This window comes from Meles meles, chromosome 13, assembly GCF_922984935.1.
Source record: "Meles meles chromosome 13, mMelMel3.1 paternal haplotype, whole genome shotgun sequence".
In the NCBI taxonomy this organism is placed as follows: domain Eukaryota; kingdom Metazoa; phylum Chordata; class Mammalia; order Carnivora; family Mustelidae; genus Meles; species Meles meles.
In genome coordinates this window covers 48,317,097-48,389,185 of record NC_060078.1, presented here as the reverse complement: position 1 = coordinate 48,389,185, position 72,089 = coordinate 48,317,097, and the positions used below count along the sequence as shown (strand labels likewise).

The window sequence follows — 72,089 nt, the reverse complement described above, 5'->3', positions numbered from 1 at the left end:
GCACATCACTTCATGGTATGGTCCCCTAAGACTGAGGTATTTGCCTCATTCATCTCTGAGCACCACTTCTTGTTCTCCAGATATGTTTGTTGAAATAATAGTAAGGAACAGTCCAGTAGCAATAAAAGCAACACGGTGCATATTCTGTATTGTTTAAGATGAAATCAGCATGGTACCACATTTGATTTTCCCTTCTTTTCAACTCTATTCATTAAAAGGGTTCATTTAAGGAAAATGCTCATTTTCAATTAAGAATTCTGCTTTTTGTGGCACCTGGGTGGCTCAGTGGGTTAAAGTCTCTGCCTTTGGCTCAGGTCATGATCCCAGAGTCCTGGGATCAAGCCCCACATTGGGCTCTCTGCTCAGCAGGGAGTCTGCTTCCCCCTCTCTCTTTCTCGGCATACCTCTCTGCCTACTTGTGATCTCTGTCTGTCAAATAAATAAATAAAATCTTTAAAAAAAAGAATTCTGCTTTTTGTCAAATGTCAATAAATATATTTACCACTGAAGTGTTAAAATGTTTATACAAAATGACTAAACACCTATGATCAAGTCATGTCACCACTTTGTAAGATGAAGATGATTCTTGGAATAGAAGAACGTAAAATTTTTCAACTCACAGCAATAGACTGTGTTAGTATAAATTCTGTTCAAAGCTGATGCAAATGATGGAGCTCCATCTGCATCTTCCCAGCACCAAGGTATCAGGTCAGTCCTATCACTTTGCCAGAGATTACAAATGTAATATGCTTTAACTTATTTCATATTGTTTGGGACAAAAGTAGTGAATATTATTTTTGTACAGCTCGGGCTGTGGATCTGGAGATTTTATTTGCTCTCCTGGAACTTTACTGGCTCCTCAACATAGTCTGGTGGGTGACTCCTGTTTAACACCAGGGACTACTGTGAGACTGAAAAGCTGAAGCAGGCTGAAAAGGGACAGAGTTGGATTTGCCCCATGGATGTCCCCCTGTAGGTTCCTCCACTTACCGCTGATTTCCTCCCTAAGATTCTAACCACCTGACACCACCCAGTCATCACTCACTGTCCACTCCACCACACGGATTATAAGCCAGAGACTCTTAAGGCTGTAGCCACACCTAAGAGGAGACAGACACCTCCATCACCAAACACTGAGCAGTCGATCACACTGAGGTCGATCACACAGCATGACTGGAGTACCAGAAGAACCTATTAGGAAGGAAACCTTATACCCAGTCTTTCTCTTAACTCCAGAGTGAGGACAGAAAAATAAATAACTGAAACCTAAATGGAAGTTTTGAACAGGTTCTCAGCACAAGGAAGTGTCAACAAACTGATTCACATTCAGGGAACAAATTATCCCTCAGATAATTAGGCTCTCACTATAATTTCCACGGCAGGTGGACAGTCTCCTCATCCAATTGGTCAACAGGAGATCAAAGAATCTGGAAGCCAAGATTCTTTCTCTGAAAATGACCATAAAGTCTCTGTTGGGCTTCAGCCAGTCACTTCCTCTTCTGAAAATAACAAAAAACCTTTCTCTCCTGAGGTCCATAGGGCATTGGCTTTTATCCTCATCAAGCATTACAGAATTATTACCAAAGGTGTGAAGGAAAAGGAAAAGACTTCAGGTACCAATTGCCAAGTTTAAACATGTACTATATGCAGACTACATGACTCTCCACATGTGGGGTGACAGGACATTTAAACAGTGATAATTTTCCATGCTTACCAGACCCTTCAGCCCTCAAGTTTCAAAAAAAAAATGCATCTTTGATGACTTGACTACTTTAAAGAAACAGCACAAAGTGTCCTCAAATCCCTGAAATTAAAATGTTCATTTCACTTCATTTTTCATAAATATAGGTTGGATTTTATGTGAAAGATTATTTTTAATGAAATTTTATCTTAGCTCCAATTTTTTGTTCATAATTTCAAAACTGGAGAATTATTGTTATTGTAAGGTATTCAATTAATAATGGAGAAGTTGACTACATCTATTATTTTTATCTCTAAAGAAGTTTGAGAATTTTCATACACCATATAATTAATCCAATGTTCATCTATTGCATATGAAGATAAATATTCCTATTACAAAAATATTTTAAGAACAGAATACAAAAAATCAGAAAATGCCAAAATCTCAAATATTTGGGTTTAAATCTGAAAGATGCTTTGAAGACAACCTAGTCCAACCCATTTATTGTAAAGTCACAGAGGCATCCAATGACTTACCCTAGTCACACAGAGTATTAGCGACAAAACTATTATCTAGTTCCAGAACTTTGGGATTCCAGCCTAGAATTCTTTGCTATGTAATTTGCTAGTTGCCCCATTAAATCTCACCTTATTGAATGTCCAAAGAGAGTCAAGAAAAAGAAAAATCAGCCAAGAATTTATATGATTACTATTATGATTGAGGTATGAATGCACACCCTAACTCTCAGCCAGTCTTTGCATCTTAGTTAGTCTATTCATTTAGTGATCAAACAGTAATAATACAGAGTGACAAATCTATCAATGTTAATGGTTGCAGGTCAGCTAAATGAAAAATATCAGGTCTTATAAATAGTTAACGATAAAAATTAAGCATACTTAGAATTATGAGCAGAATGTTTCTCATCCATTTATATCACCCAAAAGAATGAGCCATCTTCACAATACTCCTAATTACCTTGAAAAAAATTCTTCACCTTTGTGGAGCTAATGCATTTTATGTATAGCCATCCTTTCGCCATCTGTCATGACGGAGGTTGGAAACACAGTGACCCTGAAGCAGTATGCAATCTAGGACAAGATCAGTCTAGATAAAAAGCTTTCTTCCCCTCTATAAGCTAATCCTGCCAAGAACTTGTGACTCATCTTCAGCAAGGTTTGTCACTGCCAATGGGAGACACCTGGGGACACCCGTTCTCAACTATTATTCTAAGTGGACCCTGAAGGAGCAATTAAGTACCACTTTGCTGGATGCTTGGCTGTTACTGGTGTTCAGACAAAGGCCAGTTCAGATTTCTTTTTTTTTTTTAAAGATTTTATTTATTTATTTGGCAGAGAGAGATCACAAGTTGGTAGAGAGGCAGGCAGAGAGAGAGAGAGGGAAGCAGGCTCCCTGCTGAGCAGAGAGCCCCATGCGGGACTCGATCCCAGGACCCTGAGATCATGACCTGAGCCGAAGGCAGCGGCTTAACCCACTGAGCCACCCAGGCGCCCCAGATTTCTGATCCAAATATATATAAAAGGGTGTGAGCTTGGACAGAAAGCAGGACCAAAACTTTGTCCTAGTTCACAGAACCTGGGGCAGTGCAAACCCAGGTTCAGGTGCCAAGAATAATGACCTCACAGATATGGACTGGGCTGGGGGGGGCAGGGATATCAAGAAGGCAGCTAGCATTTCTAGACTGCCTTTCATGGAAATCTAGAGCCATGAAGCAAATGTCCCCATGTTCACCAGCATAAACCTTCCCTACCAACAGCGCTGGCCCCCTCACCATCTTTCACTCATACCTTAGCTCCCTTACCAAGCTATCTTCCCTTCCCCTGTCCTCATATTTTCTCTCCCTATCTAAATCCTATCCAGATCTAACTCTAACAGCTCGAACAAGGCTTCTTTGACTTCCTGGAAGGAAATAATTACCCTCTGGTAAATTTCAGTCACATCCAGGGACACCCCCACCACGCTTTAGTGATAATAACATGAGCTTTGTAGTCTTTACAGACCCGGTGTCAAATCCCAAGCCTGAAAGCTACTTGTTGTGTAACTTGGCGCAATTCTCTTCACCTCTCCAGACTTAATTATAATAAGACTTACCTCATTATTGCAGTATTTAAACATGAAAAGGGCTTGGTAATATTTTACTTCCTCTTTCCCCAGTGTGGCACCTGTTTATACATATACATGTTCTTCTGTATGAGCAGAGAACAGGCTAGAAATGTCTATGACCTTCTTCCCTATGAAAAGGAACTGAATATCGTTGACAATGCATAGTTGTTGATTAAGTGACTGATTAATTTGCTTGGACACTTAGTGGGTTTGTTATTAAAAGGTACTTCAATCACTTCTAATTTTACTAAGTAGTGTGAAGTACTTAGAACAAGCACTAAAGTAAATAGTTCACAAATGGCTTTGAGACCCATTAATTAAGTAGTTGTGTAAATTAATGTAAGTCCTTTTTTTTATTTTTTATTATTTTTTAAAGATTTTATTTATTTATTTGACACAGAGAGAGAGAGAGAGAGAGAGATCACAAGTAAGCAGAGAGGCAGGCAGAGAGAGAGGGAAGCAGGCCCCCTACAGGCCTGATGCGGGCCTCAATCCCAGCATCCTGGGATCATGACCTGAGCCGAAGGCAGAGGCTTCAACCCACTGAGCCACCCAGGCGCCCCTGTAAGTCCTTTTTAAAAATTTATTTATTTATTTATTTATTTATTTATTTGAGAGAAAGAGAGACCATGCATGCATGTGTGCATGCACAAATGGGGAGGGGCAGTTGGAGAGGGAGAAGGAAACTCCCTGCTGAGCAGGGAGTCCTATGAAGGGGCTCATTCCCAGGACCCTGAGATCATGACCTCAGCCAAAGGCAGACATGCTCAACCAACTGAGCCACGCAGGTACCCTGAATTTATGGAAGTCTTCTAATTTCTCTGAGTTCAATTTTTTTTTTATTTTATTTATTTGACAGAAAGAAATCACAACTAGGCACAGAGGGAGGCAGAGAGAGAGGAGGAAGCAGGCTCCCTGCAGAGCAGAGAGCCCAATGAGGGGCTCAATCCCAGGACCCTGGGATCATGACCTGGGCCGAAAGCAGAGGCTTTAACTCACTGAGCTACCCAGGCGCCCCTGAGTTCAATTTTTTTTTTTTACATTTTTTTTCTTATTTTTTATAAACATATAATGTATTTTTATCCCCAGGGGTAGAGGTCTGTGAATCGCCAGGTTTACACACTTCACAGCACTCACCATAGCACATACCCTTCCCAATGTCCATAATCCCCCTCCCCTCTCCCAACCCCACCTCCCCCCAGCAACCCCCAATTTGTTTTGTGCGATTAAGAGTCACTTATGGTTTGTCTCCCTTCCAATCCCATCTTGTCCCATTTATTCTTCTCCTATGAGTTCAATTTTTTAATCTATAGAATGTGAATAATAATATCTACCTTCAGGATTTTTCAGGACTCCATTTTTGTTGTTTTTATGGATTATTAATTTGGTTATTTTATTTAATTTATTATCTATTATTAATATGGAAACAATTACATAGAAAGATTGTGCCCTGACAGCACTATACCCAATAAGGTTATATTTTTTCCAACAAAATAAAAGATACATAAACAAAAATTTCCTTCCTGGGATGTTAATGATATGTCACCATTCATGAAAAAATGTGTATTAGTAAGTTAAAGACTCAACTGTTATAATGATGCTATAATGAAGAATTCCAAATATACCGTGGTTTAATATTTTCTCTTTTACTCAATAATCTGAAGTGTGTATGAGTGGTGGGGTAGTTTCCAGATGTGGTAAACTAGCACCATCTCATTAAGGGATCCAGATCCTCCCAAGTCAATTATTCTTGATCTCCTCCGCCATTATTGTCTTCAACTTCATGAAAGATTCCACAACCTCCACATTTCAGCTTTTAGGAAGAAAAGTGACAGGAAGCCTTAGGAAAACAATTTGTTTCAAGCAAGTAAGGCATATTTGCACACATAACTTCTGCTCACAGTCTATGTGTAAAAATTTTGTTATATTGCCTATTTAGCTACAAGGGAAATGTAGTCAAGCTGGGAAGTCATATAGGAAAAAGGGAGAGTAAATCTTTGGGGAAAAAATAACTATTTCCATAGATATACAAGAAAAAACGAAAGATAAGAGAATTTACAAAAAAAAAAAAGACTGGTAAGTCAGAGTGAAATTTATTCTACTCTTTTAAACAGAGACTCAAAAAAGGAAAGGAAAATGATCATATAGTTACATAGGAAGGAAAGGAAAGTTAAAGGGAAGGTAAAAGAAAGAGAGAGGCAAATGATCTACACTGAAAGTGCAAAGAAGAAAGTAAGAAAATGAATTTAAGAGTTCTAACATTCTCATATAGTATCAAGAGTCCCATAGTGGTGGGACTCAGAAAAATTATGTGTAAACCCCCCAAAGCTGCCATATGACAGACAAGGGTACCAGGCAGAGTTAAAGAATGACTGACTGAGAGACAGTGAGTACTGTGCTGTGAGACAGAGCAGAAAGGGAAGGCCTTCCAGCAAGGAGATGTTTGGAAACTTGTGCAAACTTAGGGATCTACAGAATGCCATGGGGAGTCCTACCTAGACAATACCACAGTCCACTCTTTCCAGGGCCTATGCCCTAACCTCAGCTAGGACCAACTGTTAAAACAATCTAATTATTGGGGCACCTGGGTGGCTCAGTCATTAAGCATCTGCCTTTGGCTCAGGTAATGATCCCAGGGTGCTGGGATAGAACCTTGCATCAGGCTTCCTCCTCAGCAGGTAGCCTGATTTTCCCTCTCCCACTCCCCCTCCTTGTGTTCCCTCTCTTGATGTATCTCTCTCTGTCAAATAAATAAAATATTTTTTAAAAAATTGACTTATTAATTTTTGGTTGATTCCGTATTTCCCAGCTATAGCCCTGAGTGTATTTCATACTCTTCAAGTCTTTCCTTTTCGCCTTTCTCTCATACCTACCAGCCTTGCCTCATACCTTCCTGAAAAGGGAAACACCATCCTATCAGACTTCCTTCACCTCGTTCCTTCTCATCCCAATCTTTCTACATCTCTATCCTCGGTCTTTGTTGACTCCTGTCTTCTGTTGAAGTTCTATGAGAAACCAGTAGAATAACCAAAAACAGCTCATTTCCCCTAAAAACTGTTGAACATTATTTGCTTTAAAATGCCTATAGAATCTTAAAATGATTTCCATGCTAGGCATAATTTGTATACAAGACATGCAAAGAAGTAGGAAAATATACTCATATTTTGCAGTGAGAAAAATGAATCAAAACTCAGAAATGACAAAAATGATAAAATTAGTAGACAAGATCATTAAAATATAGTACTATAACTATATTCTTAATCTTCAGAAAACTATAGAAAAACATAATAAATGGGGACATAGAAGATTTAAAAGATTCAAATACAATTTCTGAGATGTAAATTACAATGTCTTCAATTAATAACATACTTAATGGGATTAACAGTACATTAGACATTGGGAAAAAAAGATGAATTTGAAAAACTAGCAATACAACCTACCAAGTCAAACACAGAAGAAAACAAAAACCATAAGAACAGTGCATCAGTGAGCCATAAATCCACTTCAAATAGCCTAATATATGTCAGGTTAAGCACCATAAAGAGATAAGGAGTGGGGTAGAATGTAAGAAATATCTAAATGAATAAAGGCTTTTTTTCCCAAATTTAATAAAAAAATAAACTCACAGATGTAATAAATTCAATACACTCCAAGCACAATAAAAAATGAGATGAACAGACACTTCTCCAATGAGGACATACAAATGGCTATCAGACACATGAAAAAATGCTCATCATCACTAGCCATCAGGGAGATTCAAATGAAAACCTCATTGAGATATCACCTTACACCAGTTAGAATGGCCAAAATTAGCAAGACAGGAAACAACATGTGCTGGAGAGGTTGTGGAGAAAGGGGAACCTCTTACACTGTTGGTGGGAATGCAAGTTGGTGCAGCCACTTTGGAGAACAGCGTGGAGATTCCTCAAGAAATTAAAAATAGAGCTTCCCTATAACCCTGCAATTGCACTGCTGGGTTTTTACCCCAAAGATACAGATGTAGTGAAAAGAAGAGCCATCTGTACCCCAGTGTTTATTGCAGCAATGGCCACGGGTGCCAAACTGTGGAAAGAACCAAGATGCCCTTCAGTGGACGAAAGGATAAGGAAGATGTGATCCATATAAACAATGGAGTATTAAGCCTCCATCAGAAAGGATGAATACCCAACTTTTGTAGCAACATGGACGGGACTGGAAAAGATTATGCTGAGCGAAATAAGTCAAGCAGAGAGAGTCAAGTATCATATGGTTTCACTTATTTGTGGAGCATAACAAACATGGAGGACATGGGGAGATGGAGGGGAGAAGGGAGTTGAGGGATACTGGAAGGGGAGATGAACCATGAGAGACTATGGACTCTGACAAACAACCTGAGGGTTTTGAAGCGGTGGGGGGTGGGAGGTTGGGGAACCAGGTGGTGGGTAATAGGGAGGGCACGTACTGCATGGAGCACCGGTTGTGGTGCAAAAACAATGAATACTGTTACGCTGAAAATAAATTTAAAAAAAAATTAAACAAAAAAAAAGAGAGATTGAGCCAGATGATCTCTAGGATCCTCTTGAAAATTACTCATGGACATAGTATCAAGATGCGGCAGGAACATGTAAATAATGTTCCGCCCTGAGAGTTGAACAACTGAAGAGTGAGTGCATGGAATTGGTTGAAGTTCAGTAATGTAGGAGTAAATCAGGGAATTATGGTCAAACTATTGAAAAGAATGTGAACCTCCCAACATTTTAGTTACCATTGGATAATTTATCATACTTAAACTAAGTAAATGCATTTATATTACCTTGAGAAATATTATGCTGGTTGTGTGAACTGACCAATAGAAAAATGAAAACCAGAAATCTAAAACTGAGTCTATAAAGCCAGGCTGATAGTCGCCAGCCCTCGATGGTACCCAGTGGGGAACCCACTACAATGTGGAGATTAATGCGCTAGATTCTGGTACTTTAAAACGTTTATTTTGCTGTGCAAAAGCTTTTGATCTTGATGAAATCCCAATAGTTCATTTTTGCCCTTGCTTCCCTTGCCTTTGCCGTTGTTCCTAGGAAGATGTTGCTACAGCTGAGGTCGAAGAGGTTGCTGCCTGCATTCTCCTCAAGGATTTTGATGGATTCCTTTCTCACATTGAGGTCCTTCATCCATTTGGAGTCTATTTTCGTGTGTGGTGTAAGGAAGTGGTCCAATTTCATTTTTCTGCATGTGGCTGTCCAATTTTCCCAGCACCATTTATTGAAGAGGCTGTCTTTTTTCCATTGGACATTCTTTCCTGCTTTGTCGAAGATTAGTTGACCATAGAGTTGAGGGTCGATTTCTGGGCTCTCTATTCTGTTCCACTGATCTATGTGTCTGTTTTTGTGCCAGTACGATGCTGTCTTGATGATGACAGCTTTGTAATAGAGCTTGAAGTCCGGAATTGTGATGCCACCAACTTTGGCTTTGTTCTTCAATATTCCTTTGGCTATTCGAGGTCTTTTCTGGTTCCATATAAACTTTAGGATTATTTGTTCCATTTCTTTGAAAAAAATGGATGGTATTTTGATAGGGATTGCATTAAATGTGTAGATTGCTTTAGGTAGCAGAGACATTTTCACAATATTTATTCTTCCAATCCAGGAGCATGGAACATTTTTCCATTTTTTTGTGTCTTCCTCAATTTCTTTCATGAGTACTTTATAATTTTCTGTGTATAGATTCTTAGTCTCTTTGGTTAGGTTTATCCCTAGGTATCTTATAGTTTTGGGTACAATTGTAAATGGGATTGACTCCTTAATTTCTCTTTCTTCAGTCTTGTTGTTGGTGTACAGAAATGAAACTGATTTCTGTGCATTGATTTTATATCCTGACACTTTACTGAATTCTTGTACAAGTTCTAGCAGTTTTGGAGTGGAGTCTTTTGGGTTTTCCACATATAGTATCATATCATCTGCGAAGAGTGATAGTGTGACTTCTTCTTTACCAATTTGGATGCCTTTAATTTCTTTTTGTTGTCTGATTGCTGAGGCTAGGACTTCTAGTACTATGTTGAATAGCAGTGGTGATAATGGACATCCCTGCCGTGTTCCTGACCTTAACGGAAAAGCTTTCAGTTTTTCTCCATTGAGAATGATATTTGCGGTGGGTTTTTCATAGATGGCTTTGATAATATTGAGGTATGTGCCCTCTATCCCTACACTTTGAAGAGTTTTGATCAGGAAGGGATGCTGTACTTTGTCAAATGCTTTTTCAGCATCTATTGAGAGTATCATATGGTTCTTGTTCTTTCTTTTATTAATGTGTTCTATCACATTGATTGATTTGCAGATGTTGAACCAACCCTGCAGCCCTGGAATAACAAAACCAAAAGACAACTGACAGAATGGGAGAAGATATTTGCAAACGACATATCAGATAAAGGGCTAGTATCCAAAATCTATAAGGAACTTAGCAAACTCAACACCCAAAGAACAAACAATCCAATCAAGAAATGGGCAGAGGACATGAACAGACATTTCTGCAAAGAAGACATCCAAATGGCCAACAGACACATGAAAAAGTGCTCCACGTCACTCGGCATCAGGGAAATACAAATCAAAACCACAATGAGATATCACCTCACACCAGTCAGAATGGCTAAAATTAACAAGTCAGGAAATGACAGATGCTGGAGAGGATGTGGAGAAAGGGGAACCCTCCTCCACTGTTGGTGGGAATACAAGCTGGTGCAACCACTCTGGAAAACAACATGGAGGTTCCTCAAAATGTTGAAAATAGAACTACCCTATGACCCAGCAATTGCACTACTGGGTATTTACCCTAAAGATACAAACATAGTGATCCGAAGGGGCACATGTACCCGAATGTTTATAGCAGCAATGTCTACAATAGCCAGACTATGGAAAGAACCTAGATGTCCATCAACAGATGAATGGATAAAGAAGATGTGGTATATATACACAATGGAATACTATGCAGCCATCCAAAGAAATGAAATCTTGCCATTTGCGACGACGTGGATGGAACTAGAGCGTATCATGCTTAGTGAAATAAGTCAATCGGAGAAAGACAACTATCATATGATCTCCCTGATATGAGGACATGGAGAAGCAACATGGGGGGGCAAGGGGATAGGAGAAGAATAAATGAAACAAGATGGGATTGGGAGGGAGACAAACCATAAATGACTCTTAATCTCACAAAACAAACTGGGGGTTGCTGGGGGGAGGTGGGATTGGGAGAGGGGGAGCGGGCTATGGACATTGGGGAGGCGAGGCGAACCATAAGAGACTATGGACTGTGAAAAACAACCTGAGGGTTTTGAAGGGTCAGGGGTGGGAGGTTGGGGCAACCTGAGGGTTTTGAAGGGTCCGGGGTGGGAGGTTGGGGGAACAGGTGGTGGGTAATGGGGAGGGCACGTTTTGCATGGAGCACTGGGTGTTGTGCAAAAAGAATGAATACTGTTACGCTGAAAAAATAAATAAAATGGAAAAAAATATATATTAAAAAAAAACGTTTATTGAGACAAATCCCTCAAGTTAATTGAACGTTAAAGGTATATGACTTTTAAATATTTCAATGAAGTATGGGGGCGCCTGGGTGCCTCAGTGGGTTAAGCCTCTGCCTTCAGTTTAGGTCATGATCTCAGGGTCCTGGGATCAAGCCCCCCATTGGGCTCTCTCCTCAGCAGGGAGCCTGATTCCCCCTCTCTCTGCCTTCCTCTTTGCCTACTTGTGATCTCTGTCAAATAAATAAACAAAATCTTAAAAAAAAAAACTTCAGTGAAGCATGATTGACATATACATATTTAGTGCATAAAACTTGAATATTTGGAGTTAAGTATACACCCTTGAAGCCATCATCACTATCAATGCCATTAACTTATCTACCACCTTCATACTATTACTTACTGTAATCTTTGTTGTGGATTTTTTGCCCTAACATGATAGGTAAAAGCACTTAATTTACCCACCCTGTTAGCAAAATTTCAAATAGGCAATAAAATATTGTTAACCCTAGGCCATATGTTATATAGATCTCCAGAACTCATTCATTATGCATAACTGAAATTTGATCAATACCTTCCTATTTCCCCTTCCTTCCAGCCCTTGACATCCACCATTCTACTCTCTGCTTCTATGTATTTGATTAGATTCCACATGTAAATGAGATCATGTAGCATTTGTCTTACCATGTTTGGCTTATTTTACTTAGAATAATATCCTACCTGGGGTGGGGGTGGGGGAAGTCCAGGGTGTCAGCCTGTGCTCTGTCCTCAGCTTGCCTTCTGCTCCCTCATCAGAAATTACAAGGATTCACCATGGTACTTCTTACTGCTTCCATGGTAACAACTTTGGAAATTAACAGCAGCCATGGCCATGATCTGTTAAGGGCACAGTAACCAGAGGCTAAGACTGCTCAGGTATGAAGGTCTATGTTACCATAGAGGGCAAGCAAATGAAACTAGCAATCATTTGGCAAAGGGTGAAGAAAAACATACTAAATGAATGAACATAAGGAAGATGATGGAATATTTATTTGGACTTCATAATGTGTGGGAAAAATAGCAAAAGAAAAATTAAATTTCCTTACTACCTATAGCCCACTGATAAATCCTTGAAAAGGGCAGAGTGATGTTCCTCTAGGAACTCAACTGCCTCAATGTTAGTACTTTGCTAAGGGCAAAAGGGAATCTTAGCCTACACCTAGGATCTTGTAAGTCTACTTTCACACATAAAAATTACTTTGAAAACTTCCTTTTTCTCTACCCCCAAAGATCCATGTTGACAATCATCCCCAAAGCATATGACCCACTGATACACGTCTGAAGGGTCTCATTGAAGAGGAAAATTACCCAGAGCAGGCCTAGACCTGGATGCCCCAGAAGATGGAAAGTTGCTAACAATAAGCTAGAGATAACCAGAAGCCCTACTGAGAGCATGAGATAACCAGCCATTTATGTTTCTGTAAAAAGGCCTTCCTCCTCAAGCTCCCTGCCCTACTGTTCCTGCCTAAAGCAGCCCCCACTCCTCCAGCTTATAACCACCTACCAGCAGTCAGCATAGCTCTTGGACCCTGACTGCCTCCATTTCCTTATAAAAGCCCTATAACCCCATTGTCCAGGGCCCAGAACTTCAAGCACAAGCTCATCTAGGTCTGTTGGTGTAAAATAAATCCAAGTTCTCCTACTTCTCCAAGTGTCACTTGGTCTCTTGCTGGTCTGTTTTTCCACAATATCATGACTAAGGTTTTACTAGACAGTAGTAAATTATTTTTCCCAATAATAGTCCCCTCAAGGTCCTGGGAACCTTGCTTTTCAAATTCCTTAGAGACTTACTCTATCTCTAACCCTCTCCCAACTTGAAAGTATATAATGGGCCACTCCTGACTCTAGTGGAGGTCTTTGTGCCCATAGGTCCATCCGCATGCTTTCAGAAAACCACCTTTTTGCACCAAAGACGTCTCAAGAATTCTTTCTTGTCTGTAGTCCATGAACCCTAACATCTTTTCTTAGCTTGTAGAGATCACAATCCTGCAAGACCTGAGTCTCCCTCAGTTCACAGATGTCTTAGCAATCTACAAGAAAAAAGCATTCCTATCAATAACCTAGCTTCCAGAAGGAAATGTAGATATAATTAAATGTCCTTATAACTTGCAGCCATTGACATATACTTAAAGTGGGCAGAGTATAATGTTTCTCTAAGAAGCTCCCAACTATCTTATTGTTAATGCCTTACCAGAGGAAAAACAACTTTAACTTGGCAATGCAAAGGCCTCTGGTATCTTGCAGGTCCTCTTTAGCATATGAGAGTTCTTTGGAAACCTCCCTTTTTCCTTGCTTTCCCCCAACCCCACAATATATAATCAGCCACCCCTCAAAATCCTGGTGCAACAGCTCTTTCTGCCCAGGGGCCTTGTCCTGGTGCTTTAATAAACTGCCATTTTGCACCAAAGATGTCTCGGGAATTCTTTCTTGGTCATTGGCTCCAGAACTCACCCCACTGAACGTGAGCTATACTGTAAAACCCAACTGGGGCAGAATTGCTATATACACACACCATCTTCTTTTCTTCTGGGTTTGAATAACTGTGAAGAGTATTTTACACTACACTCAGAATTCCACAGTGAGACTGGGCTCCAAGTTCCCAGAAGGGTAACTGGCTTGCTAATGCAAGATTCTTTTAACTACAACTTTCTGTCCTCCCTACTGGTCTTCCCTGGCACCAACTCTCCAATAAATTACAAGTCTTCAAATCCTTGCATCTGGGTCTGCTTCTTCAAATCCTTGCATCTGGGTCTGCTTCTGGAGTGATTCAACTAAGACATTGAGTTTTCTTCTACTACCTATTAACTGCTCCAGAAATTCACATCTTCTTTGCAAATTGTATACATAGTAAGACAATGAAGTTTCTTCTTTGAATCCAGCCTCAGATCAGTTTTCATGGGCTGCCATATGAGGAATGTCTTTCACAAAGAAATGCCTCTCAGTCCAAAATAACCTTGATTTCAAGGAGTTCATTAAGGACTTTCTCCATCAAGGTGGAATAACCCCTTTCTTGAGGTCTTTCCTCTGCATTTTTTTAAAGTTTTATTTATTTATTTGATATACAGAGAGAGCTCACATGTAGGCAGAGAGGCAGGCAGAGAGAGGGGAGAAAAGCAGGCTCCCCACCGAGCCGAGAGCCTGATGCAGGGCTCAATCCCAGGACCCTTAGACCATGACGCAAGCCGAAGGCAGAGGCTTAAGCCACTGAACCACCCAGGCACCCCAGGTCTTTCCTCTTTACAATAAAATACCCTGAGGGTGCCTGGTGTGTGGGTCTATTGACTGACTCTTGACTTCAGCTCAGGTCAGGATGTCAGGGTTCTGAGATAGAGCCAAATTTGGTTCTGTGTTCAGCAGGGAATCTGCTTCTCTCTCCCTCTGTTCTTCCCTCTGCTTGCATACATGCACATTCTTTCTCTCTAAATAAGGTATATAAATCTTTACAGCAAAGGAAACAGTGAACAAAACAAAGAGACAACCCACGGAAAGGGAGAAGACATTTGCAAATGGCACTACAGACAAAGGGATGATATCCAAAATCTATAAAGAACTAAAACTCAATACTCAAAAAAGAGGTAATCATGTCAAAAAATGGGCAGAAGACATAAACAGACACTTCTCCAAAGAAGATATGCAAATGGCTACAGGCACATGAAAAAATGTTCATCATCATTAGCCAGCAGGGATATTCAAATCAAAATCACATTGAGATACCACCTTACACCATTTAGAATGGCCAAAATTAACAAGACAGTAAACAAGTGTTGGAGAGGATGTGGAGAAAAGTGAACCCTCTTACAGTGTTGGTGGGAATGCAAGCTGGTGCAGCCACTTTGGAAAACAGTGTGTAGATTCCTTAAGATATTAAAAATAGAGCTTCCCTAATACCCTGCAATTGCACTACTGGGTATTTATGCCAAAGATACAGATGTAGTGAAAAGAATAGCCATCTGTACCCCAATGTTCATAGCAGCAATGGCCACAATTACCAAACTGTGGAAAGAGCCAAGATGCCCTTCAATAGATGAATGGGTAAAGAAGATATGGCCCATATATACAATGGAGTCTTATGCCTCCATCAGAAAAGATGAATACTCTACTTTTGTATCAACATGGACAAGACTGAAGGAGATTATGCTGAGTGAAATAAGTCAAGCAGAGAGAGTCAATTTTCATATGGTTTCACTTACTTGTGGAGCCTAAGGAATAACATGGGAGGACATTAGGAAAAGGAAAGGAAAAGTAAATTGGGGAAAACCAGAGGGGGAGACTGTGGACTCTGAGAAACAAACTGAGGGTTTTTGAGGGGAGAGTAGTGGGCAGTTGGTTGAGCCTTGTTGTGGGTATTAAGGAAGGTATATATTGCACTAGGTGTGTTGCATAAACAATGAATCTTGGAACACTGAAAAAATAAAATAAAATAAAAATAAGAGGCTTTTTCCTGATGCAGAAAAGGAAGAGATGTGGAGAATCTGTGTCCACAGCAATCATTTGCTTGAAGAACTTCTTCTTCTCCTCAGTATCTCTGCTGGGCTTCTGTGGCAGGAGTGAGCCACTATTCTGTGGTCTGGCTTCCATTGAAAGCCAGAGAGGGGGACTAAACTCCAAAGTGTATTGTAGGCAACCCTACAGCATGTGATAGCTGGAAATTTGTTCTGCCTGAATCTGCCCTCATCAGAATTGATGTTACATCAAGGTCAACACAAATATTATAGAAACTTTCACAAGCATTTATATGGGTCCTACCTTCCCACAAATAGAGGAAATCATTTTTATAACATTTGTCCTTCTACCACTGTGCTTGCAGTCCAGGCCAAACCTGGACCTCATGGTCATATTCTCAGTTGAAGCGAGGGAAAATAAAGAATAATGGTAGAGGAGTTACAGAAGCTACAGCAATGTGAGACTGTACATTTTAATGCTCAGATAAAGGTTCATTTGCATGGGGTTTTAATTTTATTCAGTGCTAGCTTCATGGTGCAGAAATACCTGTCACACCTGAATGAGTCCCAATGCCAAGTTCATGGTGAGAAGGTGGGAGGAGAGGGACTCTACATGGTTTGATGGAAAGGCTTACAAAGTAGACAGTCAAAGAAATGGGCTGAAGTAACTCTACACTGCATCTAGCATAAGCAGTGGTGAGCTGGCGCCAAGATTTGCTTCAAATTTTCCTTGGCCTGTAGTTTCTCTTTCTTGGATAGTGTCTTCATTGTTCGCCAATACCCAGTATTTCTTCCTCTTTTTTTTTTTCCTGTGGTTCTAATAGTTTATTTTTTTGTTTTTGCTTTTTTTCCCTTGGCACAGAGACATATCTAGAAAGAAATTGCTATGGTCAGTGTCTAAGAGGGTACTCCCTATGCTCTCCTGGGATTGTGTTGGTTGTATTGGTTTTTTGTCTCATATTTAGGTTTTTCAACAATTTTGAATTTCTTTTTGTGTATGGTGAATTAAAGTGGTTCAGTTTCATTCTTTTCATGTTGCTGCCCTATCTTTCCAACACCTTTTGTTGAAGGGGCTGTCTTTTCTCTTTGGATATTCTTTCCTGCTTTGTTGATTAATCGATCATATAGCTGTGGGTTCACTTCTTGGTTTTTCTATTCTGTTCCCTTCATCTAGGTCTCTACTTTGTGCCAGTACCACACTGTTTTAATCACTACAGCTTTGTAATAGGATTCAAAGTCTGGAGTTGTGATGGCTCCAGCTTTGCTTTTCTTTTTCATGATTGCTTTGGCCATTTGTGTTCTTTTGTGTTTCCATACAAATTTTAGGATTATTTGTTCTAGCTCTGTGAAAAATGCTGTTGGTATTTTGATAGGAATTGCATTTAATGTGTAAATTGCTTTGGGTAATATAGACATTTTACGAATATTTGTTCTTCTGATTCATGAGCATGGAATGTCTTTCCATTTCTTTGTATCTTCTTCAATTTCTTTCATCAGTGTTTTGTAGGTTTCAGAGTACATGTCTTTCACTTCTTTGGTTAGGATTATTCCTAGGTATCTTATTGTTTTTGGCAAAGCTGTAAGTGGGATTGATTCCTTGATATATTTTTCTGCTGCTTATTATTGGTGTCTAGAATTGCCACAGATTTCTGTACATTGATTTTGTATTCTGTGACTTGACTAAATTTGTGTATCAGTTCTAGCAATTTTGGGGGTGAGGGTCGTTGGGTTTTCTGTATAGAATATCATGTCACTTGCAAATAGTGACAGTTTGGCTTTCTTGTCAATATGGATGCCTTTTATTTCTTTTTGTTGTCTGATTGCTGAGGACTTCCAATACTATGCTAAGTAACAGCAGTGAGAGTGGATATTCTTGTCTAGTTCCTGACCATAGAGGAAAATCCATTATTTTTTCTTCATTGAGAATGATATTAGCTGTTGGTTTTTTATATATGACCTTCTAATGCTGATATATATTCCCTGCTAAATGAACATCTTGAGAGTTTTTATCAAAAATGGATGTTGTACTTTGTCAAATGTTTTTTCTGCAACTACTGAGAGGATCATATAATTCTTTTCTTTTACCAGTTTGGTGTATCACATTGATTGATTTTTGAATATTGTACCACCCTTGCAGCCCCGGATTAATTGCCACTTTATCATGGTGAATGCATCTTTTAAAGTACTATTGGATTTAGTTTGCAGTATCTTATTAAGAATTTTTTTTATTATGTTCAATTAGCTGACATAGTATTTTTACATCTATGTTCATAGAGGATATTAGCCTATAGTTCTCTCTTTTTTTTTAAGATTTATTTATTGGACAGATAGAGATTACAAGTAGGCAGAGAGGCAGGCAGAAAGAGAGAAGGAAGCAGGCTCCCAGCTAAGCAGAGAGCCCGATGCGGGGCTCAATCCCAGGACCCTCAGATCATGACCTGAGCTGAAGGCAGAGGCTTTAACCCACTGAGCCACCCAGGCGCCCCTATAGTTCTCTTTTTTAATGGATTCTTTGTCTAGTTTTGGTAATAGGGTAATGTTGGCCTTGTGGAATGAATTTGGATGTTTTCCTTCTTTTTTGTGGAATATTTTGAGAAGAATAGGTATTAACTCTTCCTTAAATATTTGGTAGAATTTGCCTGTCAAGCCATCTGGACCTTATCACCCTTCAAATACCCCAGAAAGGGTGCTACGGGAGGGTCCAACTCAGAACCACCAGATATTTTAAAATAGCTCCAAAGGTGGGGGGAGAGCCTCTTTCCTCTCACCAAAAAACTGGGAGAAGAATGACCTAATAACAGAATTTTTGTCAATACCAGCATTATTCCAGACAAACACCAACAGAAAAGCCATACATCCTTCTAGTGGTTGAGCAGGGATTTTATCTCCCCTACCCATTCATGATAAAAAATAAAAATACCCCAAAGATACAGATGTAGTGAAAAGAAGAGCCATCTGTACCCCAATATTTATAGTAGCAATGGCCACAGTCGCCAAACTGTGGAAAGAACCAAGATGCCCTTCAACGGATGAAAGGATAAGGAAGATGTGGTCCATATACACGATGGAATATTATGCCTCCATCAGAAAGGATGAATACCCAACTTTTGTAGCAACATGGACGGGACTGGAAAAAATTATGCTGAGCGAAATAAGTCAAGCAGAGAGAGTCAAGTAGCATATGGTTTCACTTATTTGTGGAGCATAACAAAGAACATGGAGTACATGGGGAGATGGAGAGGAGAAGGGAGTTGTGGGAAATTGGAAGGGGAGATGAACCATGAGAGACTATGGACTCTGACAAACAACCTGAGGGTTTTGAAGGGGTGGGGGGTGGGAGGTTGGGGAACCAGGTGGAGGGTAATAGAGAGGGCACATATTGCATGGAGCACTGGGTGTGGTGCAAAAACAATGAATACTGTTACACTGAAAATAAATAAATTAAAAAAAACAAAAGCAAAAAATATATAAATAAACTCTCAATAAGCTAGGAGTATAGGGGAACTACCCTTAACTTGATAAAGTATATCTACAAAAGACTCAGAGGTAATCTTCTTAGAGATAACATTATACCTAATGCCAAAAGGCTGTGTTTCCGCTCTAAGATAAAGAACAAGACAACTCTGGAAGTTCAGCCTCTGCAATAAGGCAAGAAAAAGAAATAAAATGCATGCAGATTGGAAAGGAAGATATAAAACCATCCCTAATGGCAGATGATATAAAAACTTAGAAACGAATGAACGAACTACAAAAATAGTCCCAGAATTAATAAGTTATTTCCGTAAGGTCATAGGTTACAAAACCAACCCCCAAAATCACATTTTTATATACTAATTTTAAACCTGTGGAAACCTAAATTAAAAATACATTACCATGTCCTCTGCCCATTTCTTGATTGGATTGTTTGTTCTTTGGGTGTTGAGTTTGCTACGGAATTGTGATGCCACCAACTTTGGCTTTCTTTTTCAATATTCCTTTGGCTATTCGAGGTCTTTTCTGGTTCCATATAAATTTTAGGATTATTTGTTCCATTTCTTTGAAAAAAATGGATGGTATTTTGATAGGGATTGCATTAAATGTGTAGATTACTTTAGGTAGCATGGACATTTTCACAATATTTATTCTTCCAATCCAGGAGCATGGAACATTTTTCCATTTTTTTGTGTCTTCCTCAATTTCTTTCCTGAGTACTTTATAATTTTCTGTGTATAGATTCTTAGCCTCTTTGGTTAGGTTTATTCCTAGGTATCTTATAGTTTTGGGTACAATTGTAAATGGGATTGACTCCTTAATTTCTCAAGAAATGGGCAGAGGACATGAACAGACATTTCTGCAAAGAAGACATCCAGATGGCCAACAGACACATGAAAAAGTGCTCCACGTCACTCGGCATCAGGGAAATACAAATCAAAACCACAACGAGATATCACCTCACACCAGTCAGAATGGCTAAAATTAACAAGTCAGGAAATGACAGATGCTGGCGAGGATGTGGAGAAAGGGGAACCCTCCTCCACTGTTGGTGGGAATGCAAGCTGGTGCAACCACTCTGGAAAACAGCATGGAGGTTCCTCAAAATGTTGAAAATAGAACTACCCTATGACCCAGCAATTGCACTACTGGGTATTTACCCTAAAGATACAGACGTAGTGATCCGAAGGGGCACGTGTACCCGAATGTTTATAGCAGCAATGTCTACAATAGCCAAACTATGGAAAGAACCTAGATGTCCATCAACAGATGAATGGATAAAGAAGATGTGGTATATATACACAATGGAATACTATGCAGCCATCAAAAGAAATGAAATCTTGCCATTTGCGACGACGTGGATGGAACTAGAGCGTATCATGCTTAGTGAAATAAGTCAATCGGAGAAAGACAACTATCATATGATCTCCCTGATATGAGGACATGGAGATGCAACATGGGGGGTTAGGGGGATAAGAGAAGAATAAATGAAACAAGATGGGATTGGGAGGGAGACAAACCATAAATGACTCTTAATCTCACAAAACAAACTGGGGGTTGCTGGGGGGAGGTGGGATTGGGAGAGGGGGAGGGGGTTATGGACATTGGGGAGGGGAGGCGAACCATAAGAGACTATGGACTGTGAAAAACAACCTGAGGGTTTTGAAGGGTCAGGGGTGGGAGGTTGGGGGAACAGGTGGTGGGTAATAGGGAGGGCACGTTTTGCATGGAGCACTGGGTGTTGTGCAAAAACAATGAATACTGTTATGCTGAAAAAAATAAATAAAATGGGAAAAAAAAATACATTACCACCTGCAGTAACTCCAAAGGAATGATGCTAGTGCAATTAGACACCCACTTACAAAAATAAAAAGAGAGGGAGACAGAGAAGGAGACCAAAAGAAAACCTCAATCTAAGTCTGACACTTAAAACAAAACAAACAACAAAAACTAACTCAAAATGGATCCCAGACAAACAAAACACAAAACTATTAACAACTTTTAGAAAAAAAAATAGGAAATCTGCAGGATCTAGGGCTAAGAAAAGGCTTCTTAGACTTGACATCAAAAGTATGATCCATAAGAGGAAAAATTGGAAATTAGACCACACCAAAATTTTAAAAACTTTTCTTCTGTAAAAGTATATGAAAAGAGGACAAAACGACAAGATACAGACTCGGGAAAAATATTTGCAATCCACATTTCTGACAAAAGACTTGTATCTGGAATATATAATGTCCTCCTAAAACTCAACAGTAAAAATATTAATAATAATAGTAAACCAATAGGAATATGGGCAAGGGACATAAACAGACAGTTTACCTAAAAGGTATACAAATGCCATTTAAGCAAGTGAAAGACATTCAACATCAATAGTCATTAGGGAAATACAAATTAAAACAACAACAAATTGTTAATACACATTTTACAGAGTGGCTGAAAACATAGTGATAAGACCAAATATTTTTGAGGATTCAGAGAAACTGGTCCACCTATACACTGCTAGTGGGAATATAAATTGGTACAAGCACTCTCAAAAATTATTTGACAGTTTCTTATAAAACTAAACATGCAACTACCATACAGCCCAGCAATTGCACATTTGGGTGCTTATCCCAAAGAAATGAAAGCCTGTGTTCACACAAAAACCTGTGCACAAACATGAATGTTCATGGCAGCTTTACTGGTAAAAGCCAAAAACTGAAATCAGCCCATATGTCCTTTAACAGGTGAATAAACATATCATACCATCTACACCATTGCCTACTATTCAGCAATAAAAAGGAATGCAATATTGGCATGTGCAATAGTTCAGATGAATCTCAAGGGAATCATGTAGATTAAAAAAAAAATGATTCAAAAGGTACCATATCATATGATCCCATTTGTATAACAGTTTTGAAATGAAAACATTTTAGAACAGGATGTGGGATGCCTGGCTAGCTCAGCTGAAGAGCATGTGGACCTTGATCTCCAGGTAGTGAGTTCAAGCCCCACATTAAGCACAGAGCTTAAAAAAATGAGAGAAAAGAAAAGAAACTGAAGACATTGCTTAGTAGTGGGAGGGTAAAGTAAGTGTACCTTTTAAAAGGCAACAGGAGGGATGTTTGTGGTGTTGGAAATGTCCAGAATCTTGACTGTGCTGGTAGATACATGAACCAAGACAATGTGATAAAACTGTACAAGAGGTAAACACACACACACACACGAGTTTAAGTAATATTGGAGAAATCTGAAAAAGATTGGTGGATTGTATTAGTCAATATCCCGATTGTGACATTAAGCTATAATTTTGCAAAATGTTATCATTGCAGGAAAATGAGCAGTGTACACGAATCTTCCTATTTCTTATAACTGCATGTGAATCTATAGGTATGTCAATAAAAATTTCAATTAAAGAAGAAAAGGATAGTTTGGGAGGTTTCAGTGATGGTGTTTCATAAAAAGTAGTACATTCCTTGATTTTTCAAAAAATGGATATTTAATTTCTAATTGTAGTGAAACAAAAATAGTAATGCTAAAGGCTCATGAAAATGCAAAGACACTGGGTCACTCATGCATTGCTAATGGGAATGTAAAATGGTATAATCACTCTGGAAAACAGTTTGTCAGATTCTGTAAAACTAAATGTGTGATTACCATACAACCCAGCCATTGTGTTCTTAGGCACTTACCCCAGGAAAACGAAATCTTACATTCATACAAACACCTGTACATGAATGTTCAGAGAAGCTTTATTTGTAATAGCTAAAAGCTAGAAATGGGACACCAGGAAAATGGCAGGATAGGAAACCTCTGATTCTCTTCCCTTTTCCCATAGATACCCTGAATAAACAGCTACACGCAGATCAATTCTCTCTGAAAGATCCAGAAACTAGCTGAGACACTCCTACAATACCAAGCAACTGAGAAAAGAGCCACATCAAAATAGGTGGGAAAAGCTGAGACACTCTCACCATAAACCCTACCCCACATAGCAACTTAAAATCAGGTGACAACCCCTTACCCCCAGCTTTCCCAGAAGAGGAAAAGGCTTACACCACACATCTAGGGCCTCAACTTATAGGGCTGACAACCAAAGATTGGCTCCTAACTTGCCTGTTCCTAGGAGCTGAGAGGCCCATCATAGTCTAAAATCAGAGACCGGTATTAATGCAGTATGCAAAAACTTTCCTCAGCTCTTCCCCCTGGGTCAACATAGAGCAAGCAGGCAAAAATGGCCAGCTCTCAGTTTCTCCGTAGAAGGGATTAGACTACACATCTAAAGTCTCAGCTTGACCAGCTGCTACCTTGATTGTCTGGCTTTTAACTAGCCTGCATCTGGGAGCTTACAGACAGGAAGTCACTACTCTCTTAGGAGTCTGAATAAGCCAGTGGCTACTTTCTATAGCTCCTTCTCCTCTGGCTTGCTCCAGAGACAGAACCAAGTCTCCAACTAACCTGTCTCTGAGATCCAACAGCCCCCAGCTTTCATTAGACCTTTGAGGATGACAGACAGTAAAGCAACAGTTTTAAAGAGTGTGGTCTGAATGAGAGTGCAGCCATTTGCCACAGGGTCTCTACCCAACTTAGGGAACAGTGAGTAGGGGATTCACTCTCTCAGCTGCTCACTGAGGAGAGAAGGAATTGGACCATACATCTAGCATTCCCCACTTTTCTACTTCTGCTAGAAAGACTAGTTTCTATCCTACCTGTCACAGGGACTAACAGGGTTTGGCATACTTTAGTCTCCTGGGGCATACTAGAAACAAAGATAGTGGATTGAATGAGCACAAGGTTCAAGAAGTACCCAGAATCTCGCTGGGCTGATAGGCGAAGTTCATCTCCTACACTAGTCTGGTTCATGAGGCCAGACTGTGAAAATTGGCAGAGGTGGCTATTTCATCTAATCACAGAAACCATAAACCCCCGGAATTCCTGCTTTTAGATTAGGCTCAGAAATTAATTCTTTGGAGAAGGAAGGGACAAAGACACAACTGTCCTTGGAAGATCATAACCCCCAGGACACTTTATAATTAAACTATTCCCAGGCAAAAAAAAAAAAAAAAAAATCTAAATCTGCCAATATTTTTTGAAAGTCTAAAATTCTTCCTAATCAGATTATGCCCTTGAATATAAGTAATTCTCAAATCAAGCAGGAAAGGAGTATATGTGCTCAAATCAGACAATTCGAAAATCAAATGCATAGCATGCACATGCCATGTGGGATGTGACAGGAGCTACTTTCCATTATGGCCAGTTGTCTTCAGGTGGGAACCATTTCTTCCATGAACCTACAAACACAATAACTGACCCAATTTAATCCATTTTTTTAAAATTATCAATTGCACTCATTTTTCTTTAAAACTTTCCTAATTATGAGATTTGTTAGCTTTTGCTGCATACAGGGTCAACCGTAATTTAACTTAACCTGGGAGACAACGTCAGTTCTCACACCCAAAGTCACATTAGGAGAAAACACCCCTTCCATGTAGGGAGAAAATTTGGTAGTGGGGTCACCTACCTTTTAGCAACCTACTGGGGTCAAGCTTCGCAATCAATTACAGGGAAAAAAACCTGAACTAATTTAAATGTTCTATGATGCCTGGGTGGCTCAGTCAGTTAAACATTTGCCTTCAGCTCAGGTCATGATCCCAGCATGCTGGGATTGAGTCCCGTATTGGGATCCCTGCTGGCAAAGAGCCTGCTTCTCCCTCTCCTCCCGACTCATGCTCTCTCACTATGTCTGTCTCTCTCTGAAATAAATAACATCTTTTTAAAACTTTTTAAAGTTTTATATTTTATTTCTATTTTAAGAAAGAGTTAAAGACAATTTTGTTGATAATATTAGTTATATACATCCTAACCACCTGGAGTTACACTGAGATATTTACACCTCTAAAACCAATAGCCCCAAAGAGAGAACCAGTTTACTGTTTGTTCATTTACATAAAAGATCCAATTAATGAAATACCATTAATTTTCATTAGGCTATAATATTTTGACTGTATATAATTCCAGAACAATTTGCTTCTAAAATTTCAAACCCTGAATACATAAAATGGTGACGGTTTCTATCCTTTCTTAGTATCAGAAAACTCAAGCATAAGCATGTAACATGAATAGTAATTATTATTATGTGATTGACAATTTTTTTTATTCTTAAAGACTTTGTACTATGTGATTTATATATACTGGGCTGTCCATAAATGTTGTGTGAACTAAATTCATGAAAGACCACTGAGTAGAAAATCAAGGAAAATATTCTTCAGCGTGATATAGAGAACTAAAAGAAATTTTCAAAGAGTGAAAAGTATTGTATTGCAAAGTAATACTGTACCCAGCCAGATGAAAATTAGCTTAAGCTGGATGACCATATGTAGAAATCTATAGAAAATATTTCTGCAATTGTGGGAAATTGAACTAGAAGACCAAGAAGATCCACTTACCCTCCAAAGCTCTGTTTCATATCCTCACCCTCGAGAGAGCTTCCCTCAGAGCCCGGTGGACCTGCTTGTTCCGTAGAGTGTAGATGACAGGGTTAAGCAGTGGGGTCACCACCGTGTTCACAAGGGCAGCCTCCCTGTTGGAGTCTAGACTGTTCGTTTGCTTTGGTTTCACATACATAAACACACAGCTCCCATACATCAGAAAGAGAACCATGAGGTGAGAGGAGCAGGTGGAAAAAGCTGTCTGTTTCTCCTTGGCTGAAGGGAGTCGCAGGATTGTGACTACTATGTTGCTATATGCAATGGTGGTTATGATAAGAGATGTTATAAGGATAACCAAAGCGAGGACAAAGGTCAACATTTCAGTAGGTCTGGTGTCAGAGCAGGAGAGATGAATCAGGGGGCTAAGGTCACAGAGAAAGTGGGGGATGACGTGGGGGTCACAGAAGAATAACTGGAAAACCTTCTCTGCCAGTCCAGTGATGAGAGGGAAGGCCAAAGCGAAGCAGGCAGTGACCAAGAGGAGGAAATCTTCGAAGCAAATCTTCGGGTTCATGATGGTCGGGTAATACAGAGGCTTGCAAATGGCCACATACCGATCCAGAGACATCACTGCCATGAGGAAGAAATATTGACCCAAAAAATAAAAAAGAAAAGGCCTGTATGAGACAAGCAGTAAAGGAAATTGTTTGCCTTCCCAAAAGAAAGATGGGCAGCAGTTTAGGAATAACTGAGGTGATAAAACAGCATTCAGAGAAGGAGAACGTGCTGAGTAAAATATACATTGGTGTCTGGAGGCGATGGTCAACCCAAGTGATGGTGATGATCACCACATTTCCTGTGATAGAGGCCAGCTATGCCAGCAGATGGATGAGGAAGAAGACATTCCCTAGGTCCTGGATGGCAGGAAACCCTTCCAGTATGAATTCTTGGATTGTTGTCTCATTCCTCACCTCCATAGTGATTTCCATTTCTCTATCATCACTCTGCTGGGTCTGTCAAACAGAAAATGCCACCACCAAAGAGTAAAAATTTAACTGATGGCCACCATTAAAAAGCAATAAATACTACTTGCAGCTACAATTCTGAATGAGGAATCACTTTATATAATTTAACTGTTATAAATTATTTTGAAATTTGTCAATTATTAAATTGTAAAAATTGAACATTTATTGTTCATTTTTGAAAATAATTTTTAGTGTGCAACTTAACTTTTCTGGAAAATAATATATTTGAATAATAGTCCACAAGGTAAACACTGTAAAATAGAAATTATTTTCAAATAACATATAAACCCAACAGATAACAGTGAAGGTTGTCATCCCACAGAGAATATTTTTATGGGGTCACAATGTTAATTTCTATACTTCAGGTAGCATATGCAATGTATAAAGACCTCCACTGCACTGGCTTTAGCCCTCTGGAAAAAGAATGTGTGGGGGAGGGAGCCATTTTCCTATTAGCATGTTTCAAACCAGTTATTTTCCTCAGTTGGCTCATCCTGAGTTCTTTGCCCAAAACTTTAAGTCTAAGCAGGATATCTAGTTTATCACAGTATCTCATAACTACCCAGTCCTTGGGTTTAAAGAAACCATGTCTAAAAATGGGAGTGAGGGATGGTTGCGTGACTTGGTTGTTCAGAATCAATGAGAAAACATTTAAATGTGCATCAGTTTCCCTCTCATTCTACACACCTGGCAGAACAGAAGATCTTCCTTCTGCTATCAGTCATATTACCTTTTAACATTGTTTTCTGGGAATATTTTTGTTACACTGGAAAATTTCAGTGTGGTGGAATTATAAATATATTCCCATTGCAATCACAATAGGAACATTCATTTTTTTCTTTTTTTAAGATTTATTTATTTGAGAGAGAGAGTGAGAGAGAGCATGGGGGCACAGAGAGAGAAGAAGAATCCCTGCTGAGCAGGGAGCCCAATGTAGGGATCAATCCCCGCACTCTGGGATCATGACTGAGCTGAAGGCAGACGCTTAACCGACTGAGCCACCCAGGCACCCGAGGAACATTTGTTTTTTTAAAAAATGCCAGTGCCTAGCTAGAAGCCAAATGAATTTTCATGTAATCTTTGGGAAAGTGTTCAGGCATATGTTGGAAATCAGTGCTCTAATAAGTCACCATATTTAAATTGTATTTTACTTAATTCTTTGACTTAGTTAAATCTATTACATTAACTATGCATGATCCACAATACAAACTTAAACATTACTAGTCTCTGCTTTAAATATTTGACTTATTATCTCATAAGTTATTCCCATGGCAAAGTACTCACCAAGAAGTAGCTCACAGGAAACAGCTTCTTTGACAACGTGCTGCCTTTTTCTTCCAACAAACCAGGATCTTTCTTCAAAGCTAATGGAAGGGGGAAGTGAGATGTACTTTTTTGGGAACATTTAAAAAATCAATGAATTCCTATGTCTTAAATTAATAGGAAATTATTAAAGCTAATTTTTTTTTCATGGAAGACAGAGATTTCTAATCTCTGGAAGTTTAACAGTCATAGTTTTCCCCTGTGGCAATTGGAATGATAAATCCTAGACCAAGACAATAGAAACTGCTGTAAATATGCACAAGAATATGCTGATGTAACCATTTAAAATTCCTGAACAAATTTATATCCATTCTATGGGATACAATGACACAGTCCATCACTAACATCAAATCTGGTGGGTTGTGCATCCAAAACAGAAGAGAGTCAGGAAGTAGAAACAACAAACGTTACTTTCCTTTGGACCATGTTGCTAGTCACTTTCTTATCAACTAGTTGCTTCTCACCTTTCAGAGTAGGTGAAGATCATTGAAGTCATAAATGAGATTATATTCAAGTTCCCTGATGATATATTTACCACAGAGTCATTTACCATCCCTCATGAGGACACACAGGACCCAAAAGGACAAACCTCTGGAATATTCAAGATTCATTAGAGGAGTACCAAAAAAAGGGAGCATGAACTTAAATCACAACAGAGTCCCAGAGTACATCTAATTGTTCATATTTGGAAATTAGAAATTTCAGCAGAAACATACCCTAATTACCATTTCACTGCATATGGTGGCATACTATCACCATTCTCAAGACCCTATGCAGTCCTTTGCACAAGTCCTCAAAGGTTTATTTGCCGTGAGTGCCCTAGCACTGCAAAATTTACAAAGTCCTGAATTACATATATCCAAAAACACAAGCTTAGGCATCAGAAAGAATGTTGCACAATTGCCCTTGCTTTTTTTTCCTTTTTAACCTGGTATTTTCTTTAATGAGGTATAATTTATACACTGTAAATTGCATAATTTAAATTTTAATTTTAATTTTAAATTTTAATTACAAGTTGATAATTTTCTGCATATGTAAACATCTATGTAACCACTACCCAAGCCATAGAAATTCCCATCTCATCACAAGTGTCCTTGTGCCCCATCCCAGTCAATAGCCCACACCAAGAGAAAACAACTAAAGAACTACTTTAATTTCTGTCATCGAAATTCACTTTTGTCACCTCTAGAAATTCATTTATGTTTAACCCGCTGAGCCATCGAGGTGCCCCTGAAATTCATTTATATTGAACACAGCATATGTCTGGCTTTACTTTTCCTCAGATTCCTGAGAGTTATCCATGCTGTCACATGGACCAATGATTAATTCTTTTGTATTGTTTTGTAGTAGGTCATTATCTATGTATATTACCATTTTCCATTCTCTCACTGAAGGACATTTATGTCCTTTCCAATTTAGGGCTACTGTGAATAAAGAGATTATGAATATTCTTCTACAAGTCTTTTTGAAGACAGCATTCATTTCTCTTGAGTATATAGCTTGGAGTAAAAGTACCGAATTAATTATAGAATAGGTCTTAGCACTATAAGAAATCGCAAAACAAGTTCCCAAATTGGATTTAGGCTCTCAATAGCAATGCATGAGAATTTAAAATGCTCCATATTATCCCATTGGTCTTGTAAGTCATTTTTAATTGAACACATTCTCTGTAAATTGGTTTGGCCACTATGGAAAACAATATGGAGATTCTTCAAAAAATTAAAAATAGAACTACCTTATGATCCAGAAATTCTACTTCTGAGCATATATCCAAAGGAAATGAAAACAAGATATTGAAAGATATCTGCACTACCATATTTACCACAGCATTAGTCACAATGGCCAATATATGAAAACAGCCATCAGTGGATGAATGGGTAAAGAGGACATTATATGAGTGTGTGTGTGTGTGTGTGTGTGTGTGTGTATAACATGTATATATGCATACATTATATATAACATGTATATAATGTGTATACATTATACATTATGTATACATATATACTGCGTGTATGTGATGTATATACATAATACATTCACATTATATATAATATAATATGTGTATGTGTATATGTATATGTATATAATGTATTATTATTAAGCCGTGAGAAAGAAAGAAATCCTAGCATTTCTGACAACATGGATGGTCCTAGAGGACATTATGCAAAGTGAAATAAGTCAGAGAAGGAGAAATAACATATGATATCTCTTTTTTCTTATCAGTCTTGCTATGAGTTAAACAATTTTGTGAGTCATTTCAAAGAACCAACTTTTTATTTTTTTATTATTTGTTTTCTATTTCATTGGTTTTTATATATATGCATTCATATTTGTATGAATTCACACTTATCTGCATACTTCATTTGTAATTTCCTTTTACATTCTTACCATTTAAAACTGAACATCTAAATGATTAATTTTATACACTTATTTCTAATATAAACATTAATGCTATGAAGTTTCCTCTAAGCATGGCTTTAGGCTGCATTTCACAAATTCTGGTATGTTGAGTTAATATTTTTGCATCCAAAATATTTTCAGATTGTCTTAGTAAAATTTTCTGTAATCCAAGAGTGATATAGAAATGTATTGTTTATATCCAAGTATTGAGGAATTTTCTAGATGAATCATTGTAATTGATTTATTTAATTCAATTGTGACTAGAGAATGTATTCTATTGTATTCTGTATTTTCAGTCCTTTAACATGTTTTGAGATTTATTTTACAACCCAACATAAAATATATCTTGAAATTTCTTTTTTTTTTGTAGTTTCAAGTTTTTATTTAAAGTCCAGTTAGTTAAGATACAGTGTAATATTAGTTTTAGGAGAATGGTGAGTCATCACTTATATATAACACCCAGTGCTTATCAAGAGTGCCCTCCTTAATATCCATCACCCATTTACCCCATCCTCCATCCACCTCCCCTCCAGCAACCCTCATTTTGTTCTCTATAGTTAAGCCTCTCCTAAGTGTTGCCTCTCTTTTTTTCCTTTCCCCCATGTTCATCTGTTCTGTTTCTTAAATTCCACATATAAGTGAAATCATATGGTATTTGTCTTTCTCTGATTGACTTATTTTGCTTAGCATAATATACCCTAGCTCCCTCCACATCATTGCAAATGACATTCCGAATCCAAAATGACACAACATTGCAAATTCAAAAAAAAAAAAAGTATCATTCTTTTTTATGGCTGAGTAATATTCCAGCGTGTGTGTGTGTGTGTGTGTGTGTGTGTGTGTGTGTGTGTGTACACGTGCGAGCACCCGCACCACATCTTCTTTATCTATTCATCAGTTGATGAACATTTGGCTCTCTCTGTAATTTACTATTGCTGATCATGCTGCCATAATCATCAGGGTGAATGTATCCCTTTAGATCAGTATCTTTATATCCTTTGGATAAATACCTAGTAGTGCAACTTTTATGTGCATATGGAAATAATGTGTATTCTCCAGGTACTAAATGTAATAATTATATGTACAATTAATGTACAATAATCTACAATTATGAATTAAGTCCACTTAGTTGATATTCAAGCAAATTCTCAACACTTAATGATTTTTTTTGTCTTTTTGCTCTATAATTATTTAAATCATCATGTTTAAATGTCTAACTATGATTGTGGATTTTTTTTACTTCTCCTTTTACTTCTAAGTTTTCTTTTATGAACTCTAAGCACTATCATTGTGTGCATATACATATAGAATTATGTCTTCCTGATTATTTTATTCCTTTATCATTATAAATTTACCTCTTTATCTCTGAAATATACTTCACTGTAAGGTCTGTTTTTAAATATATATTACTATGGTCACACAAGCTTTCTTTAGCTTGATGTTTGCTTGGAATTTCTTACTCTATGTATTTAAATGTTATTCTTATGACCAGCATGTAGTAACACCTTCCTTTTTACCTAATATGGTTATCTCTGTCTCTGTCACTATGTATGTGTATATGGTATATGTGTGTGTGTGTCTCTCTTTCCCTTTTTTAATTTGAGTACTTAGTCCATTTATATGCATGTCATTATTATAAGGTTAGATTTAACTCTACCATCTCGATATTTCCTTTTATTTGTCCCCTCCCTTATGTATTTCTTATTCTCTTTTCCTGTCTTCTTTTGAATTAACCAAGCATTTTTGGTATTCCATTACAATCAGCTCTACAGATTTCTTGAGTTATCCCTGATATAAAATGGCTATATCTAAAGTGTATAATTTGATATGTTTTAACATTTAAATACTTGTGAAATCACTTCTGTAATGAATATAATAAAAATATACATCAACCCAGTTTCCTACTGCCCAATTGTGATGATTCCATTTTATGTCTTTTTGTTGGCTTCTTAACTGTAACTTTTGATTTTTATTTTAGTGGTTGCTTTAGTGTTACAGTATACATCTTTAACTTGTCACTGTCTACCTCCAAGTGATAGTTTACTACTTCACATATAAGAAACTTAAAATAACATACTTCTACTTCTACCCCCTCAGCTTTTATGATACTGTTGTCATATATTTTCCTTATACATATGCTATAAACACCACAGTGCATTGTTACTATTTTTGTTACAAGAGTCAATTACCTTTCAACAACATTTAAATAATTAAAACAAAGTATCTTATATGCCCATATAATTACTATTTCTGGTGCTTTTCCTTCCTTTCCATACATCCGTATTTCCATCTGGTATAATTTTCTTTTTCTTGGATGGACTGACTTTACCAATTATTATTCTGTAGGTTTTCTGGTGATTATTTTTTTTTATCTTTTGTATGCCTCCATTTTTTTAAAGATTATTTATTTATTTATTTAACAGAGAGCAAGAGATCACAGGTAGGCAGAGAGGCAAGCAGAGAGAGAAGGGGAAGCAGGCTCCCCGCTGAGCAGAGAGATTGATGTGGGGCTCAATTCTAGGACCCTGAGATCACGACCTGAGCCAAAGGCAGAGGCTTAACCCACTGACCCACCCAGGCGCCCCTGTATGCCTCCATTTTTGAAAGACATTTTCACAGGTATAGAATTCCAGGTTGGCAGATTTTTATCCATGGTCTTTTCAAAGTCCTTGTATCATTGTATTCTCATTGTTGTTGTTTTTTTTTAATTTTTTTTCAACTAACATCTTTTTTTTTATAAAATATTATCAATTAACTATGAAACTTATAGTTTATTTCTTTTTTTTATTTGTTTATTTACAGCATAACAGTGTTCATTGTTTTGGCATCACACCCAGTGCTCCATGCAGTACGTGCCCTCCCTATTACCCACCACCTGGTTCCTCAACCTCCCACCCTCCCGCCCCTTCAAAACCCTCTGGTTGTTTTTCAGAATCCATAGTCTTTCATGGTTCATCTCCCCTTCCAACTAACATCTTCTTTTCTTATATCTTATTTTATTTAAATTTAATTAGTTAACATAGTGTATCATTAGTTGCACATGAAGATTTCAGTTATTCATCAGTTGCATGTAACACCCAGTGCTCATTACATCATGTGCCCTCCTTAATGCCCATCACCCACTTATCCCACCCCCCAACACATCTCCCCTCCAGCAACCCTCAGTTTGTTCCCTACAGTTAAGAGTCTCTTATAGTTTGTCTTCCTCTCTGATTTCATCTTATTTTTTCTTCCTTTCCCCTATGATCCTCTCTCTGTTTTGTTTCTTAAATTCCACACATGAAGGAAATCATATGATCATTCTTTTTCTCTGGTCGACTTATTTCTCTTACCATAATACCCTCCAGTTTCATCCACGTCCTTCTAAATGATAAGATTTCATCTTTTTTGGTGACTAATATTCCATTGTGTGTGTGCATGCATGTGTGCATGTGTGTGTGTGTGTGTGTGTGTGTGTGTGTGTGTGTGTACCACAGCTTCTTTATCCATTCATCTGTCAATGGACATCTTTCCAGAGAAGATTCTATGTTATCTTTATCTTTGGTCCTCAACAAGAAACATGTAATTTTTCCTTCTGGCTGATTTTAAGATGTTCTGTTTATCACTGGTTTTGGGCAATTTATTATGTGTGTTGGTGTAGATTTTTTCATTTTCCTAATGTTTCGGTTTTACTGAGATTTTTGGTTCTATTTTCATGAAATTTAGAAAATTTTGGCCATCATTTCCTTGAATATTTTTTGTCATCCCCCTCCACATAGAAACTTCTTCAGAAATTTAATTATATGCATGTTGGATTACCTAAAGTTGTCCCATACTTCACTGATGATCTTTTTGATTTTAGGTAGATTACTTTGTGTTTAACTTTCTGTATCTTCAAATTTGCAAATATTTCATCTGCAATGTCTAATATGCTATTCATCCCATCTATTAAAATTATTCAGAAAGATTCTGACACAAATAAGTGCAATTTTCTTTTTTTAAAGCCACTTGTTTCACTTATGATTGACATAAGGAAGTTGAGAGGCAAAGTGGGCAGTTTGTGTGGTAGAGAAGAAAAAAAAAGTGAAACAAGATGGGATTGGGAGGGAGACAAACCATAAGAGACTCTTAATCTCACAAAACAAAGGGTCGCTGCGGGGAAGGGGGTTAGGAAGAGGGTGGTTGGGTTATGGACATTGGAGAAAATATGTGCTATGGTGAGTGCTGCGAAGTGTGTAAACCTGGCAATTCACAGACCTGTACCGCTGGGGCTTATAATACATTATATGTTAATTAAAATTTTTTTTAAAGAATTAGAATATTATTTTTCCAGCTGTAACATTCATTAGTTGCTTGATTGTGGGTAATTAATTTAGTCTCTTCATGCCTGTTTTCCCATTTGTAAAACAGAAATAATAATATATAACTTATAGGAATATTGTGAGGCACAATTAATTTTTGCAAAGTGCTTTTTAACAACTTCAATGTCATAGAAATGTAAGATAGCCTTAATTTAAAAAAAAATTTTTTTAAAGGCAACAAAGAAATTGGGACAGGATAACTTACTCTATGCCTTCACTTCTCCTCCTGGACTCAGACTGGAAGCTACTAACACTACTATGCTTCTCCTCATGTGGATGAATGGGTAATGGGCATAGTATTAATGAACTCCCTATTTTAGAATTGATGTGTTCTGGGTTCTTGCCATTGTTGCTTAGTTTTATAGAAATTCCAAAAGGGACAGTGGTTCTCAGAGTATTATTAGTATTCTTACAGTTCCACTTTCACTCTGGGATCCTGCCTAATGAGAATTTCAGCGGGTTCTGATCCCCACTTTCTGTTCAAATTAGCATCCCCTATGCTCTCTCCCACAATATCATAGATGATGGGATTTACCTTTCCTTAGGCCTCAATTTAGCCTTCTTCCTTAGGGATATAATACTAGAAATCGGAACAATTCTAGGAATAGATCGTATTAACCAGATACACTATAAACCAAAATATTCTTCCTATCTAAATCCTGAATATATGTGTAGCCTATTTTTAAAGTGGTCAAAGGCCAGAATGGCTAACATAATAGTATTCCGAAGAGGAGAATCCACAGCTGATAATTGTTTAATCTCTGAATATTTTGATAATTACAAATAAAACCTTAAGAACTATTCCTTCCCTAACTAAAACTGTGTACTTACACATTCAAATCACAAGGAATACTTGAAATGTCCTTGATAAAAGAGATCTCAAGGTATAGTGTGTATTGGAGAGCCAAAAGGCACTATCCAGAAAAGAGAAAGTAGAGCAAGGACAATTAGAAATATTTCTTGATATCTACTCACCACCCCTTATGATAGATACAATGGAGAGTTAGTTCAACCCATTTCTTTGAGTGTCCACTTTGTAAACCTTCCATTAAAACCAGATCCTCTCCTCCCATGTTCCCACCATCACACTATTGCTGGGACTTGCTCAGGTATGATAGGTATTTCTGTACCATGAAGCTGGCACTGAATAATATTAAAACCCCCTGAAATTGAGCCTTAACCTGAGCATGAAAATGTATAGTCTCACACGGCTCTAGCTTTTATAACTCTTCTCCCATTATTCTTTATTTTCCCTCACCTCCAACTGAGAAAATAACCATGAGGTTCAAGTTTGCCATAAACTGAGAAGAGGGTGTGTAGATGGACAGATGTTCTAAAAGTGATTTTGTATACTTGTGGGATGGTGGAACCCATATGAATACTCATGAAAGTTTCTATAATATTTGCCTTGACCTTGTAAGATCAGTAATGCTGAGGGCAGATGCAAGCAGAGCAAATTTCCAGCTACCATATACCCCATGATCTCCAGCAAATACAAGAGTTTAGTCCCCTTCTCAGGCTCTGGATGGGAATCCAGAGGCCATAGAAAAATGGGTCACTCTTGCCACCGATGCCCAGCTGACATACCCAGGAGAAGCGCCCTCCAACCCAGTGGTTGCTATGGGTACATCTTCCCCACCCTCAGGCTCACATCTCTTCTTCTTCTGCATCTAGAAAGATCTGGGGAGCCACATCCCAGAAATTTTTCAAGAGAGAGGGGTCTGACTGGTTATAGATGTTACAGAAACCACCTACCATGCCATGACCCGTTCTTCTCTGAAGAGGAAAAAATGCATGCTTTCCTTTTTCAAAAAGACTGAGGAGCACAATGAATATATTCTTCAGATGAAAATATGCAATGAAAAGAATTATAATGTCAGTGAAATATGAAGAAATTGTGAATAGAAAGGAGGACTTCTCCAGTATTTTCCTGAAAGTATCATGAAAGCCAGAGTGTGATCCCACTGTTTCTTACCATAAAATATGTTATTTTAACAACTATGTTCTGGTCTCAGTGTATACATCACCTGCAGAAATTGTAGTCTGGACTTTTACCCAAAATCAGGATGAATATTCAACTTGGGACTTTAAAAACCCTTGAGAAATTGTCAAATAATTTCCTTGAAAAATCTTGGCAGAGAACAGTGTGGACATCTGGGAGTCAGCGTCACCACACACAGGGGAAGATTAATACGAAGGTTGCATCAGTAATTCTCATTCTCAACAGTAACCAATTAGCTGCCCCTAAGACACCACCTGTGACTCTACTTTCTGCCCCCATCTCTTCAGCATCTAATAAGGCCTGGAGGCCCACACTTTCTGCTCACTGGCTGGGTCCATCCTGCTTGGTGACCAAACAGTCTTGTGGTAAAACTATCACAGAGCCTCAGACTTGCGTGTCAGCATCTCTTCACCGTTGGTGCAGTAAACCAAGGATGCTTCTCCACATGGAAAGGTGAACATGTGATGGAAGGGCATATGCAAGAGAAGGTGTTTGGAGCAGGTGTGCCCACGACATGGAGCACTGCCGCAGAAGGATCCTTGTCTCAGCAGCACCCAGGGCTAAACCAGTAAGAAGTTGTGTGCTCCCATTAACTGCTCTAGGAAGTAACAGCAATATTGCATGTTAGGTGGGCTACCAGTGGGGAAGGCAGAGCCAGACATTTCATGAGAACCCTAAGTGGTCTAGGAGTCCAGCTCTAGCCCAGAATTCGGAGCAGTGAAATGTGCTTGTTTTAGTCCCTCTGTTCCTTTCTGGGGTTTCAGTGGTCCAGAGTGCCATGTAACCTTTTTTCACTTTGGAAACAGGCACTGGCAGCCAGAGTACTGGCAGCACGGGATGCATATTCACCGGATCCCCTCCCCTTCCCTGCCCCAGTCGGGGGCCCCAGGCTGTGGGGCATCCTGATACCTGTCAGGCATTCTGGTAACTTGGTGGATTTACTGGGGTCAACAGGAACAGAAGGAGAGCTCCTTCAGGCTGTGCCACTCAGGGGTGAGCCGCTCAGTTCTATGAGTTGCCCTCACAACACCAGTCCCACATTGCTTTACTGAGAAGGACACATTCCTCACTGCTGACCTTCAGCCTAGTGTTGATATGCAGGAGCCAAACACCAAACTGAGAGAAGTTACTGATGGAGAGGACTGAAGAGAGAATGTTCACTGAGCTTGGATGTTAGAGTGAGTGCATGCGCCTTAGGTGCCCAACACATCCTCATAAGTGGGTTAATTCTATGAACTACTATCATACCCTCTTCTGTCACAGGCCAGCATGAACCATGTGAAGGTGGGTGGTAAATCTTAGATTTACAATTTACCTCATACTATTGAGCAGCCCCTAATGTCTCTGGTCTCCAACTACTTCTATAAAATGCTTGTACTAAAGTAGATCCTCTCTAAGCCCCTTATCATTCCACAGATCTGTAACACATCAGTGGTATTGTCTGAGGAGAGAAACAATTAAGATAAATAAAGCTAATCTTTAACTTAAGGTTGAGAGGGCATCAAAAATACATTTGTTCCTGTTTTAAAATATTTTGGGGGCATCTGGGTGGCTCAGTGGATTAGAGCCTCTGCTTTCAGCTCAGGTCATGATCCCAGTGTTCTGGGATCAAGCCCCGCATTGGGCTCTCTGCTTAGCAAGGAGCCTGCTATCTCCTCTCTCTCTCTCTGCCTGCCTACTTGTGATCTCTGTAAAAAGAAAAAAAAAGGAAAAGAAAAGAAAATATTTTGTCACTGTATTTGGAAACAGCAGTTACTTCAAATTTGGGCATTCTGACTAAAATCCCAGTTATGTGATCTAAGATCTCTAGAACTTTCTAAGATTTAGTTTCTGCTTTTAGAAGAAGGGGCTCATGATTTTTATGGTGAGCAACAGAAATACTGAATTTCAGTGATGAGTAGAGAAAAAAATGTAAGTTCGCAACAGACGATGATGGGCCATAGAATGTATTGCAGATTTTAAAAGGGATAGTCAAAGGGAATATTACTAACATTACTATAATGATACTTACAAATAATGTTACAAAAAGAATAAAACATATAATACAAAAATGTTAATAACTCTGCCTACTTAAACTCCAGGAATAATACTAGTGATCATAATACTACACTTAGAATTTAAGGAACACATTAAGAAACATTGGCACCATATGCCACCTGAGTTACATGATTTATCTTAATTAAGTCTCACAAGAACATGAACAGATAGATTCTATCATATTCATTGCCTAACGCCTAGCCACCTTCTTGGCTACTGAAATGACTTAATCATGGTCTCTTAAAATCTTTGTGCTCCCTGATGTCTTTATTACAGGTTAGACCAGCAGTGATGATGATGTGGAAAGAGATGCCCATGGAAATGGGGAATGGGACAACTATCCAAGAATTCACCTTGGAGGGGTTTCCTGCCATCCAACACCTGGGAAAGATACTCTTCCTGGTACACCTGTTGGCGTACCTGGCGTCCATTGCAGGCAATGCGGTCATAGTCACCATCACCTGTGCTGACTCCCGGCTCCACACACCAATGTACTTTTTCCTCAGCATTTTCTCCTTCTTTGAGTGTTGTTTTACAAGTACTGTTATTCCTAAGTTGCTGGTTATCTTTCTTTCAGGCAAGCAAACCATTTCCTTCCCTGCCTGTTTCATACAAGCGTTTGTCTTTGTATTTCTGGGAGCAGCAGGATTCCTCCTTATAGCAGTGATGTCTCTGGATCGGTATGTGGCCATTTGCAAGCCTCTGCATTACCCGACCATCATGAACTTAAAGACTTGCTTCCTCCTGGTCACTGCCTGCTTTGCTTTGGCCTTCCCTCTCATCACTGGGCTAGTAGTGAAGGTTTTCCAGTTGTCCTTTTGTGGTCCCCGTCTCATTCCTCACTTTTTCTGTGACCTTGCCCCCCTGATTCATCTCTCCTGCTCTGACACCAGCTCCACTGAAATGTTGGCCTTTGTCCTCGCTTTGGTTATCCTTTTGACATCTCTTTTCATAACCATCATTGCATACAGCAACATAGTAGTCACAATCATACGACTCCCATCAGCCAAAGAGAAAAAGAAAGCTTTCTCCACCTGCTCATCTCACCTCATAGTCCTCTCATTGATGTATGGCAGCTGTGTGTTTATATATGTGAAACCAAAGCAAACAAACAGGCTGGAATCCAACAGGGAGGCTGCCCTTGTGAACACGGTGGTGACCCCATTGCTCAACCCTGTCATCTACACTCTGCGGAACAAGCAAGTCCACCAGGCTCTGAGGGAGACGATGTACAGAATGAAAATATCAGGATGAAAAAAAATCACATGACCTTTAACTAGAAGACCTTAGAGAACCCAGTGTCCTCATTCTGGCCAATGTAGCAGTCCACACAGTTGTAGTACAGGGTCTCTAACAGATCTCACTTGACCTTGCTCATCCTTAAAAAAAATGGAAATCTGCTTTTGCAAAATCACATTTTAGCTTGATGCACATACTATCTTCTCTCTAAATATTCCATATTTTCATGACAATTGATTAACTGAAATATCTTTTGCTGAATTTTTTCTTCCCTCAGATATAAAGATGTGTTTGAAATTCCCAAAATTTTATAATTTATGCACTTTTTTTAGATTTTATTTATTTGACAGAGATTACAAGTAGGCAGAGAGGCAGGCAGAGAGAGGAGGAAGCAGGGCAGAGAGCCCGATGCGGGACTCAATCCCAGGACTCTGGCATCCCTTGAGCCCAAGGCAGAGGCTTTAACCCACTGAGCCACTTAGGCGCCCCTTATGCACTTTTTAATCTCACTTCTCTCTAGCCATAATCATGGCACAATGGATTGATGATTAACCAAAAGGCATTTAGATAATTAAATGATAGAAGGTTGTTTATTATTTTCTGGTTATGAAGGAAATGATGGGAATACTACCAATGCTTCGGTCCACATTCCCTTCAAGCCTAGCCTAAAGAAACAATGGTCATAGTACAGTTCACCTTGGAATATGTATGGTTTGCCTCAGGTGTGCTCTGAAATGCTGTTTTTGGCCCTCAGCTTAGCTACATATGCATTTGTCAGTCCCATGCTGGAGGGAAACAGAATTGTTCTCGGGTTTAGACCATTCTCTAAAGAGAGAGAATGACTGTATCATGCCATGGCTGACCAGCTCCTATCTCCTAAATTATTTACTCTAGCTTCAGCCTCTCAGATGCTTTATGCATATTTATGATTGGTTCCTATTCTAAAGCTGTTACTACAGATGCTTGTGTATATCGGTGGAAGTTAGCACTTATTTCATATTTCTATAATTTCTTCCAAAGATTCAAATGCTTTATCTACTTCATGTTACTAATGAAAATAAATGAATTAAAAATTTTCCCTCATTCAACTATAAGGTTATCTTCTGTTTGATAATCTATTTTAAAAATTAACATTTCCATGATCTCAATCCTTATAACTTGTACTTTTTCTAACTATTTGACAGCTCGAATGTATCTATTTATGCTTCAAAAGAAACCTCTCTAAAATGATTAAGACAATTTTTAATTTTGTTTCTCTTTAACCGAACCCTGAGGTTAGATAATCTCATATATATTTTATGAAACACATTGTACACCATGATTAGATACTATTTGGCCTGCATGGTCCTATTACCAAGATCAGAATTCATCTGATTGATAGTAAGGAAATATCAAACATGTCCTTAAAAAGATCTCAGATGATTGGCTGTTATCCATTGTATAAAAAGGGGTTTGGAAAAGCCAAGATCAGAGTAGGAAAGTTTATAGAGAGTGTTACAGGAATTGGAAGAAAAAGAATGATGGTTTAGGGAAGTGGCAGTGGAAATGGAATGCAAATGGACCAGAGTAGGCTCTGAATCATTTGCACTGAACAAGACGGGTGCTTGTATTGAACAAGCCTGGTGCTGCCATCAACTAACTGGTCAACTTCCAAAAACACGTAAGTCACCTTCTCCATAAAATATGGAGACTGAGCCATATAATCTCTAGAATCCACTTGACAATACTCATATGCATAGTAATAAGATAATAAGATGCTGCATGAACATGGAAATAATTGTCCGCCCTGAGAGTTGAATTATGGAGGAATGTTGTGAAGTGGTCAAAGTTCAGGAACGTAGAGAATAAATCAAAGAACCGTGGTCAAAGTAATGAAAAGAATGTGAGCCTTCCCAACGTTTTAGTCAGCATTTGATAATAATTTATTACACATAAACTAGACAAATGCACTTAGATAGACTATGATAGAAGAGTGAACTTGACAAACACAAAACGAATACTGGAAATCTAAAATTTAGTCTGTAAGTCCAGGATGGTCATTAGCAGCCATAGATCATAATTAGTGAAGAACAAACCCAAATCTTAATGTGGAGATTAATGCACTAAATTGTGGTCCTATAAAAGGTTTTATTGAGACAAATCCCCTGAACTAATTCTGTGTTGAAGATACATCCAATCATAAAAGTTAAACCACTTAATTGATTAATGATGGCCATACAAAAAGCTGTAGATATTTAAAGTATAGAATCTGATGTGTTCAGAGATATGTACACCCTCTTGAAACCATCATCACTACCATTACCATACCTATCTGCCACCTCCAAAAATTTCTTCCTAGCTACTTTTGTTGATTTTTTTGTCATTACATGGTAAGAAAAAGCACTTAATTTAAGATATTCCTTCTTGGTCAGTTGTTGAGTGTCTGCTTTCAACTCAGGTCATGATCCCAGGGCCCTGGGATTGAGCCCCATACTAGTTTCCTTGCTTGGCAGGAAGCCTGCTTCTCTCTCTGCCACTCCACCTACTTGTGTTCCCTCTCTCACTGTGTCCCTTTCTGTCAAATAAATTTTTAAAAAAAGAAAAAATGAAAGTAGACCAAAAAATTTTAAAATACATATGAAAAGTGTGTGTATATATATACACACACACATACACACACACACACATATACACACACATACATATTTTTAATTTATAATAAGATTTTTAAAAGAATGGAAAAAATAATAAAAATAAAGGAAATTTTAAAAAGTGAAAAGTAAGCTCAAACCTGTATCCTCTAGAGCTGAAGTTTTGCAGGAGTCTGATCAATAAACTTGGTGTGAACTAATTGTTTGAGTTGTTTGTGCTGGTCTACTGGAGGAGGGGCCAATGGCACTGATTCTTAGGATGACTTGGATATGACTTGTTTCAGTGGAAATGCTTCTCAAGGACTGGTACTGGGTGGGAGGGATGGGAACCCTTGTGGTATACACAGCTCCAGCTTCCACTAGGTGGTGCTGTTTTCTCCCTAAGTCTTTCAGCAGTGATGGGCTGGATGAAAATGTCTGCCTCCTACTCTCTAGCCTCAGAGCTGAAAGATTCACGTCCCTATTCCAGTGAGCCCTCACAGGAGAGTCATCAGTCACCCTATTTGTTTCTCTAGTTTCCATCTGAACCCTACCTTCACCCTGTCAGTGCCCCGACCTTTTTATCTCAGGTGTGTAACAAGTTTCAAAACTCCAATTTCAGGGATGCTTACAGCACAGACCTCCAGTGTTCCTCCAAGGGAAGGCCTCACAATGCCTGCTAGGTTTGCAGTTTATAGCAGAAAGCTGACACCAAGAGCCTGTGCTCTCTACTAGCTTCCCAGACGCTATGCCTGGGAATTGTGTCACACCTTGGTGACACCAAATCTTCTTGTGACCCCAAGGCTTCTCAGACCACACTTTCATTCCTGGGATTCTGCCCCTTTTTGCCACCTGAAGACCTTTAATCCAGGCACAATTTTTCTCAAGGTAGTAAATTTTTAAAGTTCAGATTTTTTGCTCCACCACTTCCAATACTTTGCAGTAGCCTCTATAGGAAGGATCCTTCCCCATCACTACCTCCCAAGTGAACCTCCACACCTTCTACCTTCCAAAAAGTGGTAGCTTTTCTACGTATAGACTTCCAGGTTTTGTTCTCTAGGACCTCTGATTGACTTCTTGGTGTTCAGAATAATTTGACAACTATCTAGCTGTGTTTGAGGGACAAGACGAGCCCAGGATCCTCTTGGTCCTCTACCATCATAACTCCCCTTGTGAACTGACAATTTTATCATTATGTTATCCTTCTCTTTAAGTCTTCATAATTATCTTTGCTCTGAAGTGTATTTGTCTTATATTAACATAGCTACTCTAACATTATTTTGATTAGCATTTGCATGCTATGTCATTTTCCATCATTTTACTTATAACTACTTATATCATTGTATCTTGTTAATTTCTTACAAACCACATTTAGTTTAGTCATGTTTTATTTGTTCATTTCTATGTTTTCAATCTGACAGCCTCTGCCTTTTTATTAAACTTTTATTACTTTTTTTTTTCATTTTATTTATTTTTTTCAGAGTAACAGTATTCATTCTTTTTGCACAACACCCAGTGCTCCATGCAAAACGTGCCCTCCCCATTACCCACCACCTGTTCCCCCAACCTCCCACCCCTGACCCTTCAAAACCCTCAGGTTGTTTTTCAGAGTACATAGTCTCTTATGGTTCGCCTCGCCTCCCCAATGTCCATAGCCCGCTCCCCCTCTCCCAATCCCACCTCCCCCCAGCAACCCCCAGTTTGTTTTGTGAGATTAAGAGTCATTTATGGTTTGTCTCCCTCCCAATCCCATCTTGTTTCATTTACTCTTCTCCTATCCCCCTACCCCCCCATGTTGCTTCTCCATGTCCTCATATCAGGGAGATCATATGATAGGGAAGCAAGGGCAAAAATGAACTATTGGGATTTCATCAAGATCAAAAGCTTTTTCACAGCAAAGGAAACAGTTCACAAAACCAAAAGACAACTGACAGAATGGGAGAAGATATTTGCAAATGACATATCAGATAAAGGGCTAGTATCCAAAATCTATAAGGAACTTAGCAAACTCAACACCCAAAGAACAAACAATCCAATCAAGAAATGGGCAGAGGACATGAACAGACATTTCTGCAAAGAAGACATCCAGATGGCCAACAGACACATGAAAAAGTGCTCCACGTCACTCGGCATCAGGGAAATACAAATCAAAACCACAATGAGATATCACCTCACACCAGTCAGAATGGCTAAAATTAACAAGTCAGGAAATGACAGATGCTGGCGAGGATGTGGAGAAAGGGGAACCCTCCTCCACTGTTGGTGGGAATGCAAGCTGGTGCAACCACTCTGGAAAACAGCATGGAGGTTCCTCAAAATGTTGAAAATAGAACTACCCTATGACCCAGCAATTGCACTACTGGGTATTTACCCTAAAGATACAAACATAGTGATCCGAAGGGGCACGTGTACCCGAATGTTTATAGCAGCAATGTCTACAATAGCCAGACTATGGAAAGAACCTAGATGTCCATCAACAGATGAATGGATAAAGAAGATGTGGTATATATACACAATGGAATACTATGCAGCCATCAAAAGAAATGAAATCATGCCATTTGCGACGACGTGGATGGAACTAGAGCGTATCATGCTTAGTGAAATAAGTCAATCGGAGAAACTTTTATTACTTTTATTAAAAAGTACATAATATAAAGTTTACCATCTGAACCATTTTTCAGTGTATGGTACATCAGTGTTAAATATATCTACATTGTTGTGTAGATATATTTAAAAAGCTCAAGATCTCTTGAGCTTTTTCACCTTGCAAAACTCAAACTCTGTATCCACCAAAGATCTCCCTTTCCCCCTCCTCCTATCCCTGTCAACCACTATCCTACTTTCTATTTCTAAAAGTTTAAGTACTTTAGATACTCCATATACAAGGAAATTTGCAGTATTTCTTATGCCAATCTCTTTTAGGTGGGTGAGATTAGGTCATTTGAACTTAATGCAAATATTGGTATCTTTAGATTTAGTTGTATCATTTTTAAATTTGTTTTAAGTGTTTTTTTCCTGTTTATTCCTCCTTCATGTCCACAAATCCTGCCTTCATTTGAGGTCTTAAAATATTGCTATTATTCTATTTTAATTCATCAGGTTTTTAAAAATAATATCTATTGGTATAGATTTCTTTAGCTGGTTACTAGGAAAATTACAGTTTACATATTTAACTTTCCACAGTACAAATAGAATCAACACTTTACCATGTAAGTGGAATTTGGAAATCTTTCAACCACATGGATCCCAGTACCCTCCACCCCTTTATGTTTCAATCATCTTATATATTATATTGGGATACATTGAAAAAACCTCTGCAGATAATGTCGCTGTTTTTTCTTTCAACCATCAAATATATTTTTCAAGAGCTCAAAAACAGAATATATGCTAAGATATTTACCATTTCTCTTGCTTGTTATCGCCAATGTAATGTTTTCTTCTGGTATCATTGACTTCTCTCTGTAAGTACTTCCTTTAGCTAAAACAATAAAATAAAAAATTAAAAAATTAATTAATTTTAAAAATAAAAATAAATTATAAATAAAATAAGAACAATAATAACAGTAATAAAGAACTTCATTTAGCAATTCTTTTATGGCAACTCTGGTGAGAACAAACTCTCTTAGCTTTCCTTCATCTCAAAACACCTTCAATTTACCTTCATTCCTAAAGGTAGTTTTGCTAAAAATAAAATTACAAGTTGACAGTAGGTCTTTTCTTTCTACAACTGAAAACTATCATGCAACTTCCTTCTGTGGTTTCTGGTTGGAAATCCACATCATCACTAGCCATCAGGGAGATTCAAATTAAAACCTCATTGAAATACCACCTTACACCAGTTAGAATGGCCAAAATTAGCAAGACAGGAAACAACGTGTGTTGGAGAGGATGTGGAGAAAGGGGAACCCTCTACACTGTTGGTGGGAATGAAAGTTGGTACAGCCACTTTGGAGAACTGTGTGGAGATTCCTCAAGAAATTAAAAATAGAGCTTCCCTATGACCCTTCAATGGCACTGCTGGGTATTTACCCCAAAGATACTGATGTAGTGAAAAGAAGGTCCATCTGTACCCCAATGTTTATAGCAGCAATGGCCACGGGCGCCAAACTGTGGAAAGAACCAAGATGCCCTTCAACAGATGAATGGATAAGGAAGATGTGGTCCATATACATGGAGTATTAAGCCTCCATCAGAAAGGATGAATACCCAACTTTTGTAGCAACATGGACGGGACTGGAAGAGATAATGCTGAGTAAAATAAGTCAAGCAGAGAGAGTCAAGTATCATATGGTTTCACTTATTTGTGGAGCATAACAAAGAACATGGAGGACATGGGGAGATGGAGAGGAGAGGGGAGTTGAGGGATACTGGAAGGGGAGATGAACCATGAGAGACTATGGACTCTGAAAAACAACCTGATGGTTTTGAAGGGGCAGGGGGGTGGGAGGTTGGGGGAACCAGGTGGTGGGTAATAGGGAGGGCACGTATTGCATGGAGCACTGGGTGTGGTGCAAAAACAATGAATACTGTTACGCTGAAAAGAAATTAAAAATAAATAAATAAATCCACAGTCATTCAAATTGTTCTTCTCCTACAAGTAATACACCTTTATTTTTTTAGTTGAATTGAATATTTATTTTGTCCTTGGTTTTCAACTGTTTAATTATGTTTCACCTGAGGATAGAATGTCTTTGGATTTATCTTGTTTAAGGTTTTTTCAGCTTCTTGAATCTGTGGGTTTATGTGGTTTGCTAAATTTAGGAAGTTTTCAGCCATTCTCTTGAAATACAATTTTCATCATTGAACTTCTGATAAAAAGAAGTTTTACCATCTATTCTTCTATAGGTCCCTGAGGCCTATTCATTTGTTTTAAGTCTTTCTTTCTTTTTATTTTTTTTCCAGGTGGAATAATTTTTCCTGATCTATTTTCACTTTCATGGACAATTTTACAATATCTCCACTTGTACTGTTGAACTTAGTAAGTGTTACTTTAATCATTGTATTTTTCAGTTCTAATATTTCCATTGGCTTCTTCTTTAAACATCATTGTGGAGTCCTATGTTTCTATTCATTTTAAAAGTGCTTATAATTGCTTGTAAGAATATTTCTAAATAATTGATTTAAAGTCTTTATCAGATAATTTCAACATCTTTTCATGTGAGAGTTGAAGTGTCTTGACTATCTTTTCCTAGGAGAATCAAGATTTTCCTGGTTCTTCATGTGCTGAGTAATTTTGAATTGCGATATCAGGTTTTCAGACTCTGAGTCTTTTTAAACAACCTTTTGAAAATGTTGGTTTCTTTGTTTTGGCAAGAAATGGACCTGATTCGGTTTAGACCATACGTGCCCTCCCATCTTCTATAGGCAGTTTCAATGTCAGTGCAGTTTTCAAAACCTTTGCAAAGCTATTCATATCTGTCCCACATGTGCACACCAGTGGCAGTCTGGGATGGGCCAGAAATCTTTCTGGTAATTCCGTTTTCAAAGTCTTGATTATGCTGATTAAGATCAGATCCTGTCATGCACAGTTTGGGAGTACATCTTTGAGTTACTGAACAAATTAATGGAATCTCTTTCCTTGGTTACCCCTTGTCATAATCTCCCCAATACATCTCATGTCCCTGAAGTGCCCTTTTTTGGGTTTTGTGGCCAGAAGCATGGGGCCTTAGTTACTCTTCTCTGTTGCTCACTTTTGTGACTGGACCAAGAAGCAAGAGAACCAGAAAATAAATAAACATGGTAAACTCATCACTGATTTGGTGGTATGTCAAATTCTAGTCTTCTTTCTAATCCTTCTGCTGTGGTCCACAGGGCAGAATCCTCTCACAACTGCCCCAGCCTTTCTGTTTTATAGCCATTTTCAGTGAGGGAGACAAGGTAGAACATGTTTTCCCAAAGTATCTGAAACTAGTTCCTACAGTTATTTAATTCCTTCTTTATTTTTGTATTTCACCTTCATCCAATCTTGGACCTCTAGTTTTTGAATACCTTCTCGTCTTGATTCACTTTCTTTCTTCACCAGTCAAAGCCCAATACTCAGTCGCTGTATTGTTAAATTACTTGAGTAGCTTTTGTATTGTAACTGGTCCCATTCTGAGTTCAAAGTCCAGACTCACTGAGGTTTGGGGAGGGGAAATGCCTGATGACTATTTTCCTGCATTAATTACTTCAGAGTATCACCAAGATAATGATGGCAATATTTTATGATTTCCCACAAGCTTGTAAGTTTCACAGAAAAATATTTTCAAGTTGAACTAAACAATGAAAAAATGCTCCCTAAAGAATTAATTATCTGCTAATTTATCCCCACTGGAGTCACTGGTAGGCTAGGAAATGAATTTGTTACTTCTTATTATAAGTCCAAGTGCACAGAGAATTTCTGTGTGGTAACTCCTTACTCATGGTGTTCAGGGATGACAAGGGTCTCATGCAGTTCTGGAGAATTCCCTGATAATGCTCTACCACAATTACCACTAACTAACTCTGAAGCCACTTCTGCTTATGGCTCTCAGATCCAGCTGACACACCAAGTTAATAAAAAATAAATAAATAAAATTCCTCTTGCCTGTTACCCTGCCTCTTTATTCCTTCTACTCCTCCTTCCTACAAACTTTTCCATTCTAATAACCCCTCACTTGAGACTACAATTTCCCATGGCATTGATTTGCTTATACTCCACTTTGTTCCTGGATGTAAAACAGCTTTATTTCCTTAGCTTCACCTTCCCTTGCTGATAATCTTCATGAAGATGAATTCACACTTACTGGAAGAGAATTGGAATGATGTCAAAGGAGTGAAATATCTCATTGGATCTCAAAGTGTGGTCCCTACACCGGTAGCAATATATCACCTGGTAACTTGTTATAAATGCAAATCCATAGGTACCACCTCACTGTCAGAAACTCTTGGGATAGGGCCCAGTGATGTGTATTTTTACAAACTCTCCAGCTGACACTGATGCATGCCAGTGTTTGGGAACCACTGCAACCAGGGAGTTAATCACCTGGCAGTGGCATTATGAGGGAGAAGAGTGTTTCAGATGTGGATTGCTTGTCAAATTGGAAGGGTTTGAATGAGCTTTGAATTGTGTTTTGAATGAGTTTTCCACTGTGCTTGGACAAAGACTTATTGCTAGCACCCTGAGTGATTCCGTGGGGTGCAGGAGGGGAGGCAAAGTATAAATGTTGAGTCAGATGGGCTGACAATGCCTAAAGCCGTCATTCCCTCTCTGCCTACCTGCTCCATCTATTAACCTAGATATTAATCTCTCCACCTACTGATAACACTTTGGCAATTATTCCCAGTGGGATTTTTCAAATAAAAATTCACTCATTATTATTCCAGCATTTTTCTCCTTCACTGACCCTGGGTGTAATTGGCAATCACAATTTTAGTGACTAGGCTTCACAAACATGACATTATTATGCTCTCCATATATAACTTCAATAATGTACTTACACTTCTTGGCTGACTTTTTCTATTCTTACCATATAAATTTAGATTCAACCAAAAAAAATGATTTTGTTGATGTATAGTTACATCATGTATAGTTACATCAGTATCATAAATAATCTGAAAGCTGAATCACTTCAGTGACACATGGCACGTCTGAATTTTACATTTTAACCTTGCTGATTTATGTGAAATATTAGTGCAGTGTGGCTTTAATTCATATTTCCCTCATCATTAAGTACCCTCAATATTTTAATATAGTCCCAGCCTTTTGTAAAATCTTTTTGTGTAGGGACTTTGTAAATGTTTTGACCAGTTTTCTTTTGTTCCATTGCCTTTTCCTTACTGATTTGCAGATTTGTCAGATTGAAAATAGTTTCTCCCACACTGTGACCTACCCTTTCATTTCCTTAATGCTGTCTTGTAATAAATAGAGGTACTTAACACCATTGATTTTATGGTAAATTCTTTAATCTTGGTCAAGAAATTTTTTTGTTTCCCCCCCAACCACATTAAGATATTCTGCCATGTTGTCTTTTAGAGGATTGTTATACCATTTACATTTAGATCTACAGCGCATCTTCTGCATTTTTTTCTCTTCTCCTCTTTTAACTTTTTTTTTGTATGACATAGAGAAAGGGTGAAGTTGTATTTTCTCCATTTGAATACTCACTGACACACCACCATCTACATTTATTGAAGGACTGTCCCTTTCCTACTGCATTAGACTGTTATCTTTGTCATAAATCTGCTGATGTATATTTTATGGATAAGTCAAATAAGTTAGATAAAGATAAATACTGTATTATCTCATTTGTGTGTGAAATCTAAAAACATCTAACTCATAAAAACAGACAGTGAAATGGTAGTTGTCAGGGCTGAGAGGTGGGGGAAATGGGGAAATTACTGGTGAAGGGTATGAACTTTCAGTTATGAAATGAGTAAGTTTGGAAGATCTAAAGTATAGGAAGGTGACTATAGTTAACAATATTGTATTTCACACTTGAAAATTGTTGAGAGTAGTGTTTTTAACATTCTTACCATAATAACAAAATGGTAACTATGTGAAGTGAAGGATGTGTTAGTTAATCTTACTGTGGTAAACATTTCATAATACATGGGTATATCAAATCATCACTCTGTACTCCTTAAGCTTATACCATGTTATATGTCAACTATGTCCCAATAAGGTGGGGAAAAGGAGAATATCTGCTGCATGAAGCTCTTTGGAAATTTTGGAAACTTTTCATACTGATGAAGTTTTAGAATATAAGTGAGGTTCAGTGGGATGAAGTCCAGAACCAATGACCAAGAAAGAATTCTTGAGAAGTCTTTGGTGCAAAATGGTGCTTATTTAAGCATGGGGACAGGACCCGTGGGCAGAAAGAGCTGCTTCCCAGGGGTTGTGAGGGTTGGCAGGTTATGTACCAGACAGTTGGGGAGGGAAAAGGGAGGCTTTGGTAGAATTTTCATATGCTAAAGAGGACCTACAAGATACCAGATACCAGAGGCCTTGCCATTGGCAAGGTCCTTTTGGTCTTTAGCAAGGTATTAAGATTAAGATAGTTGGGAGATTCCTAAGGAGTGTCACAATATGTGTCACCCAGGAGTGGGGGTGGGAGAAGGTTGCTGTGTGCCAGCTTTTGCTTTGTCCTCAGCCAGCCTTCTGTTCCCTCATCATTACCCCCTGAACAATTTGACACTTAAGTCTTTAAGGCTGTTGAAGGTGGAAGGTACCAGCTTCTGTAACTTCTTCCTGCTGACAGGGGCATAGAGATGTCCCTATCAGTGGGTCAACATTGGCCAGTTGGGAAACGTATAGGGGAGTTGAAAGGCAGCAGCAGCTGAATCCAGGGGAAACTGCTCAGGTGATGTTCCCAAGTGGAAAGGACCATCTGTGGAAGTTATGGCAGCGAAGAAGTCGATGCCAGTTGAGGAGACATGGGAGAAAACAGCAAGACATGATTAGTGTAGCAAAAAGAAAATAAAGCTCAAGTGAGTTTTTTGCTAGTTGACAAAAAACCCTTTTCCAGTCCAGGAGTTTAATCAATCATTAAAGGAGAGAGGAACTGTTTATAGCGTTAACTTGAGTATGTCATAACCCAAGAAATATTTTGTGATAACCTGGAATATAAACATAGAATTTTGTTTTTGTGATAGCGCAACTTCTACCTTGTGTGACAGTTAAAACATTCAATGCCATTCTGTTTTGTAAAGCCGCTTCACGTTTGTACTACTATAACATTTTAATAGAGAAATGCTACTTTGAGGGTCATTTAGGGTTGACCATACACTTATTAAGAGCTTTCATGTGCCAAACATCCTCCAGTTCCAAAGGGGGAACAAAGGTGGATGTTAATTGGTCATGCCAATGAGACAGAATGAGTTCACCACTGTTTTAGGTTTTGGAAGGTTGGCCAGGTTGGTAATGGTTTTAATAAAGCATCCGTGATTCCAGGCAAAAGCCAGAGTACAGTGGCCTGTCCCACCTGGCAGAAGCCATCAGCACAAGTTAGAGCCATATAACCATTGGGTTAGGAGACAGTCCTCCAATTTGGGGTTTCTGTAACTGCAGTCAAGATATCAAGGGCTATTCAGTTTTGGATGGCCATCTTTTAATGTGTAATAAAAAGCAGTCCATTGCTACTTTGTAGGGACCAAGAGAGTCCAAACCTAGGGACAATTTTCTTTTATGAAGTTTGTCACCTCCATGGCCATTTTGCCCAAATTAGCAGCCTGGTGTAAACCCTATATTGATTTTATTGTTTCCTAAGGTCATACCTTTTAATGACCTTTGAAATGAATTACAGCTATCTCCTTAGGTAACTGTACAGCCTTAAGAGTAATAATTTTAGGCCTGTATTTGATTGTGGAATTATGGCTTGATAATAATCTCCTTTCTTCCAAATTCCTCCATGGACATGTAGGACTAGGAAAGCATATTTGGCATCAGTATTAATATTTATTTTTAAGGCTTTGTCAATTTCAAAGTGCTAGTGAGCGTTAAGGCATACCCAGCTTTTCTTGTTCTTTCTATGAAAACCATTGTCATCAGTAAACCAACTGTCATTTGTATTTTTAACAGGGGCATCTTAAATCTAGCCAACTAGAGTAAGCAAGATCAATAACCTCTGAACAGTTTTTGCTCTATAGAGAAAGAAGTACAATGGTCACATTCAGGCATATGGTGACTAGATTTAAAATTTGATAACTTTTAAGTATTATTTCTGGCATATCTGTAAGTGTAGTCCAGTATTACTAAGTCAGCCTCTATCACCCATTGGTGGCCTTTGGTTTCTAAGACAAATCTGGACCTGATGTGAAGTCATTATAGTCAGGGACTGTCTCATAGTGAACTTTGAGGCTCCTTTTATGAGGAGGGCTGTTCTACGCTTAGCTAAAGCCTTTGTTTGCAATTGTACCTCAATAGAGGTATCTAGTGGTATCTAGGATAAATATGACTAAGGGATGAAACCATTAAGAAACCCTTTTTGAGTGGTCCAGACATAACAATATCCTAATTACAAAGGATCACTGGCAAGTGGGAGAAAACTTGTCAAGAGATAAGGTGAGTCCCACATGCATTATCCAATCCAATCCTAAAGAAAGTGGGTTTTTTTTTTTCAGTTATTTAATCATGTGCCATGGGGTCCTGTTATTATCCCCACAGATTAAAAAGCAAGAAGATCATCTAAATGAGCTATTGTGCAACTTCTCTGAAGTTTACTTCAAGTTATCTAGTTGTTAGGTAAATAATAAACATTTAAAGACAATCAAATCTAGAACTTAACATCCACAAAGTTATGTTATTGAAACATAATTTTCCTCTCTAAAATAACCCTCATTCCCAGAAATGGCCAAATCAGGACTAATTTATTGGAAAAATAATTCCAGTTTTAACAAACTTGGCCTAATTATTTACATAAGCTTAGCAAGAACAGTGAGTAATCATATAGATCTTTTAGAATCTGCTTTGCTGGAACTTCTTATAAGAATCTCTAAGTTGAACATAGCCCCCTCCCCCTCTCCCAATCCCACCTCCCCCCAGCAACCCCCAGTTTGTTTTGTGAGATTCAGAGTCATTTATGGTTTGTCTCCCTCCCAATCCCATCTTGTTTCATTTATTCTTCTCCTATCCCCCTAACCCCCCATGTTGCTTCTCCATGTCCTCATATCAGGGAGATCATATGATAGTTGTCTGGAGGTTGGGGGAACAGGTGGTGGGTAATAGGGAGGGCACGTTTTGCATGGAGCACTGGGTGTTGTGCAAAAACAATGAATACTGTTATGCTGAAAAAAATAAATAAAATGGGAAAAAACAAACAAACAAACAAAAAAAAGAATCTCTAAGTTGAACTTTTTGTAGCCTCTCCAGGCTAGAAGCCAAGTCACATACTTGCCATCAGACATGCCTGTAATACTTGTCGATTTGGGTGAAGAAGTCCCCAAAGTATCCTGAGGTTCCTGCACCTGCCAGGAAGTGACATTCTTTACTCACCTGGTGAGACTGCTGGGAACCCTGTAAGGAGGGTATCAAGCCAACAGTTCCAAGGGGCTTTACGGTTCCAGGTTTCATAAAGTCAACCTTAGTTCCTTTTAGCTGTCTGGTTATATCTGAGTCTATACATGTCTTTCTCAAATATGACATTCCAGTCAAAGCCTTGGCAAAATAACCAATGTTTCCAATAGTGTCCTGTTACAAGGAGAACGGATTCGTATTAAACTTATGCAAATGACTGATTGCCAAGGAAGAAAGAATACTTATGAAGACCTTTTGAGTTTCAGAGGGTTTGGATAGAGAGAAAAGTTGAATGCTTTGATTTCTTTACAAATAAATTACTTTTACATTTCTGTAAGTAACACATATCTTAAGGGAAAAAGTTTCCTTAGTCTGGAAGAGCAACCATTAGGGAACCAGCAATGTTTAAAATGAAACACAACACTATAATCTTTTAGTTCATTTAGTCCCATGTTACTAATTTTGGTTTAGTTTGAATGCAGCTTTAGTTAGTTCTGGAAATTCTTACTCATTTCAGTTTGGATCTTAAAGATATTGGATACATGTGTTGTCCTGAAAGTCCTCTTTATGAATCTCCTTTAAGATAAAACTCATTTTACAAGAGAATTAGAACAAAAAAACCTCAGAAATGGACATTGCTAATGATCTGAGAGTTCACTATGGTACCATAGACGAGGAAACTCAAGTTATCCTGAGACCCACTGACACATAACACTTCAATAATTCCAATATCAAGTGATGATCTATCAAAACGTTTAAACTTTAGGAAATGTATTGAATCTCTAGAATAGTTATAGCATTTACCCAGATGTAACCCAAGTTTTATGATTTGTTTAGCAGTACTTCCTGAGTAACTGAGCATACCAAGGAAAAGCATAATGAGTTAAAGAGATTTCATTTAAATCTCGTCAACATTTGCTAAATCTTATAAAGTTTTAAAGCACATGCCTAAATATAATTAGAGATGTTAAAGACCTGATATAGGCAAAATGTGGAAAATGGTTTTTGTGGACAGGCAAAGAGGAAGCAACTATTTACATTTTCTTCCTAACAGCAGATTTAAGAAAACTGTCTTTTTGAATGGCGACAATTTTAATCTTATACCGATGTACCTTTAAAACCCATTCGTTTCAATCTTAGTCTGTCCTGACCACACCTAAAACTCTTTTTCTGAAGCCTTCCCTTCACAAACCTTCTACTAAATTTCTTTTGCATTTAGATTTTGTCCCAAGCCATTTCTTTCCAAACAACCAGCTCATTTAGAAAAAAAAAATTACCTTTTATCTTTAACAAAATGAATTCCCATTACTTATCTTTCTTATATATCTACTTTCCCAATACAGAGTTCTTTCCTTTATTTCCATTAGTCTTAATTATAGTTAGCAGAATTTTGTAGTCTTAGAAACACCTCAATCTCTGGTAAGGTAAGTACTAACCAATTGTGAACTTTACAGCAGAATTCTTTAAATGGCAAATTTATGAATTAGTTAAGCACAAAACATGTTAACCAACAGATTTAAATATTCTTAGTGTCTTTGCAGTAAGTCAAAAGCACAAACCTATGTCCAGTAATCAATGCTTTAGTACTTTATCCTATTTGGAAAAGACCTAGATGCCCAACAAATTTAATTCCATTTGTCATCCAAGCAAAATTTTATGAACTTTCAGGTTACCAAAGAGTTTGAAATCTATATCAACAATTACCCATAAAAACTTTGAGACAGACAATTAACCATCAGTTTAGTCATCTTTTTGCTAACAACCCAACATAGGTAACACGAGGTTATTTGACCTTTAGTAAACCTTGATAGAACAAAGTTTCACACTTACTGCTGTAACTTCAAAAACATGTCTATTTTAATTAAACCAACAAACTTAACTTAGTTTAAATACTGATTTATGGGGGCGCCTGGGTGGCTCAGTGGGTTAAGTCTCTGCCTTTGACTCAGGTCATGATCTCAGGGCCCTGGGATCGAGCCCCGCATTGGGCTCTCTGCTCGGCAGGGAGCCTGCTTCCCCCTCTCCCTTTGGCTGCCTCTCTGCCTACTTGTAACCTCTCTGTCAAATAAATTTAAAAAAATAATAAATAAAATAAAATAAATACTGATTTATGTTCCACCTGGGCCCACCCCATTTTCAGTATTTACCTGAGACATGGGCTTGGAAACCCGGAGTGGGGAGTGTTAAGTCCAGGGGGTGCTCTTCTTGCTCCTTGATAGTGAAGAGAAAGAGCCTTGGTGCATGGTCTAGAGGCCAGTCATTCAGGCCGCACCCATGTTGGTGCAGAAACAGGAGAAGGGGGAGACAGAAGACAAAAAGTGCTGCCAGAAGGCAGAGAAAGGATTCCTGGTTTTAGAGCTCATCAGCTCCAACAGAGGAGCAGATACCATGCTTTCCCACCAGCAAGGGGGGAGGGGTCAGGCAGTCCACGTTGGGCCAGAGAAGACAGGGAATTTCCCCAAAACAAAGGGAGTTTTGGCAGCTGTTTGGGAATATTCCTTAAAGTCTCTGTTCTGAGGTAGGCTAACCCCAGTTGGCTCCAGTTATAGCCATTAACACAGGAAATGAGTAGGGGGGAAGCCCCCACATCTATTAGGAGGAACAGAGAGAGATAAAGTCAGTCTCCCTTGCTAGGGATGGCCTCTGTACCCTCCAGCAACCTGGGTTTACTAGGAGAAGGCTTATTTACATGACTATCATCCCATATGACAGGAGGGAGTTTAATAGCTAACCCATTCGAGCAAGCACACTCTGCAAAAGAACCTTAGGTCGGGGTCCTGGTGTACAGCAATGAAGACCTAGGTATGAGCAATGAAGGTATCCTAGGTCCATGTGCCCTGTTTCCTGCAGAGGAGATCTAACTGACAGATCCCACTGAGGCCATGCAGTGTTACAGGAGCTCAATTCTTTCCTAAGTTTTGCAATCCAAATTATTTCCAGTGGGTTAAAAGACACTCCAAGGTAGAGTCCTTGGGAACTGAAAAACCCTACTGAGGCCATGCCCCCAGAAAAGTAAAGAAAGCCCATTACAAAATCCCCCCTGGCTCCTGGGTGGTGTCCCATGCAGGATATGTCAGAGGTTCCCGTGTGTCGCGACCAGAGGTGTCCCTCAACCAGACATCACTGTTGATCATGATCCTGCCTTCCCGTGAAGGCAATCCTGCCATAAAAGGCTCTGGAGGGGTGCGAGCTCCCCTCCCCCACCCCATCGCATCCTAGGCTGCCAATGGGTGCCTGGTGAATGGAACAAAATGCTGTGCCATGCCATGCCATCATCTGTCTTTAAGATTGCATACTGTTTTGCCATTTTAACCCGTGGAAAATACTAGACAAGTTTTACAAGGGTAAATTACTGAATTTCTAGCTTTAAGTAGTTAGTAGAAGACACTGACAAAAAACCAGTAAAGACGGAAATCCATCATGATCTATGCAACATTCCAACACATGTGGTCTTTTAAGCCAACTTGCCTAGGAAACGGTCCCCAGTTGTGTTTTAATTCAGTCGGGTACTGGTTTCAGCCAGCTCCCAGTGGAGGTCCTGCGACCAAAAGTGGCTAGACCAGGGATGTGGAGGGGATCACATCAGACCAATCAGGAAGAAACCTCACACGGGAGTCTTAAGATTGGCAGCCATCCTGGTGACTATGTATAAGAACAGGAATGAAAAAAAAAAAAAGAAAGAAAGAAAAAAAAGAACAGGAATGAAGAGAGGGCATCAAGTTTCTGGGTCTTATTACTCTCCTGGTCAGGGTACTAACTTCCAGCCAAAAGGCAGACATTCTCCTCCCCATAGAGTAGCCTCGAGCTAGAGGATTACAGCCTGAGCAATTGACATGCAAGTGTTCCATAAGACCATACTCCTTGAAAAGCCCCTAATATGAGAGTACAGGAAGAGGAGAGAAAGTAGTCACCAATTTTGCGCCAAAGCTCAGAGTCCAAATGTAGAGATTCACAGCCCCATGTTGGGCCCCAAATGATGAAGTTTTAGAATATAAGTGAGGTTCAGTGGGATGAGGTCCAGAGCCAATGACAAAGAAAGAATGCTTGAGACATCTTTGGTGCAAAATGGTGGTTTATTAAAGCACAGGGACAGGACCTGTGGGCAGAAAGTGCCCAGGGTTTGTAGGGGTGGCAGGTTATGTACCAGGGGGTCAGGGAAGGAAAAGGGAGGTTTCAGTAGAACATTCATACGCTAAAGAGGACCTACAAGATACCAGATACCAGAGGCCTTGCCATTGCCAAGGGCATTTTGGCCTTTAGCAAGGTATTAATATTAAGATAGTTGGGAGATACCTAAGGAATGTCACAATATGTACCACCCAGGAATGGGGGTGGAAGAAGATTCCTGTGTGTCAGCTTTTGCTTTGTCCTCAGCCAGCCTTCTGTTCCCTCATCACTGGCAGTATGCCTCTTGATCAGTCTGAGCATGGGCTCCCCACAATGCCTGCACTGGCCACTTTCCTTCCCTGCCTTGTGGGTGGTCTGACCTCCCAGTTAAGGAAGAAGATTCTGATAGATAACTCAACCCCACATTGAGCAGCCCAGTCATACTGGAGGCTGAAGAATACCAATTCATCTCCTCTGGTTCCTAAGGCTTCTTCTCAGGAGCTTTGTCTCCAAGCAGTGATAAGTGCTGGATAGAGAATTTGATTGCGTTGTCAGTCCAGAGAACATTTCCCTCTACCCATATCTTACAAAAGCTCTGACCAGCCTGAGATCCCCAGAGTCACATGTGTGGAAAGAGATCAGTCTGATTTACTGAATCTTAGGAATCTTGGACACTGACTTCATGACACCCACCAATATAATACCAATTATTTGTGAGGTGATGTCTCAAGCACAGCCAAAAGGATCCCATTTACTAAAAGGGGATCATACAAATTAGTTTTCTCTCCATGGCACGTCCTTCACCTTCTCCTCTAAGTAATTCCCCTCCATTAAGAGTAAAACTAGTTCGGGGCCCCTGGGTGGCTCAGTGGGTTGAAGCCTCTGCCTTCGGCTCCAGTCATGATCCCAGGGTCCTGGGATCAAGCCCCGCATCAGGCTATCAGCGGTAAGCCCGCTTCCCCCCATCTCTCTCTCTCTGCATGCCTCTCTGCCTCCTTGTGATCACTGTCTGTCAAATAAATAAATAAAATCTTTTTTAAAAAAGTAAAACTAGTTCATGTAATAAGCTGTAAATGTGTTATCAGAAGAGGTCTGAACTTAAAAATGTGAATGAACTTTGCCACCTCAAAGGAGTTTGTTGGGGGGGGGGCGGTTGATGGCTCTTCCATACTTTGTATAAAATATTGACCTTGCAGCTCTCTGCTTGGCTGGGAGCCTGCTTCCTCCTCTCTCTCTCTCTGCCTGCCTCTCTGCCTACTTGTGGTCTCTATCTGTCAAATAAATAAATCTTTAAAAAAAAAAAAAAAATATTGACCTTGCAAAAGTAACATTCACCATTACATTCTGGAAATGTCCTGAATAAAGATACTTAGGAATCTTGTGCTAAAAACACCATTTAGAACCACATGTGTGAACACCTGGAGCATCCATCCATCAGAGGTGAGATAAGCAAAAGAAACCCTACTAAGAAAGTAACAGAAGTGGAAGAGACAAACGCTTACAAAATAGTTGCACTTCTGAGATTTATAGATGGCTTTTTCTACTTCTTTCTATCCCACACATATAATTCAATTTAATTAATCATTCTACATGCAAAGGCAGGTTCATTAAAAAGGAAAAAAATTCTTTTTTCCATGCATGCACTAAAAAGAAAACAAAGATGCCCAGATAGAATAAATTACCCTATACCTTCAGTTTTGCCTCATGGCCCCAAGTTGGAAGCTACTAACAAACACTACTATACTTTTCCTTATGTGGAGGGATAGCTTTTGGGTATGATATTAATGAGAATCCTAGATCAGAATTGATGTGTTCTGGGTCCCCAATGCCATTGTTGCCTTATTTTTATGGAAAATCCATAAGGGACGGTGGTTGCCAAAGTATTATTAATAATCCAACACTCCACCCTCAGCCTGGGGTTCAGCCTAATGAGTGCTTCTCCCCATCCTGATCCCTACTTTCTGTTCAAATTAGCATCCCCTACGCCCTCTCCCACAATATCATAAATGATGGGATTTACCTTTCCTCAGGCCTTAACTTCGCCTTCTTCCTTAGGGATATAATACTAGAAATTGAAACCATTCTAGGAATATATCATATTAACCAAATACACTACAAACCAAAATACTCTTATTGTCTAAATCCTGAATATAGGGGTAACCTAATTTTTCAAGAGTAGCTGAAGGACGGAATGGAAAACATAATAATACTTTACAGAAGAGAATCCATAAATTGAAGTGTGCTTTATCCTTCTAAGTTTGATAATCACAAAACAACTTGAAGAACTGTCCCTTTCCTTACTCTCATGGGATAACTAAACACTCAAAACACAAGCAATGCTGTAAAATAGCCACAACAAATGAGATCAAGGTATCATTTAAAAACACAAAGAAATAGTAGGTAAATAATTGTCCAAGAAGGCACTGTCCAGAAAAGAGAAAATTGACCAAGGACAATTAGAAATATTTCTTGGTATCAGCTCACCACCCCTTATGCTAGATACAATGTAGAGTTAGTTCAGCCCATTTCTTTGTCCATTTTGTCCACTTTGTAAAACTTTACATCAAACCCAGACCTTTTCCTCCCACATTCCCACCATCATGCATCATGTTGCTGTAGGGACTCATTCGGGTATGACAGGTATTTCTGCACCAAGAATTAGCACTGAATAAAATGAAAACCTCATGCAAATGCACCTTTATCTTAGCATTAAAATACATAGTCTCATATTGCTCTAGCTTCTGTAACTCTTCTCCCATTACTCTTTATTTTCCCTCACTTCCAACTGAGAAAATAACCCTGGGGTCCAAGTTTGGCCTGGATGGAAAGTAGAAGTGTGTGGATGGACAGATATTGTAAAAATGATTTTGTATATTGGTGTAGATGGGGCCCACATAAATACTCATGAAAGTTTCTGTAGTAATTGCCTTGACCTTGTGAGACCAATTATGATGAGGGCAGATTCATGCAGGACAAATTTCCAAGTACCATGTGCTCCAGGGCTGCCAGCAAATACTTTGGGAGTTTTGTCTCCTTATTGGACTCTGGATGGGAAACACAGAGGTCACTTCTGCCATGGCAGCCCAGCTGAGATACACAGGAGAAGCAGCAGTTTTCTAACACAGTGGTTGCTATGGATACAGCTTCTCCCCCCTCAAGCTCACATCTATACTCTTCTACATTTAGAAAGAATCTGGGGTTCCACATCCCAGATACATTTAAAAAGACTGGGGCCTGCCAGGTTAGAGATAGTACAGAAACCACCTAGAATTTCCCTTTCTTCCCTGAAAAGGACAATGTTCCCTTTCCTTTTTCAAGGATATTGGGGAGCACAATGCAAATATTTTTCAGATGAAAATACGCAATGAATAGAATCATAATATTGGTGGAAGAATGAGGAATGATTGACCAAGAAAGGCGGAGTTCCCCAAAAGCCTCATGAAAGCCAGGGTGTAATCCAGCTGTTTTTCACCATAAAGTCTGTTCTTTTAACAACTGTGCTCTGGTCTCAGTGCAAATATCACAGTAGAAAATTGTAGTCTGGACTGTTAACCTCAAATCAGTAGCAAAATTCAACGTGGGATTTAAAAACCCTTGGGAAATTGTCATATAACTTTCTCCAAATCTTGTGAAAAATCAGTGGGGACATCTGGGAGTCACCATCACCAGAGACAATGGGAAGATAGATATATGGAAGGGCTAGGCCAGTAATTCTTGTTCTCAACATTGACTAACTCGCTGTTTCCAGGCACCAGCCATGCCTTTGCTTTCTGCCCTGTCTCTTCAACATCTAGCAAGATTTGGGGGCCTACATTCTCTGCTCACTGGCTAGGTCCTTCCTGTTGGGTCACCAAACAGTATTGTGGCAAAAACATTACAGAGGCCTCAAATTTTCATATCAGCACCTTCTAACTGTTGGTGCAGTAAAATAAGGATGTTTCTCCACATCGAAAGGTGAGCATATGATGGAGGACCATAATGCAGTAGAAGGTAACTTGGAGCGGGTGCACCCATGACATGAAGCACTGCTGCAGAAGGTCCTGTGTCTCAGCAGCACCAAGGGCTAAACCTATAAGAAGCTGCCTTCTCCCACTAACTGGTGTAGGAGGTGACAGCAATGTTGCATGCTAGGTGGGCTTCTACCTACTGGGGGAGGCAGAGCCAGACTTTTCCTCAGAATCCTAAGCAGTCTGGGAGTCCAGCTCTAGCCCAGAATTGGGGCCAGTGAAATGTAGTTGTTTTAGTCCATTTTCTCCCCCCGGGGGTTTCAGTGGTCAAAGCTGAATGTAGCCTTGTGCTATGAAACATCCTGAGCTATAGAAACAGAGCTCAGAGCCCTGGCAGCATGGGATTCATATTCACCCCACTGTGGGACAACAGGCTGTGAAAAATGCGTTTCCTTCTCTTCTCCTTTCCTCGCAGCCTAGAGCAAGCTCTTGATGTCTTCCAAGACAGTAACTGCAAGAAGAGGAAACCTGGCCCCCAATGAGGTGATTCATGTGTGTGCCTGGCTCCGTGGTCCCTGGTGACCCGGTGAACTTACTGGGGTCAAGAGGAACAGAAGCGGAGGCTCCTCTGGTTGTGCCAGTCAGGGGGAACAGTTTGGTTTCATGAGCTGCCCTTCAGAGGACATGGCCCAGTGTGCATTACTCAGAGAGACACATCCCACACACCAGACATTTAGCCTAGCATTGAGACGCTAGAGCCAAACACCATCTCGAGAGAAGTTAACTTATTGAAAGGACTGAAGAGAGAAGAATGTTCATGGAGCTTTGATGCCAGCTGCCCTGCATAACCTGCATAATAGTGGGTTGATCTTGTAAACTACTATCACTCCCACCTGCATCACAGGCCAGCATGAACCCTGCGGTGAGGATGGGGGGAGGAATCCTGGATTTATAACTTACCTCAAGTTGTGCAGACCCTAATGTCTCTAGTCTCCAGTCTCTTCTGTAAAATGTTTGTGCTAAAGTAGTTGTTTTTCAGCCCTGTCTCATTCCACAGGTCTGTAACTCATCAGTGAATCTAACCAAGGGTAGAACAATTATGATAAATAAAGCTAATCTTTCACTTAAGATTGAGGGATCATCAACAATAGATATTATCCCATTTTAAAATATTTTGTCACTGCATGTGGAAATAGCAGATCCTCCAGATTCTGGCATTCTGCCTAAAGTCCCAGCTATGTGTCCTAGAAAGCTCTCTGGAACTCTCCAGGCTTCAATTTCTGCTTCTGTAGAAGGGGCTCATGGTTATTGTGAAGACTAATACAAATACTGAATTTCAGTGACCAGCATAAAACAAGCATAAGTCCTCAACAGATGATAATGAAACAACTTAGACCATAGAATGTATTGCAGATTTTACAAGGGATATTCAAAGGAGGTATTACTAACATTGTTGTTATGTTTACTTACAAATTAATATTATTAAAAATAAAATATTTGTAAGTATGAAAATGTCAATAACTCTGCCTACCAATGATGCTGTATTAAGCATCATATTATTGATCATAATATTACACTTAGACTCTGAAGAACACTTAGGAAACATTAGCATCATCTATCAAGTGATTTACATGGTTTATCGTAATTAATTCTCAATGAACATGAATAGTTAGATCCTATCATCTTTATTCTACAAAAGGTGAAAGTGAAGTTCATGGAGGTCCCTAAAGGAGACACATTCCTCAGGAGTTAGAACTCAGTATTGAACTAGTACTGAACTCAGGTCCTTCTGATTCAAGAGCCAGGGGGCTAAACCACATTGTTATCTGCCTCTCCACCTTCTTTGATAGGCAAATAACTTAATCATGCTCCTCTAAAACCTTTGTGTTTCCTGATGTAGGTTAAACCAGCAGTGATGATGTGGAAAGAGATGCCCATGAAAATGAGGAATTGGACAACTGTCCAAGAATTCACCTTGGAGGGGTTTCCTGCCATCCAGCACCTGGGAAAGGTCTTCTTCCTGGTGCACCTGCTGGCGTACCTGGCGTCCATTGCAGGCAATGCGGTCATAGTCACCATCACCTGTGCTGACTCCCGGCTCCACACACCTATGTACTTGTTCCTCAGCATCTTTTCCTTCTTGGAGTGTTGTTTCATAAGTGCCGTTATTCCTAAGTTGTTGCTCATCTTTCTCTTAGGCACACAAACAATTTCCTTTTCTGCCTGTTTCATACAAGCATTTGTCTGTATTTGTAGGAGCAACAGGTTTCCTCCTCATAGCAGTGATGTCTCTGGATCGGTATGTGGCCATTTGCAAGCCTCTGCATTACCCGACCATCATGAACCCGAAGACTTGCTTCCTCCTGGTCACTGCCTGCTTCGCTTTGGCCTTCCCTCTCATCACTGGTCCAGTAGTAACGGTTTCCCGGTTATCCTTCTGTGGCCCCCATGTCATCCCCCACTTCTTCTGTGACCTTGGCCCCCTGATTCATCTCTCCTTTTCTGACATCAGGTCTGTTGAAATGTTGACTTTTGCCCTCGCTTTGTTTATCCTTTTGACATCCCTTATTATAACCATCATTGCATACAGCAACATAGTAGTCACAATTGTGGGACTCCCATCAGCCAAGGAGAAACAGAGGGCCTTCTCCACCTGCTCCTCTCACCTCATAGTTCTCTCACTGATGTACGGCAGCTGTGTGTTTATATACGTGTAACCAAAGCAAACGAACAGGCTGGACTCCAACAGAGAGGCTGCCCTTGTGAACACGGTGGTGACCCCACTGCTGAACCCTGTCATCTACACTCTGCGGAACAAGCAGGTCCACCGGGCTCTGAAGGAGATGATGTGCAGAATGAAAATATCAAGATAAAAAATTCACATGGCTTTGGAGTGGAAGGCTTCAGAGAACCATCTGTCTTCATTCTGCCAATTTAGCAGTTCACAGAGTTGTACAGTAGTGTCTCGGGCAACCATAGCTGATCTGCACATCACTATCAAAATGAAAATCTGTTTTACAAGACACATTTTACATTGATGTGCCTAACAATCTTTCCACATATTGATGACAATTGATTAATTGCAATACCCTTTACTGAATTTTTATTCTTACATCTGATAAAAATCCTGTGCTTGAAGTTTCTAAATTTTAGTAATATACACATTTTTATTTTACTTCTCTTTCGCCATAAATGTGGCACAACAGAATTAATAATGCTTTAAGAAAGGCAGTTAGATAACTAAAATAATAGGAGGTTATATATTGCGATGTGTTTAGGAAAGAAAGAACGGAAATAGTACTAATGCTTGGGTCCACATTCCCTCCATGCATAGACAAAGGAAATAATGGTCGTAGTACCCTTCAACTTGGAATATATTTGTTTTGCATCAGGTTTACCCTTAAATTCTATCCTAGGCCCTTAGCTTAGCTATATATGTATGCATCAGTCCCATGCTAGAGAGAAACAGAATTGTTCTCATCCTTAGAGAACCAAATTGTAAATAGTGGTAATAACCACAGCATCCCACAGCAGATCAATACTCCTAATTCTTAAGTTATTTATTCTAGCTTCATCTCCTCAGATGCATAATGCATACTTATAATTGGTTCATGCCCTAAAATTGTTGCCATAGATTGTGTCTTTATGTCAATGGAAGGAAGCCCTTATTTCATATTTCCTAATATCTCCAAAATTCAAGTTCCTAAAATATAAGTTATTTACTTATCTGCTTCATATTGCTAATGAATTATAAACAAATTAAACATATTTACTGGTTGAGTGGTGTTGTCAACAGTTAAGGTTATCTTCTGATTGATAACCTATTTTAAAACCAACATTTCCTTTATCTCAATCCTTAACATTTGAGTACTTTTCACACCTTTCCAATGGGAATGTGTCTACTTATTATTCAGAAGAAACATCTCTAAAAAGATTAAGATAATTTTTAATGTTGTCTTTAACCCAAACCCTGAGGTTAGATAATCTTAAATATATTTTATGAAACATGTTCTACACCATGATTAGATCCTATTTGGCCTCAATGATCCTATTACAAAGTTCACATTTCATCTGATTGACATAAAGAAGTATCAAACATGTCCTAAAAAATCACAGATGATTCACTATACACACTGCATTAAAAGGAGTTTGGAAAAGATCAGAGTGGGAAAGTGGGTACAGACAATGTTACAGGAATTAGAAGACAGAGAATGATGGCTAAGGGAAGTGGTAGTGGGAAGGGACCAAAGGGACCCTTCAAATGGACCAAAGGGACCCTACAAAGGGACCAAAGTAGACACTGAATCATTTGTATTGGACAAGCCTGGTGCTGCCTTCAACTAACTGGTCAACTTCCAAAAACAGGTAAGTCACATTCTCCATAAAACATGGAGATTGAGCCAATAATATCTAGGGTCTACATGAAAATACACATGGACATAGCAGGAAGATGCTTCAGGAATGTGGAAATAATGTTCCACCCTGAGATTTGAATAACTGAAGAGTGTATGGAAGTGGCTGAGGTTTCATAATGCAGGAATAAATGATGGAATTGTGGTCAAATTTCTGAAAAGAGTAAGTTTCCCCAAGGTTTTAGCCAGGATTGGATAATTATTTAGTAGACGTAAACTAATTAAATGCACTTCATATTATCTTGAGATCAGCTCTGATTGAAGAGTGAACTTGACAAACACAACACTGAAGACCAGAAATCCAAAACTGAGTCTACAAATCCAGGCTGGTCATTATCAGCCAATGATAGTATCAAGTAAAGGACAAACTCTCATGTGGAGGCTAATGCACTAAATTCCAATGCTATAAAATGTTTTATTGAGGCAAATCCCTAAGCTAATTCTATACTGAAGATACATCCAATCATATTTTTAAGATACTTTGTTGGCATGTGATTAATTTATTAAAAGCTACAGATATATAATGTATACGATTTGATGTGTTTTGAAATAAAAATACATCCTTGAAGCCATCATCAGTATCAATGCCAGGAACCAGTCACCTACAAAAGTTTCTTCCTGGCCCCTTTCTTGCAATCTTTTTTCCTTTGCTAAGTAAAAGCACTTACATTAAGATCTAGCCTCTTAAATTTTTATGTAGGCAATAAAGTATTGTTAATCATAGGCTTGATGTTACACAGATCTCCAGAATTTATTATTTATAACTGAAACTTGATCAATAATCCCTATTCGCCCAGCCCCCAAACCACCATTCTATGGTCTGCTTCTATATATTAGTTTAGATTCCACATAGAAGATCATGCAGTGTTTTTTCTGTTTCCAGCCTTTTTCTGTAGAATAATGACCTCCAAGCATATCCACATGGTTGCAAGTGGCATGACCTTCTTCTTTGTAAAGGCTGAATGATATTCCGTAATGTATATACATCACATTTTATTTATCCATGCTTCTTTACACAGACTTTTAGGTTATTTCCCCATCTTAGCTATTGTAAAAAATTTTAGAATGAATATGTAAGCACAATATCTCTTTGAGATCCGTATTTCAAGTACTTTGGATATATACCCAGAGATGGGATGCTGAATCAAATGGAAATCTTATTTTGAAAATTTTCAGGCAAGACTATATTATTTACTAGATTGGTTGCACCATTTTACACTTCCATCATGAGTGTACAAGGGAGGGGTCACCTGGGTGGCTCAGTGATTTAAGCCTCTGCCTTCTGCTCAGGACATGTTCTCAGTCCTGGGATCAAGGCCCACATTGGGCTCTCTGCTCAGTAGGGAGCCTGCTTCCCCTTCTCTCTCTCTATCTACTGCTCTGTCTGCTTGTGCTCTCTCTCTCTCTCTGTCAAATTCATAAATAAAATTTTAAAAAAAGAATGTACAAGGATTCCTTTTTCTCCACAACTTTGCTAATGCTTCATTTCTTTTCTGGGGTTTTTGGTAATACCCATCCAAATAAACTGTAAAGTGATTATCTCATTGTGGTTTTTACTTGTATTTCCCTTAGTAATGTTTGCATTTCCATTAGTGATGGTAAGCGTCTTTCAATGTATCTGTTAGTCATTTTCATGTCTTCTTTGGAAAAATGTGTATTCAGTTACTCTGTCCATTTTTTCCCACTTTCTTTAAACATTTATTTAAATTCCACTTTGTTAACATATAGTGTAATATTGGTTTTAGGTGTACAATTTAGTGGTTCAACACTTACATACAACACCCAGAGCTCATCACCACAAGTGAACTTAATTCCCATCCCCTATTTCACCCATCCCTCAGCCACATCTCCCCTGGTAGCCATCAGTTTGTTCTCTATAGTTGAAAGTCTGTTTCTTGACTTGCCTCTCTCTATTTCCATCCCTTGCTTTGTTTTGTTTCTTAAATTCCATATATGACTAAAATCATGTTATTTGTCTTTCTATGACTTATTTCACTTGGCATAATATTCTTAAGCTCCACCTACATTTTGCAAGTGGCAAGGTCTCATCCTTTTTGATGGCTGACTAATATTCCATTGTATATATATGCCACATCCTCTTTATTGAATGGTCAGCATGTTTGCTGAATGGTCAATGCTGAATGGTCAGCAGTCAATCGATATTTCAGCTCTTTCCATAATGTGGCTATTGTGGATAATGCAGCTATAAGTATTGGGATGCATGCATTCCTTCAAATTAGTATTTTTGTATCCTTTAGGTTCTAGTAGTGCAATAACTGGATCACAGGGTGGTTCTATTTTTAACTTTTTGAGGAACCTCCGTACTCTTTCCCAGAGTGGTTCACCAGTTTGCATTCCTACCAACAGTGTAAGAGGGTTCCCCTTTCTCCACATCCTCACTAACACTTGTTGTTTCTTGTATTGTTGATTTTAGCCATTTTGACAGGTGTGAGGTGATATCTCATTGTAGTTTTGATTTGTATTTCCCTAGTGATGAGTGACATTGAGTATCTTTTCATGTGTCTGTTGGCCATCTGTATTTCTTCCTTGGAAAATATCTTATCACATCTTCTGCCCACTTTTTAATAGGTTATTCATTTTTTGGATGTGAGTTTTTGCACTTTTTATACATTTTGGATACTAACCTTTTATCAGATATGTCATTTGCAATTATTTTCTCTCATTCCATAGGTTGCTTTAGCTTTGATTGTTTCCATCACTGTGAAGCTTACCCAAAGCAATGTATACATTTAATGCAATCCCTATCTAAATGCCAACAGTATTTTTCACAGAACTAAATCAAACAATCCTAAAATTTGTATACAGCCAAAAGACCCAAATAGCCAAAGAAACCTTGAAAAAGAAAAGCAAAGCTAGAGGCATCATAATTCTGGACTTCAAGTTATATTGAATAACTATAGTGGTCAAAACAGTATATTAATGGCACAAAAATAGACACGTAGATAATGGAAAAGAATTAAAAACCCAGACAAGAAACCAGAATTACATGACCAATTCATCTTTACAAAAGAAAAAAAGGAATATCTAATGGGAAAAAGATAGTCTCTTCAAAAAATGTTGGGAAAGCTAGACAGCTACATGCAAAAGAATGAAACTGGATCACTTTCTTACACCACACACAAAAATAAATTCAAAATGGATGAAACAACTAAATGTGAGACATGAAACCATAAAAATCCTTGAGGCAAACACAGGACGTATCTCTTTGACATCAGCTAGAGCAATTTCTTATTCAGTATGTTTCCTGAGGCAAGTGAAACAAAAGCAAAAATGACTATTGGGACTATATCAAGATACAAAACTTTAGGTATGGAAAAAAAGAGGGAGGGGACAAAACATATTCTTAAATATAGAGAACAAACTGATAGTTACCAGAGAGTAGGTGTGTGAGGGGATGGATTATATAGGTGATGGGGAGTAAGGAGTACACTGGTGATGGGCAATGGGTGTTGCATGGAAGGGTTCAATCAAAAATTGTACACCTGAAACTAATATTACATTGTGTGCTAACTGACTAGAATTTAAAGAAAAACTGGGGGGGGGGGGGAGTGTGTCACTGGTAAAGAACCAAGGTCTACACACATTCCAAGGATGTGGAAACTTTAGGGGGCCCATTGAAAGTAGATAGATGATAGATAGATAGATGATAGATAGACAGACAGACAGATGATAGATAATAGATAGATAGATGATAGATAGATAAAATAAAACACTCATTATTCTCATTACCATTTTGTTTATATAGCTGCACATGCCCTAATTAATAGTTCAATAATTCTTGGATGATGGAGGGTCTTTTAAATCAATTTCTGTTTTAGGGACCCTTTGTTTTATCTCAATAGTGTAAGTTTGTTGTTGGCCCTAAACTTATCAATTTTCTAAGTCCATCTGAAAACGTTCAGCCAAATACTGGTGAAATCCTAGATCTATAATTTCTCATACAATTTTCTGGACAGTTCCCTATTTCAGATTTTAGTCATTTATACAAAGAGAGGACAGGGATCCTTCCATATCAGTATGGAGTCCCCCAAAAAATCAAAAGATTCTTGAAACAGAATTCTAGATTCTTCTCTAGAGTGGACTTTTTTGGTTGTTTTTTATAAATGTAGCTGTTCAAAAATAGCCCTACTTTTCTTGTCTTACTGTTTCTGGGCCTTGGTAGGTGTTTTCCATGATGGAATTTAAAAAATCTTTTTAACTTTCCCACATGATAGTTTTCAATAAATTTTGTCTTTATCTGAGAAAGATGAAGTGGTCCAGAACCAAAAAACCTGGCCAGTAAATGACTAATACAATTCAATGTCACATAGCAATGCTTTGGTTTTTCTGTGGCTTTGGAAGTCTTTTATTATGGCTCTAATATGACTTTGCTTACATGCATCTTCTACTGATTGACCTTCTGAAAATCTGAAGTGAGGAATGACCCATTAAAGCAATAGTCTTGGGGCACTTGAGTGGCTCAGTGGGTTAAACCTCTGCCTTCAGCTCAGGTCATGATCTCAGGGTCCTGGGATCGAGCCCCACATTAGGCTCTCTGCTCAGCAGGGAGCCTGCTTCCCCCTCTCTCTGCCTGCCTCTCTGCCTACTTGTGATCTCTCTGTCTCTCTCTGTAAAATAAATAAATAAAATATTTAAAGCAATAGTCTTTTGAGTGAGACCTTGAGGGAAGTAGTCTAAGTTGTGAAATCACAGCAGGTAGAACATAAGAAGACACTGAGGACCAGTGTATGGTGATATGAATAAAGTATTCCTACCTTTAGGTTTTCCCAGAGAATTTTTGAGGAAAGCCAAAATGGAGTCAAAATTTTGTTTTGAGCGCTCAGCATGCCAATTCAAATACTGCCTTCTGAATATTTGGTATGTTTCCTTCTATCCAGAAGTTACTCCAAAATGCTTTGTCTTTGCCATTTGAAAAGTTCCCCATAATGGTCTTTGTAATTCTAAATCATGCTTAGTAAACTTGTGCTATTTTAGAATTTAAGTACAAGAATTATGATTATAGT

The 72,089-nt window shown here is 38.8% G+C and overlaps 1 protein-coding gene and 2 pseudogenes across 1 annotated transcript; 2 read left to right on the top strand and 1 right to left on the bottom strand.

Annotated features, from left to right (window-relative positions):
• Positions 1-25,687: 25,687 nt before the first annotated feature.
• On the bottom strand, positions 25,688-26,633 carry LOC123955754 (annotated as a pseudogene).
• Positions 26,634-39,071: 12,438 nt separating this feature from the next.
• LOC123955672 (olfactory receptor 6C74-like) lies at positions 39,072-40,034 on the top strand. The gene has a single exon (XM_046027947.1). The coding sequence runs from the start codon at positions 39,072-39,074 to the stop codon at positions 40,032-40,034; it is 963 nt and encodes a 320-aa protein (XP_045883903.1).
• A 24,534-nt stretch (positions 40,035-64,568) lies between these two features.
• On the top strand, positions 64,569-65,526 carry LOC123955667 (annotated as a pseudogene).
• Positions 65,527-72,089: the final 6,563 nt, after the last annotated feature.

Excerpts from the sequence above, each read along its gene's own strand:
- LOC123955672 (XM_046027947.1), top strand. The coding sequence starts at position 39,072 with ATGATGATGTGGAAAGAGATGCCCATGGAAATGGGGAATGGGACAACT.